A 51,594-nucleotide genomic window follows, 5' to 3' on the forward strand; every position below is an offset into this window, starting at 1 on the left:
TCTGTTTTTTAATATTCTCCTCCAATTTTCCTTTTTGATATTCTCTGTGTTAATAATCAGAGCGAGCAGATCCACCAGCAGTGAACTCAGCAGGATGTCGGATCAAATAAAAGTGATACATCGGTGAGTGAAGTAGCTGTGGCAGCCTGAGAAGAGAGAAAGCGAACCCAGCAGACTGATGCTATGGTGCTATGTGAAGGAAGGTGTTGGCAGCGTGAAGACCGGTGTTGTCTTCAGCTGCTCCCGTCGAGCTGCTCGGTGGCCTCCGACCGGCGCAGGGGGATGATTGTTCTTGGCAGCTTCCACCTGCTGCAACTCCCTCAAACATCTACTCCCTTAATCTATTAAAAAAAAACAAAAAAAAATGCTCTAAATGCTCCATTGGGCGCCATAAAATCTCATAAAGGGATTAACAGGGAAATATAGTTTTCTGGTAAATGCTGTTAAGCAATAAGCATGTACAGTAGGAACAGGGACAGGTTATTATAGTGTTTTTAATCCTCTACATGTCTCCGCTTACAAAGACACGTCTTACAGGATTAGAGGATGTTGTGGTGAAAGTTTTTTGTGAGCGAGAAGTTCCCAAACAGGTGACAACATGTCCAGACTGAGGGACATCCCCACCTGTGACCTCTGTGTGAGTGTTGATCCTCTTCCTCCTTCTTCCCACTGGAGGTATTTTTGAATTTATTTCCTCGGATTCAGAAACCACCTGGAGGAGCAAAGAGCACTAAATCTGTTCTTATTTCCTGTCACTGCAACACTGTGGGATTCATTGGGGCCACACATCTGGACATCTGGACAGGTAATACTGCATGCGGCCGACCGTATAGGCTACTTCATTACCAGACTGTTTTGATACCGATTCAATCCAGAATTTGTGGAGGAAATGATTCAGTTTTTGAGACGTCTGAAGGTTTTCCCCCTTTCAACCAGAGGGTCACATTTAGACACCATCTCAATAGGCTGTCTGTGGAGACACGGGTGGTGACGTGAGGTAACTGCAGGCTTGTCCCTGAACCACTTTAAAAAAAAAGCATTACAAAAAGAAAGCGCTGTTTTCCTGGTAAGATTAACTGCTGAAAATATTCTGCATGCAAACAAACAATTAAACAGATATTGGTTTGATTCGGTGGTCGGTCATTTATAAGAAATAAATGATTGTATATCAATATAAATGAGGAAAAAAACAAATTGCTACATTTAAAACCGATTTATTTTTTCAGAATTTATGAAAACAAAACTTCACTGTCATAATAGTTGAACCATGTACCAGTTATGGACATAAAGCACCGAATGATTCAATAATCTCCTGTGGACTCATATTGTAGGATATGTGAATGTAAATCAATCGTAGCCTACTTTAAAACTTTGAATAGCCTATTTCATGTGGTTTTGAACCCATTTATCACAGATTTATTACCATGTTATTGGCCAGTCATAATTATAGGTAAAATATTGTCTTAATTGTCAAAACCTTCAGGCCTTCAGTTGTGGAAACTACAGATTAAAAGCCAATTTTCCACGTTCAGTTTCCTGATCGGAGCAGGACGTGATTTGGAAGCTGCAGTGGAAACAGGTCAGGTGTGGAGCGGAGAAGATGCAGCTCTGAGCCAGAGATGAACGGGTTTTTATTGTGTCCAGAGTAACACAGCACGAGCTTTATGTGGAACAGACGACAGAAAACTTCTGTTCAGTTCAGGCTATATTTAAACAAACTGCTTTAACATATGTACGGTGGTTCCTTTTTCTTTTTTCTTTTTTTTATACTGTAAACAGTGACTCACAAGCATATCTCCTCCAGACAAGGAGCTTATTGTCAAAGAGTTCAATGTAGAAAACGTTTCCACGCATCGAATAGTTCTTTTCTGTCGTAGTAGGCCTACCAAACCGAAGAGACGACGTGACTGCAGGTAAATACGCGGTATAAAACATTAGGTCTGTGGGATATATAGACATCTTTGTATATTTGTGGAAAAACACAGTCAGTCTTTGGTTCCACTGTAAAGTGCAGTTTCTGTGGTGCAGCAGTGTCGGGAGTCTTTGGTAGCTGGGGAGGAGTTCAGAGGAGCAGGGGCACCAGTCTTCATCCTCCTCCTCCTCCTCCTCATCAAAGAGGGACAGTTAAAGCAGAAGTAAGCAGAATGTTTGTGTTAATATAAGTCTTAAATAGTTATATCTTCCGACAGCAATCACTTATATAGAGTGTTTGGTCTGAAACACGGGTCTGTCAGTCACTCTGCTCTGCTGTAAGCCGAGGAGAAAACTTTCCTTGTATCCTACAACCTTTATCCAATGAGGAGAGAGAACGGCATAAAGGGGCGGTCCTCTCTGTGTGTGCAGCCAAGGGATGCGCGTGAATGTGGTGACGTAGGGACGAGGGCGGGGACTGCTAACTCCATCGGCTGACAAGAAGTTAGCCAAAACGACCGGATCGCTTACTTCTGCTTTAAAAAGTTTACATATGTTGTTGTTTTTTTTTAAAAAGCAGTCTCCCAGTCTGCTCTTGTAATCCACACTCTTGTTTCGTGTCTTTTTTTTTGTGTGTGTGTTGGTAGAACGAGCTCAAACTGCTTCTTCTTAGCTCTGCCAGAAAACCAGCGCAGACGTGACGAGCGCGGCCAAAGCCACAGTGACGTGTTTCTTCTCCTCGCTGCCCCTGTGCCACCCCGTGCAGTCGTTGTGGTGCGGCAGAGGCCTGAAGCCGCCGTCGTCCCCCCTCTGGCCGTAGTCGGGCGTCTGGCTGCTGGCCGAGCACTGGACCAGCGGCATCTGGTAGGACGTGGCCCGCTTCTCCGGCCGGTCGGGGCTGGAGCCGTCGCTGGGCCGCTGGCCGTTGTAGAGCAGGTAGCGTCCGTGGGCGTCCTGCTCCATGCGGAACAGCTCGTACTCGGTGTGCGGCAGGCGGATGCCCAGCGCCACGCAGCCGTTGGTGATGGTGACGTCCTGCTCCACCCCGACCTGCCACGATCCCTGCGCTCCGCACTCGTTGCCGTTGAAGACGTTGAGGAGGGACGTGGTGGCCAAGTCCATGGGCGTCACCCTCATGTGGTTCACTAGAGGAAGGAGGACAGGACACAAGAAGACATGATGAAGACGCAGGAAGAACATCAAACTTTTTAAACATGAGAAGTCAACGAAATGATGAAGAAGACCTGATTATGACAACATGTTACTCATTAAGTCATTTTCAGAGATTTGGAAACAGTCTAATAGACAAGAAAGTGAAGTGGTCAGACAAACAGTTTAAGCCTTAAGACACTTCTCTGTAGCTGTTATGGACATTAGTACCTTTGTTTTCTCTAGAGGTTTGTTTAAAACTCATCTGACCACTTGAGTTCCTTGTATGTTTTTTTAATAGCCTAACAATTAGTGATACAGTGGTGTCATAGAAATATACAAAATGACCAAATTAACTGGAATATTTCAACTAAGTCTTCAGCTTATACATTAAAGGGATAGTTCAACATTCTGGCAAATTGGCCCATAGCCATAATCCCTATAGTCATAGCAGTAGGTTTGTTAGCTTTAATTGTCGGTGCAAGCTGTTTTTAGAACGGCGGAGCAGAGCCGCGAGCTGCTCAGAGCTACGCTACGGAGGCTCATGGGATTTCTTGGTTTCCCTCATCAAACTCATCAAATACACAATCCAACAACTCCAAAACGCTCTGGTAGACAAGTTGTGACCTGCACATTCACCACGCTATGAGATAATAACAGAACGTTACGAGACTGAGTTGTTCTAGAGGTAAATGCAGAGACTTCTTGCTGAAAAACTGCCCCCGACGGGAACGCGCATCAGTGGTTTTGCATGAATTTACCTCGAAAACAACTCCATCTTGTGACGTTCTGTTATTATCTCATAGCGTGGTGAATGTGCAGGTCACAACTTGTCCACCAGAGCGTTTTGGAGTTGTTGGATTGTGTATTTAATGAGTTTGATGAGGGAAACCAAGAAATCCCATGAGCCTCCATAGTGTAGCTCTGAGCAGCTCGTCCAAAAAGACACACCAAAAAACATCCAAATACCTCCATGCTGCTCGTCTGTAATGTCCCTCTTGTATTGAAGCCCCGACATGAGAAATTGTTCCGAAAAAAATTAAATAAGTCTATGTTTTAAGCTTGTTTGTAGCGGAAGCTCCCAGTGTCTCAGTTCACTGCTTTGCCTTTGTCAGTGCAAATCTCGCGGGATTTGCAACACTGGGAGCTTCCGCTACAAACAAGTTTAAAATATAGACTTATTTAATTTTTTTCGGAACAATTTCTCATGTTGGGGCTTCAATACAAGAGGGACATAAGACGAGCACTATGGAGGTATTTGGATGTTTTTTGGTGTGTCTTTTTGGACGAAGAAAAGTGAGCAAATACCGTCATATGGACATGCAGTGCTGCGCCGAGCCCCGCTGTAACTCAGAGAAGCCACGGAGGACTCTGAAACTTCTCCCAACCCTTAGTCGACATGAGGGTGAGTAGATAATGAGTGAAATTTCAATTTTGGGTGAACTATCCCTTTAACTAATAGAAAAACAACCTCAACGTCTCTCAGTTACCTTTGAAGACAAAGTCCGTCCCGCCCATGACCCGTGTGGAGTGAAGCCCCCGGCTGTAGCGTCCGCGGGCGTAGATGGTGAAGGTGGGGTGTTTGCAGACGGGGTCGGAGTAGTGGTAGTAGTGACCCTCCCACGTGTGGTTGTTGTCATGGAAGACGAAGTGGCGGGTGAGGAAGAGGACCTCGGGGCGGACCTCGCAGCGCTGACTCACCCACTGGCCGTACAACCCCACGGTCAGGTCGGCCCGCGGCGGCAGGATGGGAGGGTGCAGCTCGTCGGAGCGGTAGATGATGCGACAGGCGATGCAGCCGTGGTCGTGGTTCTGGAGGTAAAGAGAGAGGGGAAGGTGTTAAAATGCAAAACAGAGGAGTTTGAACAGGTTTTATCATATTTTTAAGACTAAAAACAATGATAGTCTACAATGTGAAAGCAGAGCATTAAAGCTGCTGTGTGGCGAATTTGAACATCTCCAGCTTTGGTGCCCCCTTGTGGTGGCATCAATTAAATGCAGAAAAACATATCAAAAAAAGTTAAAAATGAATGAAAAGTTAATAAGTCAAAAAACTGAGACTGAATTAAAAAGCAAACTGATCAATTCAACTGTTAAAGGGGTACTATGCAAGTCCAGTCGCTTTTTTTTTTTAGATGTTTTGCTAACCCTCCTCCCGGCCATGTGCATTTGTTTTCAATGAAGCTGGCAAGAAGGCAATCCATGGAGTGATGGATAACATTATATATCATATACGTCTTATAAAGTGAATATTTGTGTAGTCTTATTTGTCATAAACAAGAAATTACGGATTACGGGGACACGTTTGTATCATGGTGCTGTCGAGTTGAGATCTACAACACACCAGGTCGGAGGCTCTGATCTTGCAAGATTGGTTTCTGGCAAAGAGACGCTACGTGGAAGTCAGAGAGCCTCTACTGTCTCTCGTAACAAGTCATCAAACCATCACAATTAAGTTGTTTAATTAAGGTACTGTAAAAAATATTGCATAGTTTTAACTAAAACTATCAATGCAATGTGACTAGCAGGAGATTATAAGAGATTAGAGTTGCTATGTGTAGAAAATATGTTGAAAAAAGTTCATATAGCGTCTTTACAACTATTAAATGTTGTGTTGTTGTCAGATTATCAACAATTTTAGGGTGATTTTTCTATATCTAAAGCACTAAAATTAACCAAATCTATTATAACAATATAACCTAATCAATATATTAACATATTATAAAATACAGTAAGAATATGGAATAAACCAGATTATACTGTGAAAAATAAACTTCCAGAATAAGTTACCAAAAGAATTACAATGTAAACAGTCATTTGTTATAAATGTACCTTAGGGAATATTTTTAAGGTGTAATAATGGACAAATATATTGCTTTAAATGTAACTTTACTTGACATCAACCAGAAATATTGCCCCTAAAAACCCTAAAAGGTTGGTTAATCTACCACAACATGTTATTTGCATCATTAACGCGTCATTATCACATGAACCTTGACAGCCTCAACACATACATACTTATCTCCATTCGGCTTGAATGGAGAAGAGAAGTCAGTTCATAAAACCTGAGGGACCTGAGGTTTAGAGATGAACCCACATCCGTGTGTGTGTGTGTGTGTGTGTCAGTCCGTCCAGCGTGTTCAGTGAAACCTGTCGGCGCTGGACGTCCTCTCCATCCATCATCACTATATTGTTGTCATGAAACTCGCATAAAGGTCGGCTGGCGTCGGTTCAGAGGTGAAGGAGGAAAAACTATTTCCCTGAGTCTGAACCTTATGGGGCGTTGGAAGCCAGACAAGGTTCCAGCATTTTCTCAGAGTGATCACATCATCTTACAGTAAAAGACAGATGTCTCCTTCGAACAAAAGCCGTGACACAGGAAACAGCCTGTCCAGCTTTCATGCTCCTTACAAACAACACTGAGAATCCTTTATTCACCCGGTTACTGACAAAACGAGGGCTTTTCAAATCCACCGACGTCTATTAATCATATTCACTTCACATCGTTTCTGGTTTTAAGCGGAGCCTCGGAGCCTCGGAGCAGCAGCAGCAGCAGCAGCAGCATGTGATCACAGGATCCACAGACGGGACAGCTGTGGCGTCTCTGGCTGCAGAAAAGACTCGAGGGTCCTGGTGGATTCGGAGCTGGAAGCCTTCACACTGTAATCCACAAAACGTCTTCCAAAAAGGCCGAACTCCAGGGAGGCGGTGGAGTTTTTGTTATTTGAGGGTGGTCAAAATTTAAGACCTAACCTCCCTGACCCAATCACTCTTTTCCCAGACAACATTATGCCTGCAGGAGATTTATAGAGTTTGAAAAAGAGGAAGGGGGAAAAAAGAAAAGAAAAGAAAAGAAAAAAGACGGGACAGGAGTGGAGTATCACTACATCCTACAGATGAGATAATCCCAGTGCAGTGCTTCAAACCCTCAGAGTGAGAGGTTAATGGGACGACTGGAGGAGAGGCCAGACCCTGAGAGAGTGTGTAGAGCATTTCTACACACTGGTGTGCATCTCAGTGTTTATTTGAATGAGCAGGAAATGTATTATATAGAGGGAGAAAAACACATTTTTGCACATGCAGGTGTTTAAACTGACTTAATGTGCCATTAAAACAACTGGACGTTTTAAGAACAAGGAATCACAGAAGCTTCCTGTTGAATTAAAGTAATCTATTTTTTTCTGACAACTCATTATTCTTCTTTTATGAGAGAAAACAAATATTGATCAGAAAGTTCATCCCAACACTGCTGCTTTAATCTCACTCCTGCACTACCGAGTTGTTCTAATAAAGCATCAGGGTGCGTAGTAAACTCACCGTCTTTGTACAAACAGTTTGTACTTATTGTTTGTATCAACTTTCAAGATCTCTGGGAACCATTTAGCTACTTCATCCATGAAATTTACATGTTTTTTCACTTTTTGGTGACCTGAACTTTTTTTTTTCTCAGAGAGTTTCTGGAAACATTTGCAGGAACTCTGGTCCCATAAAACACAGACAGTTTGTCTGAGCTGAGGACATGATCGTAGTTGGACCATGTCCTTGTTGTATAGATGATGATGATCATCTCAGGCTATGAATAGTATGTGTGAGGTCTTTTTCTAAGGGCTACATCCATATTTACGACATCAATATGTATTTTCATCTCACTACACAAAGTGCTGCAATAACAACTACGAAAGAAAACATGGTCTTCATTATTAAGGAAACACATTGAATAAATATGTTTTTCTTTCTTTGTCTTTTAGTTTTTAACTGCAACGCTAAATGCTAAAACTAACCCTAATGATAAACACATAAAGTCTCTGCTGGACACAAACTTAGCAGGCTGAGGACATCCAGACCAAACCAACACTGTGAACACTTCAGATATGAATTGAGCAGTGAGAATTAAGTTAATTTATCTAAAAGGCAAACTTTGAACTCTCTGTACAAATACTGAGCTTTGTCATAAAAAAAACAGACTCTAGAGTTGTAGAACAGTTTAAGTACACCTTCAGTCAATCTGTATGAAAATAAAACTAAAAGATCTTAAAAGAAAGACAACAAACTTCTCTTAAAATGTAAATTTAACACATTTTTCCAAGTGATTGAGTCTGAACAGAAGTGATTACACACATTTTTTCTGTCTAAATTTTACATATTTTTTCACTTTATGTTTTTGTTTTGTATTTAACAAGCACATGAAGGTGGTTTTCATCGTCTGGTCTCACTCTCAGCAGGGAGGCCTTTGAGTGAATTCCCCCAAAATGTCTAATTATATCTTAAAGGTTTCAGACGGGTGTGTTATAGCCTTGGTTAAAAAGTCTTATGCTTCAACTTTTGGCCACAGTGGTTGCAATTTCCTTGCATCATCTCAGCTCCATCTTGAAGCTCAAATATGGTTTTTTTTGTTTTTTTTTATGATGGACTGAACTCTTGCAATCAGTTTCACATTAACATTTTTCCTTCAGCGGCCACTAGTGATGTAAAATAAGTGTAAAGTGCAAAGCAATTACTACAGTATATTTTTTTTATTAATGATTAGTCTGCAGAGAATTCCTTTGAATAATTAATTGTTTGGTTTACAGGCCAGAATATTGTGAAAATTATCCATTAAAAACTAACAACAGGTGTTGGTCAATTGTTTGATTACCAAAACAAGTCCCTGAAACCTAAAAACTATGCAGTTTACTATTAATTAAGACAAAGAAATTAGCCAAAGCTGCCAAACGTATTCATTCGTGAACTGACATCATCGTTGTTTTATCATTTCATGGCTACAAAAAGGATAAACAAACAAACTTTTGACTGGATTCAAACACGTACACGTTCATAGTTGTATTATAAATGAACAAACTATGGTTCAAATTCAAAACGTAATATTTAATTGGAAAATCATAAGTCACACCGACAGTGTCAAACTTGCACAAGCTGTTGTTGCTGTAACTTGTTGGACTCAGTTTTTTTGCCGGGAGAAAAGCGCTTCATAATCTTACTGGAAGTGAAGAAACATGGAGGATATGAGGGAGGATATTACTGCGTTTGCTTCATATAAATTACATTCATTCATTTCATTTTTTACTACATCGGGCAGAGGCTTTTGTCTGAATGAGGTACTATCCAAACCGCAGCAGATCAAGGAGAATTACAAGTTAATTTCACTTTGTTTGGCAGCCATGTTTCATTTGGACATTTTGGGGATTACTGCCTATAAGTCCCAAAGCCAACTTTTTACGAGGACCAGAAACCACGTCAGGCTTTGCAGTGTTTCTTTAGAGGCCTGTCGCTGATAGCATAAACACTACGCCCATGTTTTTCTAAGTGGGTATCCTTAAAAAGCTGGACGAAGCATCTCTCCTGGAAGATGACCCCACAGGAATCCATAATAAGAGTCTTATCTCAGACTCACTGGCTTTATTGCTTTAGGTTAAAATGTATTTCTGCGGCTTACGGGGTCACAAAGATGCAAAAGAAAAACATAACACACACAGACCAGACTCAGGGGAGCGTGATGCATCTCTACATGTGGGATATGCGTAAAAAAAAAACATGTCAAACACTGACACACTTTAACAACAGCAGTATAAAAACACAGAACAAGGGTCATTATCACGTGGTGATTACTCTGCCTCGGTGACGCAGCAGCAGCTAAAAAAAAAAAAAAAAAAAAAGACCCAGAAAAACTTAAAAAACAAAGTTTTAGTGCTGCCTTGCTCTTGCATCACCGCTGAGGTCTGCCCAATAACCACAAATTGCTGACACCGGCAAACGTTCTGGACCGGGACCAGAGCGGGGTACACATTGTAAGATTAATGGATTGGGATAGTCACCATGGCAATAAAAAAATATTTAAAAAATCCCTGGAAAGAAACCATTACAACCTCAAGCAATGGTCAAGTTTTCAGCGCTGTGTTTCGGAGGCGGTGAGGTATTTTCTCTTGATGTTCACCAGAAAAATATAGATTTTAAAACCTAATTCACAGTATGTGATGAGTTGATGACCGACTGGGCCCAAAACTGACCAAAACTATAAAACTACTCAACATTTAGGATGTTAAAAAATGTCTATAATTCAGGCTTGGATTATCATAGAAGCATATTTTACCACGCATAAAGGGTTAGTGCAACCAAATTACAGTTCAAAACATTTCTTCACTGATCACTGCTGTGATTTAATGTGCTGAGGCTATCTATGTCAGAAATGTCTTTTTACATTTGAATACAATGGAGGCTTATATATTAAATTTAGTTACTCACAGCATTTAACAAAGCATATTTAATGTATATATTATCATTTTTACCAGCTGGGGGCAGCACAACGAGCTGTAAGTGACACGATGCATCACCTTATGTTTAACAGCCAAACACAGCTTAGTTACCATTTATATGTTTAGGTCGTCTAAGGACTTTAACCACAGTTTTCACTTTCTATTTGCTCCATTTTTGGTCTCCACCACCAACTCCTGAGGCAAAAATCAACCTCTTTAGCCAATACGTGCTACTTTTTACTGGGTACATAGCAGCAATCATGCCACAGAATAGTTCCCTGATACTTTCTGCATAATGAGGTTGATGAAACTGAACAGAAACATTAAAGCTGTGGTGTTATAAAACCAAGACAAAGAGCTGAAAGAAGCTAAAAGGCTCCATTGAGCTGAGAGGAACTGTAGAGTTGGCTCAAAATGATGTGAATTTGTCACAGCACAAAAACCTTATTTGAGCCTTTGTTTATATAAAAATATTGATAAAGGCAGCTTTGCAGGGGAAATAAAAAAAAAATCAATAGCAGCATCTCCCTCCAGAAACAACATCCCAGTTACTGTTGATAGAAAAAAAAACACACTGAACAGTTTAGACTGGAAGTACTACGACTGCTCTGGGCCAAAGTAATTGTCCAATGAAAACTGTTAACAACATGCTCGTCTGATTATCGACAACGAGGGGGACGCTGTTCCTGGAAAAGAGACGTTGCTGCTGTTGGTTAAAAAAAAAGAAGTAGTTTTGAAAACATTGTGAGAAACACAAGGGGAATTTCATTCACACATGTATATGGTTCATAAATTAATCCTGAACCACCTACACTTACATTATTAGTGAGTGAGTAAAACGTTTTATTTACTGTTTCACTGGCAGAAAGAGGTACAATAATGAGTGTCATCATGTAATACACTGATCAGCTGTTACATTAAACAGTTGATTGTTTCTAGTCTTGTGACTGGTTTGTGTGTATCAGAGGTCTGTTTTGAAAATTAAATCAAAATCATTAGATTTTTGTAACTTCATTTGTTATTTCATTTATTTTCTGCAGGTTTATGACTTGACCCAGGCAAGACTGGAATATATTGGATTATTACTGACACTTTTGTGATCACATGGTCACATTTTGCTTTGTTGAATTTTTGTTATAGTCGTTTGTATATGAATGAATGAACCCGTTGTTTTTTTTTTAACTTGTGATCTGCAGTGTAATATGTGATACAGCTAGTGCCATTATATATAAATATGTTTAGGTTATAAGTGCAATATTTCTACCTGAAATGCAGTGGAGTAAAAGTGGGAAATGGAAAGACTAAGTCAAGCATTTACTTGAATAAAGAGTAGAAGAGGAGATTATTTCTAATTTGGGTGAACTGACCCTTTCAGTCAAAGCTGTACGAGTGTGTTTTAACTTCAGCTCCACCGACACCTCGTCTTCCTCTTTATTCAGAAAAGATGGAGGAAGAGAAAGAAGGAGAGCACATGCAACACTTTTGACTTGAGCCTCAGGCATGCATGAAATCAGACCTGGTATGCGCTCGCTGGAATAATTCATATGGCCGCATGAATCCAAATTCTAGGAATACCACATGTTGATCGCTCCCAGAGATAGGCCACGGTTTCACATTGCGCCCCTGCGGGCCAGAGGGGCTTAAAGAGAGAAGCTGTGGTCATTACAGCGCCACGGGGGAGCTCGTCTGATCACAGCTCCTCACTCCACACTCTGTTTACATTCTGATCAGCAACACCAAGCCCCGTCATCCCTGTACAAATGGATGTTTATTTAGACAGCAGACCCGAACAGGATTTCATTGTAATCTCTGTGGAGGGTGACAGTGAAAACATCACTCTAGGGTTTCAGCCAGCGAGGAAACTGCTGCTCAGCAGAGTAAATACAGAAATTACACACCGTAAGCACAGAGGAGGGAAGAAAGAGCTCTTTCTACTAAGACGAGATTTGGGAGATGAAATGTGCGCGTGCATAGTTTCTGGTTTCTATAAGTGCAAATGTTTAGTGTATGAGGGTTTAAGGGCGTAATTCTTGTCATCTACACTGATCCTTCAATCAGATTTCCATCGGGGCGTAGTTAAAAGTTTTGTGTGTTTTAATCTTCTCCGTGCAACAAGTTGTTGGAGATTACAGATCTCAAATTTTCAATTATCCAAGAAGATTATAATAAATTGACACTGGAGCCGTCTACGCTTGTTGGGAATTAATGATTTCTGAGACTTCCTTTCAAATATTTTTTCACCCCAGCTGTCCTACTTAAGATAAACTCCCATAAAAAATGTTTTCAGGCTCAGTTTAAGCCCCTTTCTGGTGTGTGTGGTCTCTCTGCAGCGTGGAGGGCTCAGCACAGTGGGAGTGAAGTTCAACAGGTTACTCACTGAGCCGCACACATATAGGACAGAATACAGAGGTCTGTCTCCGGCCCCGGTCATGTGCTCCAACAAACACAGAAGACAGTTTGAGGGCGCAGAGGACCCTCATCCTGCTCGTAGACTTGTTGCACTATATATACACTCTTCTACAGCCAAAACAAACTTGACTCTCAGGTCAAGAATTTACTCTGATTGCATTGATTGTCATGTGCAGCTGTTTTAATTTGCAAAAAAAAAAACAATTTACCTTGATTTAGTGAAAGTTCTCTGCCTCAAAAATAATCACAAACTCTGCAGTCTCTGAAACTTAAAGGTGCCCTGTGGAGTTTTTGACCACTAGGAGCGCTATAGCCTAGAGCAATGGTTTCAGGAGTGCATCCCTGATGGTTTGTAATTTGGACATGACTATTGGGATATCAAAACTGTACCAAATAACAAAGACAGAGAGGAAAAAACTTGACTGCAAGTCAAAAAAATGGATTGAGAAATGAGAAAAATAGATTTACAAGTCTTCTATAAATTAGGAAATTCATTGATCACATGTGTAAGACTTTGAGGATACACACTGGATGTTATTATAACGCTGTTTGTGTCACAGGGCAACTTGAAGTGTCAGTAAATCCTGTATTTGCAGCACTGTTTCCAGTCTACATTCCCGCCCTCGTACCATTTTGTTTGGATGGTTTATTATTTGTTTGAATGAGTGAAATTAATCAGCCTTCAATAATAAAGTAAAGAGTGAAGAAAAGTCTAGAAAAAATTGCCAGATTTGTGCTGCAGAATTTCATTTTCTCCAGTAATCATGATCATCTCACAAGCTTTACACCTCTTTGTCTTGCAGGATGGAAACCAAGGATTTACACAAGGTCAGTAGCTCTAAATACCACAATCTACCACATGATCTCAGAAATGCTCCGACGTTGTGCTCCTTCCAAGCCAAACTTAAAGGAATAGTCCTTCCTGAAGAGGAGGTTCCGCTACAAACAAGCTTGAAATATAGACTTATTTCATTTTTTTCGGGCGTCAATACAAGACGGACATTACATACGAGCAGCATGGAGGTATTTGGATGTTTTTTGGTGTGTCTTTTTGTTACGAAGAAAAGTTTGCAACCGTTATATGGACATGCACTGCTATGCCGAGACCCCCTGTAACTCAGAGAAGGCACGGAGGACTCTGAAACTTCTCCCAGCCCTCAGTCCACATGAGGGTGAGTGAATTTGAAGGGTGAATTTTGGGTGAACTATCCCTTTAAGACTTCTCTGTTTAGCTGTGCATTTCCTTAAATGTCTTTGTGTCCATGAACTTCTGTGTGTCTTAGTATCTATTGCTGTTTACTTCTTTAATATGTTGTCCTAACTCTATGTAAAGCACTCTGAACTGCTTCTGCATGGTATGGTGCGTATATAAATAAATTTGAATTGAATTGAATTAAATAAACATTAGTTTTTGTCCTACAAAAGAGGAAAACACAGAGATGACATGGAGGAAGGGGCTGACCTTGGCGTTCTGCAGGGCGGTCTGGTAGCTGGACGGTTTGTAGTAGAGCCTCTGCGACGGCTCGGTGTGGATGTCTCCCAGGAACAGCTCCTCCACCAGGTGGTCCAGGTTGTGATGCAGGTACTGCTTCTCCACCCTGAGCAGCTGCAGCTCGTGCATGGCGAAGTTAAGCTCCCTGGAGCAGTCGTAGCCCCCTCCCTCGCTCCACAGCTCGTAGATCACGCTGGGCTCCCAGGGGCCCTTCGCCGCCCCCCGGCAGCTGTGGTTGAGCCTCTGGCCGAGCTCTTTGGCCACGGTGGCCGTGTGACAAACCAGCTGCACCCGGTGGTAGTGGTACTCTGCCTCCGTGCCCCCGCGGATGATCCAGGAGGCCTGGCGTAGGCGCAGACGACCGCGGATGACCAGCGTGTAGGTGGGTTTGGTGCAGTGGTTGTCCTCGTAGTAGAACTGGTGAGCCTGGAAGGTGTTGTTGGGGTAGAAGCTGTAGGAGCGCGTCAGAAACTCTGGGCCCGGTCTCACCTCACAGCTGCAACCACAAACAGAAACAGTTTTAGTTTAGTCTTTATTGAAGAGATAGTTCAACATTTTGGCAAATTGGCCCATTGCCATAATCCCTATAGTCATAGCAGTAGGTTCGTTACCTTTAATTGTCAGTGCAAGCTGTTTTTATAACAGTGGAGCAGAGCCGGGAGCTGCTAAGAGCTACACTAGGGAGTTGGGATGGGATTTCTTAGTTTCCCTCATCAAACTCATCAAATACACAATCCAACAACTCCACAACGCTCTGGTGGACAAGTTGTGACTTGCACATTCACCACGCTATGAGATAATAACACAACGTTACGAGACAGAGTTGTTTTAGAGGTAAATTCATGCAAAACCGCTGATGCGTGTTGCCTTCAGGGACAGTTTTTCAGCAAGCAGTCTCTGTATTTACCTCGAAAACAACTCTGTCTGGTAACGTTCTGTTATTATCTCATAGCGTGGTGAATGTGCAGGTCACAACTTGTCCACCAGTGCGTTTTGGAGTTGTTGGATTGTGTATTTGATGAGTTTGATGAGAGAAACCAAGAAATCCCATTAGCCTCCGTAGCGTAGCTCTGAGCAGCTCGCGGCTGCGCTCCACCGTTCTAAAAATAGCCGACAAATAAAGGTAACGAACCTGCTGCTATGGCAATCATCATGGCAATGGGCCAATTTGCCAAAATGTTGAACTATCCCTTTAAGTATCTTGCCACGCTTTGTGGCAGTTTGTTTTCGCCTGTTGACTTCACATCGCACTTCCCATTAATTAGAGCAAATCATTAGATTTATGAGTGTGGTTTTGTGTTTACCTTCCAGACAGCCTCTTTTATTTTATTTTTTTTATCTCCTTCCTCTTACACAGGAGGAAAATCACTTTGCAGAGAATTAAAACCTTCTCAGAGATCACTGTAATCTACTGCATGTCTGTGTGTTAGTATCACAGTCTTTCCTGTTGCCAGCAGGGGCCAGTCTGAAATATGCTGCTCTGTGGTGCATTCAAAGAACCTCTGATATTCAAGATTTAATGCTTAGCTTAAGCAAAGCACTGGGTTTACAAGTTATGGCTTTTATGGGGGGGGGGAGAACTAAAATTACCTCCATCACTCATTACAATCCCTGTTCATCATTTAAAATACTAATGATTTGTGCAAATATTACAGCTTTAAGGTTTTCTGTAGTTACAGCAACCTTGGCTTTTGAAATGAATTGTATTTGAAAAGAAAGAAAGTTTGTTATGATGACCCTGAACATGCACAACTACCAGGATGACCTGCAGATATTTATGAGATACAGAGGGCCCAAACTATCTCAGGATACAAACCATATTTTATAATGCTCTAGTGACTAGTCTAAACATATCGGAACAGTTGCATTAGATTGTGTATAATGTAAATTAATGTGAAAACTCCTTTGGGGCAGGGAAAATTAATTAATCCATAGTGGTTTACCTGGTGGACACCCAGTGCCCCTCTACGTTTGGAGGCATCTGCACCGTGATTCTGGCTCCGTTGTGAAGGTGCTTCAGCATGTGATGGCACTGGGAGTCTTTGACCAAGCGGCCGAAGGTTTTCTCCAGGGAGAGACGACTGGAGCGGCCGTCTGAGTAGTGCCCAGTCATTTGTGCCCAGCCTGTGGGAACAACAGCGATGAGAAAAGGATGGTGTCACTCAGTGGACTGGAGATCTTTCATTTTCATGTTCTTTTTTTAGAAAAAAGGGATGATTGCTGAAAACATCAGCAGATTTCAGCCATGAGACTTTTTGGTTTCATGGGAAAATTTCAGGCTTCAAAAGACAGTGAGAAACTCTCAGTGAGAAAGCTTGAGAGATGGCGAAACCACAAACATGGCGTCGTGCCATTCGGGTTCAATGTTTCAACCTCAGCTGTTTTTTTTTCCAGGTTAAAATCTTAAACAACTCAAGAATTGGTTTTAGTTGTTCTGCCAGATCTCAACATCCCATTAAATGAAGCTCAACTTGTTTCAAAGCAGCTAATAAAGAAAGTTAATTACACTTAGATCAAGGAGAAAAAGCAGCAGCTATTCAGTTTGAAGTCAGCTCTCTCTGAAGTGTTTAGAGGGTTTAATTAAATCATTTTCACATATCACCCTGGGATTACACAGCTTTATCAGTGACCTCCAGCAGCTGGCATGAGTGGACTCTTCATGAGTTAATACGAGCTGATCATGTGATGAAAAGACAAATCTTTGATGCCACAAGTTGAGGAACTAACAGGTGACTTTCTGCTCTTGCATCAGACACCACAACAAACTCTGACATCTGTTCTGTAAACAAAGTTAAAAGGGACGTGAGCAGCCTGGAGATTCAAAGGCTCTCAGCTCAGCTCATTCCTATCTGCACATATACCCCTCGATGCACCACATGAAACAACAATACCTTCAACAATGAGCCGAGCTTACGGGGGGATAAAATATCGGAAATGAAAGCATTTTCAAAGCCCGGAGCCAAAGAAAAGCCTTGAAGCTCACATTCCTGGGAGGATTTATTCCATGTAATACTCTAATATCATCAAAATCTACCTTGAAATATGAAGACTTTGCATTAAATTCCTCCCTATCAGACCTGACTGGCCTGGCAATATCATTTAACGCCAGAGGAATGCTGCTGCGGTCGCCTGCGCGGCCTTTAATTTGAGACTAATAAACGTCCGACGGAGGAACACAAACATCTGATTAAGAGAAGCCAAAAGCTCCGAGGAGAGCAGAGATTTATCCAGCTGTTTTACACCCAGCGAAGCAGCTCCTACGAGTGTTAGCCCAGGCTTGTGTGCAAATCACCACATCACAGCGCTGCTCAGTGGAAACACTGGACAGTTGATCCCCCGACTCAGCTGGTGGCATTAGTAACGCTGCTCTGTTAGAAATCAAAGAAAAGGCCTCAGAGTTTGCTGCATGTTAAATGTGTGTGTGTGTGTGTGTGTGTGTGTGTGCATGTGTGTTTTGCACCTGCAGTCGGCTCGGACCACGGGGGGAAAAGATCCTGAGCGGCTGCCAACAGCTTGTTTTCACAATGAGGAGAGCAGAAACTACCAGCGTGTGTGTGTGAGTTTAAAAAGGGAAACCTGGTGAGATGTGCAATACAAACACACTTTAAAACATCACTGACGTTTCCGCCGCTCAAATACCACCACAGGTTTAATGGCAGGTGAAGCTCAGGGCAACACAAACACACACAATACACAAAACAATGTAGCTGTATGAATGGAATAGATGCACTTTCCTCAAATGTGATGGACAAAAATGAAAAAACTAGGGCTGGATACTATGTAAAAATGATCAAATTACCAATATTATGAATCGATTAACATCCTATATGTTCATACTGCACTACAAAACAATGTTTTTGACAGCAATTTCAATAATTTAGTCATTTTTTTAATCAGGAACACCAGAAAATCAACTTGTTTCTGCTTCTCAAATATGAATATCTGCTGCTCAAAGTTTATTATTAATGTCTGTTTAGTATTTTCAGAGTCTCAGTCAGACCTTAGAAGAGGTCGCTGTGAGTTTTCTGGTCAATTCTCACTATTAACAGATGTTTTACTACCTTATAGTCATCAATTGATTGGAGAAATCAATAATTAAAATAACTGTAAGCAACATCTGGTCTTTTTTCAGCAGCTGTCTAATAACTGATGGAGTCACCTTCATGTGATCTGAGTTTGGAGCTTCAGGCACATGACGACAGGAGGACGTATCTACGGGGGAGGTGGAGGTTGCTGACGTCAGTTTAAAACATTTTAATGTCATTACAGAGCTAAATCAGATTTTTGATACAATTTTGATATATATTTGCGGTCACAGCAGCTGTGCGGACAGCTAAACTCTGAATAAAGTCAATTAAACACAGATTCTTTTGATATTTGATTTTTCAGTTTTGGAAATATTTGACATTTTGTTTCAATGAACTGTGAGGAATCGGATTTTGGTCTAAATGTGAATAAGAGGAGCTAGAAAGCCAAAGATGAAGCAGGTAACTCTGCAAACAATCCAGAAAAGTGAGGTTTTCTTCACAACAGAAGTTTTAGGATGTTGAATTATCACCTGATGTTTCACTGCAGCTTCCTCTAGATCCTGAGTAATGCAGATAACAGTGAAGCACTTTGAATAAAGCTGAAGGATTTTGGAGAGGCCCTCGCTCATGCTGCTCAGTAAAGTCTGACTCTGAAAAGATCCAGAAAAGCTGAAATCCAATATTTCATTAAATCCTTTCCCAGCATCCAAGCTGCAGACTCCTTCTTTCTTCACTTCACTTAAAAAGACATTGAAAAAGCTGAAAAAAACATCATCATTATCATGATTTATCTGTTTTTGATAGAAAACCAATGATACTGTGTAGCCTATAGCAGCGAATGAACTGATCCAGAGTCAGCAGCAGCAGCGGCGGCGGCATCGTCGGACCGAGCACTTGTTTAAGAATCACTTGTGGCTTGGTAAAAAATATCTGAATCATAATGAAACATGAGCTTTATTTAGAACGGTTTTAAACACAGTTACAAATCTTTTTTTTTCACTAAAGGAGTTACACGAGATCAAAGCCAAGAGGGCGAACCAGCTCGAAATGGGAAACAGGCTTACAGGGAAATAAATGGGAAAATGATTAAAAGGAGGTTGTGTGTAGCCTTGTTTGTAAAATTACTTTTTAAGAGGAAGCGTCATACATCTCTTTGTGTCGACACTTTAACGAGAGTTGAATGTGTGAGCGGTGGGAGTTTCTTCCATGAGCCTTAATTCTCTCTCTCTGTACAAAAAAAACAAAAACTCCTCCCTCATTAGGGCGATCATCAGAAAGGCTGGACTCGAACCTCCTGGTCCCTCCATGCTGCTGCTCCTACTCCTACTGACTGCTGCTTTCCCAAACTGCTGCTCTCTATCTGAATCAAAGCGCCCACAAAACTCCCAGAGCCCAAAACCACCGAGAACATTTCCAGTTGGCCTGATCCCACGGGTGAGGTAACAGCACTGGGACCCCTGACAAGCAGAGAGACTCCACATCGTTTATGGGAAGAAGAGGAGGAAGAAGAAGAAGAAGAAGAAGAAGAAGAGGAGGAGGAGGAGGAGGAAAGAAAAAAAAACCAGAAGTGCCAGAGCAGCAGAGACCAGACAAAGGACTGTTCTTTGTGTTATCTCAGAGTTTGGCAGTGACCTTTGCTGCAAGACCAAATGAAAGGGGGTAAAGAAAATAACACAACACGTCCAAATGACTGAATCCAGAGGTGGGAAACGAGTGAAGTGCAGCAGAGCAGCTGTAAAGATGGTGCTGGTTTTTTAGGGGGGTATTTTTTTTCTTTTTTTTTACTCTTTGTCTCTAAAATATTATTGTACTTTTTGTTCCACATGCATCCGACAGCTGCAGCTGTGAGTCAGTTTGTCCAGATTAGGATTTTAAAGGTCATAAAACGCTGCTTTAGCTATGCTAGCTCCTCTGAGCGGCTAAATGTTATAGTCCAAACTAGTGATGTCAAGATTATAAATTTTCTTGGTACGATTATTGTCAGAAATAATCACGGTACTACGATTATTATGAACTAATTAATTTCACAACACTATGAATGTGTAAAATCAAATATAGTCAAAATATAATTACATTACTCATTGTTTACACAGAATATTTCAAGTATCTATTAATATATGACCAATTCTTAATCCTCCAGGGGAAGTGTTTGAAATATTCAGATCATAAATTGTTATCTATACCAAATGTTTGCATTTATTTTAATCGTTTTTTGTTTTGTTTTGCTTTTTTTTAATTGAAAATGACACGCTAACATTTAAATTCCTACCAATTCAATGTTACGTTAGTTAAATGGACCAGTATCTGTGCATTTACCTTCATTTTTGCGCACATCTGCCGATAAGGTTCCGATATCATCTTTTTGGGAAAGTAACGGTATTTAGGAATCTTTACGATTAATTAATTGTGCCGTTTAATACCACGATTAATTGTGAAAACAAGTAATTGTGACATCCCTAGTCCAAACAAGCTAACGTGTCCACGATAACGTTGTTAATCTTTAAAATTTGACACAATCGGGTCTCTACAACCAAGAGAGGTTGAGATATTTCACTAAAACGCCCAAAACAGGCGACCTCAGGCTTTCACACAGCCCATCTGAGCAGACGACGTTGCCACGGTAACGTAGCGTGCGCTCGCTGCTCATGAAGTCTGGAAGTAACTCCTGTTTTGAGCTTCATGACACAGTTTTGATTGATTCAGAGTCAAACACACTCACATGGGCCACATGTTCACGGAGCAACGATTTCACACACGCTCCGAAGCTTTCAAACAAAAAAAGAAAGAAATTAAAGGAATAAGTGGAATATGAACATCTGTATCTCCATGACGACGGGTCAACTCCATCTACTGATGGAGGACAGTTAATACGAGGAGCTTGAGGTGTGATTGAGCGACAAGCTCTCAGCTCAGCTGCATCTGCCTCTGCTCTGTTTGGGTTTATTTCTGACATCACTGTGAATTAGACTCGTTTGACTTGACGTTAAACGACTTTGCCAGTTTCTCACTGATGCCTCTCTAATCACAGCTCTGATTATTTGGCCTGGTCGGCTGGAGCTGGGGCTTTGTTAGTTCGATTTCCAGTCAACTCTAACAGCTGATTGATGGATTGATGATGGTAACTGGAATTCAATGTGGAAAAATAACTTAAAAACATGCAACAATGTTTGTGATCGAGCCTGAACAAGGAGTTAGTTTAATCTCTTTTTGTTGAGATGCAGTTATGAGCAGTCTGTTTCTGTGTCTTGTTTGTTAACTGTACACACACACACATACATGCAACCCAATAATACATACATGTAGGCAACTATACAGTTTAAATAACCTCTAGTGGACGAATGCAGTGCATTTAATGTGTATTTTTACACATATTCCTCTCAATCCGGGTTTAAAATATTCTTTACCAGCATCAAAATTATAATGTAATACTTTGTATATGGTGCAATCATTTCTGGTGAAGATGCCTTGATCTTATATTTGATGTTTCTGTCACATCTTAGAGTAAAGTTTTGCTATTTAACTGTTAAACATCCTGCCTTAGTCTTCACACTTTTTAAAATGGGAGTACACGTTGCTAAAAATGTCTTGTTCTGTTTGTTGTTTGAGTTATTAAAAAAACGGACTTCCCCCCAATTTAGCTCTCAAACATCAGGACCTGTTTTGGCCTCAGAGATGACATATCCGTCGAGTTCCTGCTTGTTATTGTGTTTGAAGTGGTTGAAAACCTTGTCTATGAGGTGTTTTTCCTCTTTTTGCTGCCACAGTCCGGCGGTTTGTATATTTTCTGGGCTGTAATGAGCAAACTTTGACTCTAAAAACGCTTCATTTTTCCAACTCTGCCACCAAAAGGAAGGAAAAGAAGAAAAAAAAACATCAACAAGCTGAACACAGAAAGAAAACAGTTCAATACTTTTCATAAAAATAGCTGAATAAACAATGAAACTAAAAGGTCGTATTGAGAGGCAGCAGAAGATCTCTGAGTCCACTTCTCAGTCTTTTTCAAAGTCTTTTTCTTTTCTTTTTTGCTGTTTCACTCTCCACAATGAGACTCAATGAAGTTTCCCCCCTCCTCATGTGGATTTACAGCACACACTAATCTCAGCTGACAGTGCGTTTCCATTGCCACTATGAAAGGCTGCAACACACACACACACACATACACATACACACACCACTTAATTGAACGTTACATTCACTTAAACACACTTAAGGATAAGTGGAAAGACGAAATACTGCAGCCTATCGTTTTATCTCAACCCCGTCATTTGAAGTTGCAGCCAAATGTTCCCTGCCACTGTCACTGGCAGCAGATGGATCGGGTCAGAAACTGCAGTCCCATAATCCTCTGCTGCTGCTCTGACAGGGTTTTTCATCAAGAATGGGGTGTTTTAAGTGGCTCTTAACTCTCCCAGTTGCTTTCATCTGCCCACTTACCCCCGGGGGGGGGGGGGAGGAAGCTTTTTATTGGGCTCTATCTATAGCCTTCAAACATTTACCTCACAGTGGCATAAGGAAATATTATTATGATGAGTGCTCACAGACACAAACACACAGCCATGATGGTTAACAGGTGTGCAGAGGTGAAGGGGGGGGCTTTACCTGACACATGCAGGCTGCAGGAGGAAGTGAACACATAAAAGCCCACAGGAGTTTCTTCATAACATTTACTGATCTCTCTTTTTTTTCATATCAAAGCAACAAAGGTGCTTTCAGGGGCTGTTTGTACATTCGGGTTTTCCATGCACACGTGGAGTGAAACATGCTCCAGTTGGACGCATCAACTCCAGACAATCCTCCACACTTGTTGCGCCGCCACACACTGAATGAGCATCACATTTAACAACAACAATCAATCCTGCAAAACATGGAGAAAAAATAAAAAGTTTCTTACCCAGAGCAGCGATGAGCAGCAGCAGCAGCAGCAGCAGCGCAGATGACGGCCCCATCCCGGACTCTTTGAGCTGCTGGGGAGGGAGGCAGGGAGTGAAGGGGGGGACTGAAACGAGCTTCACCGGTCACACTGAGGTGGAGGTTGTTTTGTTTTCCCTTTTTACGCAGCGTCCTGGCTTATTCCGACACAAATCCTCACATTATGGATCCAAAGCGTGGAGCAGCACACACTCCCGTGATGTCTGCGCATCCTAAGAAACACACCTCCGCTTGGTTGGTTGGTTGGTTGGATAGAAAGAAACTGAGAGAAAGAGAGAGGCAAGAAGAAAAATCCCGCGGAATCTGAGCTTCAAAACAAAGAATCACCAAAACGCAAAGTCCAAACTTAAAAAAATAAACTCTGATTAAACTTTGTTCGTATCGCTGCAGCGTGGAAATGCTGCAGCTCGGTCGTTTCTTCGTGCGTCCTCCGTGCGTCCTGCGCCTCGGAGGAGTGTTCGTACGTGTGTTCAGACACCAGACTGGATTGAACACCCCCCCTCTCCCTCCTCCTCCTCCTCCTCCTCCTCCCCTCCGTAGCCTACAGACTTTGTGGGCGTGGAGTGTGTGTGTATGTGTGTGTGTTGTGTTGAAGTTTTCTCCCGTTAGGTGCACTGACTGCACACTGCACAAAACGCCCATGTGCACAAGGTGTGTTAGTCAGATGCAGAACCTGGAGATGCTTTTTGAGTCTGGAGATAAATTCAAATAACTTCTCTGTCAGCTACTGCAACGCTGCAAATCTCCCTCTCCATATGTTTTCATTTGTTTTTTTTAATCAATCTTTTACATTAATCATGTTGTTTTTAAGCAAACTGATCCTGGTTTCTTCCAAAAGACACATTTTGGGGGTTATATCGTTCAAAAAACAACAGAATTTGTTTAATTATTAACAAAATTGAGGCACAAACAAGGTAAAATGAAGGATTTTTGTTCTTTCTTGTTGCAAAATTAAGCAGCAACACTGAGTTAAAGTGGTTTACAGGTTGCAGAAGACATCAGATTAACCTAAACATGTGGGTTTTGGGGGGAGGGGGATTAACAGGTGGTTAATTTGTGGTGAGACCAAACAGAGCGACCATTTCTTGTTTCCAACATCCACCTTGTTATCACTGATGATGGATGCTGGACATTTTTCCTCGACCGTGGCCTCTCAAATTATCCACCCTCTCATCATCGTAGTCTGTGTGCCTGGAGGGAAGAACAACAGAGGCTCAGCGACACCTGTTGTGTGTGTGTGTGTGTGTGTGTGTGTGTGTAAGTGTGTGTGAGAGAGAGAAAGAGACCTTGGCCTTGAGTTTCTGCTTCCATTCAACTTATGTGTCTTTGCTCTTTTCTCTCTGATCTTTTGACCCTCAGGCGACTCTGACTGCAGCTCCTCCTCTTTCATCCAGACGAAGCCTTTGAACACTGATTCTCCTCTAAAGCCTCATAATATTCATATTTTTTTGTCAATTTTCGACTCACATTCACTCGACTTTCACAGATTTAAATAGTGGAGAAAAAAAGCACGACAAAAAAAACCCCAACATAATGTTTGCGTTGTGAGTTACTCCTCTTGTTTTAATGAATTCAGAATAAGATCCTGTTCACGCTTCGGTGCAACTTGACCACTGACACTTTGGTTTTGGAGAGTTGGGCGTGTAATGTAAATCGAGGCCATTGTGTAGTGTCAGAGTGCTGGATCGCAGCAGAGATGAGGAGCAGGCCACAGAGGTCTGGCAAACCTCTGCTTCTTCTTCCTTCTTCTACTTCTTTTTAACGCCACACCCTCAGACTTGTTTCATTTTTAAACTTGCAGCTTTTCCGCCCCTCAAGTGACTCAAGTGACATCATTTATACAACTGTTTTTTTTTTTGTTTGTACATACGCAGTAGCAGCAGCTCTTGTTAACAGATAAATAAACTATAGAGGTCAACATCTCGATATGAAACATTACAGGGAGAGTCTGCTGATGCATAAGATTGATGAAGCAGTACTGCCAACTTACACACAGGCTGTATATTGAGTATTGACTCATCTGTGAATCACCTGATTGATTAATTAGTCTATAAAATGGTGGAAAATTCCCACCACAAGCTCCCAGAGTGCGAAGCGGTGCCGTGACCCTGTGATATTCGATATAACACATGGAAACGCAGTGAAATTTTACAATGAAAAAGTTGGAGCCGATTCATATTTGGAGGTTTTTTACTTGATAATCGACGTGGTTTTCTGTCGGTCGACTACTTGTCCGTTGAATATTATCATATAGTCAGTGTGGAACAAAAATGATTTTTTTTCTCAACCTTTAAAGAGAGAGAGAGAGAGAGAGAGAGAGAGAGAAAAAGGAGGGAAACTTAGTTGGAAACAGGATTACAGACTTAAACTTTAAGTGTTCAGCTCTGATTTACGGCCAGCTTCAAACTGGCCGGGCGTCAAGTGAGCATATGTTTTAAAATCCTCCTGTGCTTCCTTGCAGCGTAAAAAAGTTTGCATCCATGCTTTCACACACATGGAAAGAGGTGATAGTGAGGGAGGCCCCACCACACACACACACACACACACACACACAAAAAAAACACTATTTCATGTGCTTATCCAATAATCCTCCAATCCTTAATCAGCAGAGCAATGCTCCACGGAGGGAGCTCTAATTAATTTCTATTGTTTGTGGTCTTAACCCTCGCTGCTGCCTCCCTCTGTACTCCTCCGTGGAATTTGCTCTTTTCCACCTAATCCTGGATCCACGATGTGCGAGAGTGACTCTGTCTCTCTCCCTCGACTCAATTCCTTCTTTCTTTCTTTCTTTCTTTCTCTCAGGATCCGGAAAAAGCCGCAGAGCGAAATCCGGACAAACAGACTGATGGGATTTGGAAGAAGAAGCCCCCGGAAGGCTTATTATTATTATTAAGGGTGGCTGTATAGAGAGAGGGAGAGAGAGGGAAAAGGGTATAGAGGGGGTAGAGAGGCTGGAGGCAAGGAGGTGAAACTGGGAGGGCTTGTTCTGGGGTGTTGACCCCTGTGTTGTGTCCTGTGTGGCTAATCAAAGCACCAGTGCACTTTCTTTGTGTCTCGGCAGGAATGTGAAATAAGGCTGCTGCTTCGATTGTCAAAAGGCTCAGTGAGACAGTAAAAACCAGTAAAAACCAGGGAAAACGTGCGTCTGAGTTATTTTTTGCTCTTGTGTTTCCTGTTGGACGTGGTTTTATATTATTCTATAAAAATCCATCACTGTGCGACACAATGATGATGATTTTTTTTTTTTTTTTTGCCTGTAAACACTGAAAAACTCCTGGTCCTCTCTTTTTCTCCTCGCTTTCTTTCCTCTCTTTCTTTTCTTTCTGACATGTTTTTTGCGTTAAGCCTTTATCATCTGTGTCCCTAAACATGTCAGAGCAGATGAATGTGAGTGGGGACATTTCAAAGTGGCTGTCTGCCTGGTCCTGATTAAAGCCGTGTACTGAAGATCTGGATGACTGCTCTGTTTTTCTGTTTGCCTCCCTCCTTCTCTCCCTCCCTCCCTCCCTCCCTCCCTCCCTCCCTCCTCCGAGTCTCCCCGTAGACGTTTGTGTCATTTCTACAGGGTGCTGTAAAAAAGTCAAGACTGACTGAGCGAGGAGGGAGTGGTGCACAATGAAACACAAACCTCACACTGAGTTATGGGATGTTAATTGTTCAACTGTTGATTGTTTGTTACTGTACATCAGGCCAGAGAGGAGTCACTGACTTATAGATTACTGACAGCAACTTACAGCGATGTGTTGAACTTCCAGATAGATCGATGCTGTGCAGCCAAACTTTACTCAACAGCAACAGAGTTTTATTTTAAATAACTGCTAAATATACCAAATAAATCAATCAGGCTGCGCGACTTCTGGGGAAATTCATATCTTTAAATATTTCATTCAGTGTAACCGTCTCATACTGTGGGTTTGATGAGGAGCTGAGACTTTGGACTTTTTTCTTCAGAGTTGCTGAAGAGGTTTTCAACATCACAGGAAGGTTTGATGCAGTTTTATTGTCCTGGGACTGAGAGCATCCTCACAGAAACACCTCAGCACAAACTTACAGGCCTGACTGAAATCCAGTAAGATTAAAGAGACTCTGAGGAGTTTGCTTTTGGTTATAAAAGAGTCTCATATTAATGTGGATGAATCTACGTTACCCACACTTGTTAATGGGTCCATTTTCAATAAATATATCGTTTTGTCTTTGATATTATTATTTAGTGGTCGACTCGCCCAGCATTTCCTAGTTTCAGTTTCCCAGACGCTGCCCGGCGGGTCATGGGAATAACGCAGCCGGATCACTATGTTGGCATCGTTTAGGTTGGAACTACGACGGTATCTGATCGTCTTCGAACCTCCGACTTTTCGTTCTTGATGAATGAAAACATTCTTGGCAAATGCTTTCGCTTTCGTCCGTCGCAACAACACTTCGCTTTCCGAAACTCCTCGTAGTCCCTTAAAAACAGCTTGGATTTATACAGAGCTTTTCATGATACCCAAAGTGCTTGGGCTGCTAATATGGTCGCCAAACAAACGGTCCCTCCAACCACCACGAAACATTCATACGTGGCAAAATAGGGTAGGAAGTCTTGACAAAGGACATGACAAACACCATCCCTCTGGTTACTGGCCGACCCGCTCTACCTCCTACGCCACTGACAAGCTGCTACGTGGCTCCTCTCTGACTCTGTCCATATTATCATTAGTAAACAGTGTAAACGAGAAGCAGATAGGAAGCAGATTCTTTACTCTGCTGTTGATTAGTTTCTCAGCAAACAGCCGCAGTGTTAAAAAATGCAGAATTGAAGTCTGCTGAGCTGCTAGAGAAAGAAACAAGGTCAGTAATACTTGTAATTTGTTATACAAGTTGCTTTCCCCACTGGTTCTGCAAGACTGATAAAACCAAATCATCATTGTTTTTAAGGGTCTCTTGACTTCAATGCAACGCCCAGAGTTTGCAAACTAAAACAGGGTCAGCGATGTTTCCAAATGTAGTTGTGCCATCAAAAGAGATGAGTTTTAAAATGAAAACATGGCAGTGTGGTTGTTGTTGTTGCCTCAGTCTGCTTACTATCGCTCCCATCTTCCTTCTTCTTTCCTTTGAGAAGACTGAACAGCAGCAGCACTTACCCCGAGTTTTGAGCCCTTAATTCCTAAGTCACTGACGCTCTGTTGTCATTTCTGTTTATAAGACTTTATAAGACAGTGTAAGAGCAATTGCACAATGGTATACATGACATGTTGGCTGGTTGTGGTATTAAAAACATCCCAACGGAAACGTCTTAACTTTTTACTACTTGTTTTCTGTCCATTGTGTGATGTTTTATTTTCAATTTTTTGTCCTGTCTATTAAACTTCAGTTCTGTTCAGAGACTAAATCTGTGCAGCAGAAGCTGAGACATCCTGACATTTGGCCCCTGGTCTGAGTTAAACTCCTAAAAACAGCGGCCTCCTACAGCAAAGCGTTCGACCTCACCTGCACTGCTCAGTGTTAGCTCGCTGTGAGTTCACAAATATTTACAGTAAAACTTTGAAACCCTCCACACTGACACGACCCCGACGACATGTTATTTTGTCGGACTGCAGAAAACTCGTTAAACTGTTTTCATCGGCCGTCATCACAAGTAAAACGATCTTGTGCGATATAACGTGTAAAAAAAATACAGTATTTGCAAACACTGCTGCGCTAACACTGACTCCAAATGCAGAACGGTGATCCTGCACCACCTCCGCTCCGTTTCCCTCCCTCCGGCCAAACAATGAGTCAAACATGTGAGGCAGCAGCCCTGAGCCCGGGCGAGAAGGCGCCGCTCCAAGTTGGGTTTTCAGTATGGCCGACATCTGCTGCTGCCGCTGCTGCTGCTGCTGCTGCACAGACAGTTGAAACGACGGTACAGTTAAATCAATCCAGACTGGGAGCGGGAAACAGAGACACAGAGAGAGGAAGAAAAAAAAGAGAGGAGAGGAGAAGAGGAAGGAGGGGAGGTCTTTTCATCTACATTGCGTTGGTAAATACTCCCATGTGCAATGAGATGAGAGGTCCCATTGTGGAGGAGGAGGGCCGGAGGGTCAAGGTGAAATTGTCCCTTCGCTAACTAACAAAAAAGAAAAAGTCCAAGGAGCAACAGGACAAATAATGAGGATGAAAATGGTGTCTTCACTTTCAAACATAAACATTCATATCACCAGATTTTCATGTTTGACCTGCAGCTTGAAATAAATCATCACTGTTACAGTAACATTAGAGAAACAAGAAGCTTCAGGAGACCTGCAGGTCTTCTTCCTGTGGGTGTGAGGTGATTGACAGCGAGCAGAGCGTAATCTAATGCAGCGCTGATAGGGAAACCCCCTCCGCCCCGGCTCTGAGGAATAACGATAAAGCGGAAACACTGACAGAACCCATAAGCTGTCGTGTTTTCGGTGATGGATTGTTTACCTTGGGCGATTTTCAGGACTCGCTGAGGTTGATTTTTTTTTTTTTCACAGCGGATGAGAACGAGCTGCAGCAAATGACTCCAGCTCAGGAGAAACAACAAAAGTGAGGACAATAGGGAGCAAGAGAGAGAGGGAGAGGGTGGTAATCACAGGCAGACACCAAATCAAAGATGAAAACCTTTGAAAAGGAACAGAAAAAGCATGATGCAGCGTGTTCCTGTCTCCGTCTAGCTTTGCCCCTAAAAGAGAGAGGCCTGAGCTGCTGCTCCGTCGTGCCAGACTCAGGATTCTTGTGGTTTTTGTGGACTCTGGCCTCCTCTGACAGGCCCCTGTTTGTCCTCAGCGGTGCCAGCTGCTCGGTGAACACACAGGCTGACTCGGCACCGTCCTGTCCTGTCTGAAGCGGCCAGAGGAAGCAGATCGAGGTCCTCGGCCTCAGCTGGAGCTGCGCTGATTTATATGCAAACAGCGCGACCACGACCGCAGAATATACATGACGGACCGAGAGTCTGAAAATGTAACATACGTACAAGATTTTAAAAAAGAAGCTGTGAGTGAACAGCTTCGGGAACTCCCCCTCCTCCCACCAGATTTCCAACACTGGTTAAAGGTCCGACAGTTTCTGCAACTCTCTGAAACCAGCGACTCGACATTCACATCCATATCACGCTGTGCAGAAGTTCAAGTGAGACTCTCCAGCTCTTTTCTCATTTGCAAAACAAATTTCCACACAATCGGTTAAATGCTAATCAATGTGCATTTCCATCCACTATTGCATCAAGGAACTAGCCTGGCTAACACCACTCAATGTAGATTGAGATTCGGTCTGGGAACCACCCGTTGATTTTTTCTTATTTGAGGCATGGTTTATAAAAGCCCAGGGCTGTTTATTGGGTGCTACGAATGTCTATCAGTACGTAGCTCAGGGTTGCCAACTTTTGGTCCTGGGCTGGAGTGAGATTCTGTTGGGGGGGGGGTTATCTATAATAATAATAGTTATGTTTATTTTAGTTTTTCTCTCTGTCTCTCTCTCTCTCTCTCTCTCTCTCTCTCTCTCTCACACACACACACACTCACACACACACACACACACACACACACACACACATTATACCTGCAAACTGAGTAGGCTAGAGGTGTAATAGGTGACACAATACGTATATCCCTCTAGGGGGGTCTGGGGGCACCCCCCCAGAAAAAATTGTGATTTTAACATGTATTTGAAGCATTCTGGTGTACTCTGAGAAGAAAATAAAGGGAAAACACAACATTTGCTTCAGATAACAGGGGAAAAAAGCAGATCTGTGGTTCCTATCATTGTATGGCTGGAGTGTATGAAACTGGTCTAGTGGGGAGGTCTGGCTTTTGGCCTGGACCAGCCTATTGAGCCTATTAATATATGAAAGGACAGAACAGACATGTCCTGTGATTTTCAGTCTTCTACTAGGCTACAGCCTGATGATACAAGTCAGGTCCTGAAATGTGTGTTTCTCTTCTGTAATAAACATTCTACATACCCATTCGGAGTTTGCAGGTATGGCACACGTGCATGCATGCGCAGTTGCGCACACACGTACACACACACACACACACACACACACACACACACACACACACCTGTTGCTGCGCTGTCTCTCTCTCCTCTGCTCTCTGGACTGAGCTGCCTGGCTGTACTTTTGTGCTACCCAGTCTGCATCTTGATTTTATAGTTTTCAAGGGACTGGCCCAACCAGCCCGACCGCAGGCGTCAGTTCGAGCCGCGTTCAGTCTGAAAACATAACTCGGTCAGGTCAGGTTGTGTCTCGGGCTTCGCTCTCTCCCTCTTTTTTTTGGCCATCGGATTCGGACCAAGTCGGGTCCAGGCTTCAGCACCGTGCCGCTGTTGGTGGACAACTCCCCGTCCTACTGTGCTGTGATCACAGGCTTGAGCAGCCGTCCAATCGACACGCGGATAAGCATCGCGCACACCAATCAGAGAGCCTATTGATGAGTGCCAAGCTTGCTTTAATTTTTTTTTTTTTTTTTGCCAAATCGCTTGATTTTGGCGTGAGAATTGTTTGAGTGGCGTGAGGGCGTGAGACAGGACCTAAAAGCGTGTGACACACGCCAGATGCGTGAGAGTTGGCAACCCTGACGTAGCTTAGCCAATCGTATCAATCATACCCGATGACATATGTAGAGTGACAGAAATCCGCTCGCTAAACGTTGCTCTTTTTTCAAAATAAACTTGCGGCCTAAACTACTTAAAACATTTTCTAACGCTGCATTGAAAGGTAAAGCGTCTGCCGTCATGTTGGATCGACAAGCTATCAACAAAGACGCTTCGGTGTGTCGTCATCGTCTTGCTGCCCCCTCCCCTGTTCTGTGATTGGCTCCCTAAAATCGTGTGCAAGGCAGCATGGGTATAACCAGGCTATCAAGGAACAGCAGCGTTGCTAACTCTTCACTCATGTGCTGTTAAATCTCGACAGAAGATCGACGACCATGTCATTCAAACAAAACGTCACATACTCCATCTTTAATTAATCCACCAATGATTGCGTCATATTTTGACTTTTTCCCACCATTTCCGGTGTTTCCGCTTTATGTGCAACATGAAAACGTTGAACGTCTTCAAGGTGTCACTGACGAGGATAGTTTGCATCAACAGGTCAAACATCTACGGTGGCCCTGAGAGCTCACCACACTGAGTGAACTAAGAAAACACATGCAGGCAATGACACAAACAAGCTGCAAATTCAGAGAAAAAAAACCATCCTCATAAATATGACAACACATGTGGTGCAAAAAGAAAAGAACAACACAACACATGGAAACTGCCAGTTCAGTCCCATAATAACACAACAGAAGTGTTTCCAGGGGACAAAATAAAATGGTGTTGAACATGAATGTGACTTGTTGGGACTTTTGAAGTTAAAAGCACTAAATAGGTAGTGCCTAGGACTCCTTTCTTTTCTTTTTAAGTTATAATTTCTTAAAATATGTAGGGACAGGGCAAAAGAGGAAGAGGATGATATATAACAAAGTGTCCCAGGTTGAATTCAGGACGTATTTGCATGCGATTACTCAAACTAGTAGAAAAACAATGCGAGTGGTGGTAAAACGTGTATAAGTTGTGTGAAATGAAAAACGTGATAAAGGTAAATAAGTAAAAAACAGCAGATGTCTTGCTGCTGAAAGACGCAACGTAAACCTTTCACTCTTTGATGCATATTTGGAATCAATCACAAAGACCTCTCCAGATGATTGATGAGGATTTTAAAGTACCAAACGCTGCATATGCTCAGGTCGACCAGGACGGAGACAGGGTTAAAATCTGAGGTCAAAACAGTTTAAATACGGAGTTCATTTGCGCTGAAACGATTTCTTCATGTGTCTGACTAATGGAGGCAAAGTTGATTATTGTCTTATTTGATTTCGCTTCAATATTTTTGGTAACATTTGATGTAGCGGACATGTTCTATTGATTCCCGACAGAATTTTCCCATTTTCCACGAAGACTGTGTTGGATTACTTCAAGTCGTAGCACGCTGATTTAGAGTCGACTTTGTGTCCAAGGGCTTTTTTTGTTTTTTTTTAAGACTGGGACAAAATGTTCACATTGTTACAAACATCTGTTTTGATAGTAGTTCCTGTCCCCAGCTTCATCTCGCTCCTACTTAATCACACATTGATGGCATTTCCCCCAAAGTACCAATGTTTTGCAGGGCAGAGCGGCACCAGTTGGCGACTTGTGAACAAAACAAAAGTGAAAAGAAAAGGAGAAAAGAAAAAGCAACAATAATGAACAGTTCTATTGAAGGGTTGCCACGGACTCAGATATAGAGATTGAATTTTATTTCTGTCCAAGTGGTTTTCCCCTGGGTGTGACAGGCAGCTGCACGCACCAAACGCTCTGGCGTGAGACCGAGGAGGAGGAGGAACCGTAAGCTGTGAAACACTTCCTGGCCGTCTGCTCACAGGTGGCAGCAGGAAGATGACTGCAGAGCAGCAAGAGGACGACAACAGTGACGCTCGGAGCTGAGGCCAAGAACGAATCCGTCATCGCCTTTTCAAGTCGAGCCAATGAGCCGTCACTTTAAAGTTCATAGAAGTTTTATTTAAAGCTCTTCTTTTTTAAACCAGACAAGTTGATGACATTACTGCTGATGATGGAAGTTTTTAAATTCATGAAAAGAGCTTTTCATATGAGTTAAAGCTTGTTTATGAAGGCTTTAGCATTTGCACAACAGATGCAGTATTAAAAAAAATACAAGAAACACACACAGTTACAGTGTGTTATCGAAACAATAATAATAATAATAATAATAATACGTTTATTTGAAAACAGGGACAGTGCACATTAATAACATCACTGTAAATGCGCCAGAATTAGCCAAGAGGCTATTTTTCATCTGTAGTCCCCAGACGGATGTTAAAAGGTCACCCTAAAAACAGAATATGAATATGATTAAAATTACAAAGTTATTAGCCAAGGCAATCTACAAACATGCACAGCAATTAACAACTTGACAAAAGAACATACAACTTGACAAAAGAATATACAACATGACAAAATATATATAACATCAATCAGAAAACATAATTCAATACAAGAAACAGCTTATCGCCAGTGTTTAGCTGCTTTTTTGGTCAAATCACACAAACCTTCTCATCATCATGTTCAGATAAACACTTAAGGAGATTCTTGGTTCACACAGTTGAGACTGGACCTTAAAAGGGAACTATGCAATGCCGGTCAATTTTCTGCTGTTTTTCTAACCCTCCTCCTGGCCATGTGCATTTTTTTTTTACAACGATGCCAAAGAGAAATCAATCAATAGAGCGGTGGATGACGTTATATATCATATACGATGTTGCAATGTGTATATTTGTGTAGTCTTATCTGTCATAAACAAGAGGTGACGGGTTACGGGGCGCGTTTGTGTTGTGGTGTTGAAGAGACGAAAGCTGGGACACGGGGTCGGAGGCTCTGATTTTACAAGGTTGGTGTTCAGCCAAGAGACGCAAGGTGGAAGGCAGAGAGCCTCCATTATCCCTGGAACAAGTTACAAGTCATTTATTTAACCATCACAATTACTCTGAAGCTGTTTAATTAAGGTAAATAATCCTGCATAGTTCCTCTTTAACTCCTTTTTGTTGAAAGTTAAGAGTCTCAAAACTGAATCTGACCGATTATCACTTTAAAGGTCATAGATAGAGTTTAATACTTCCACAGAGTGACCTAACCGATAATAAGAAAATAATATGGTTAAACTAAAGAGCTGGACTTAAAAGGAGCCGATAAATCATCAGTTATTAGTGATGTTGCTGAATATATATATATAATCTGTTTGATGTCTATATGGGGCTATTTGTTGCCTCAGACTGACTGGAGGTTTAATGACGGACGGTGCAACCACAGAAATGTTGTATGTTGTGCTCCGGGGAACCTAAAGAGCAGCTGCTGCATGATATGTGATGCTCATGTGATTCTCAGCGCAGCTTTAAACAAGTGTCTACTCAGCCTAAAGATGTCAAATTAACATGTAGATGGTGAGTATGTTACCTTTTATGAAGTGATGTGAGCTTTTATTTTGGTATTAATCAGGCGTGTCCTGTGTCTTCTGAGCTTCATCCCCTCGGTCTGAGACCTGACAGGTGGATTTGACCTCTGCACTCAGAGCCGCTCTCTCTCTCACTTCCCCTCCGGGGTTCAGGAGGGATCGTGACCTTTCATTGGCTTTTTCAGAGCGATGAGGTCACTCTGTGCTGCTGATGCTGGGTGGCCGGTGTATTTATTTCACACCACAGCTCTGCAGCTGCAAGAGAAGAAACAATCTGTGTTTTCATCACGTTCTGCTGCAACACACTGTTTAAAAGTCACAGAGTTCAGACCTCGTGTTGTTGGAGGTTGTGTAAAAGGGAACAGGAAGAAGCCCAAAAACACCTCATCTCACCAACCAGAAAAACACTTAATATCAATGACATATTACAATGTAACTGGGCCAGAAACAGCCAAAATAACAATTGTTCAAATGATAATGAAACACTTTTTAAAAACTCTCTGAATGATCAATAACAGATCATTTCACATTATCCTTCACTTTCATTGCAACTGTGTCTACTTGCTCATTCTCATACACTATGTTTATATATGGTGTACATATTTTCTACAGTATAACTTCACTTATCTTGTCTCTTATTTATATTTAGTTGTTTTTGTACTTGTCTTGTTTGTTGCACAAATTCACCGTGTCAAATTCCTTTAAAGTTTAACAACTACTTGGCAATAAAAGCGGATTCTGAATCGATTCTGACGAACTATAAATTATTCAACAGCATATTTCAAAAGCCTCTAAATATGAGAATCCAGCATCACTGCAACCACGATTTAAAAAAAACAAAACAAAAAAAACAGATTAAAAAGGAAAGTGACATTGATTTGACCACATTTTCTTGAGACTAAACTCCAAGTTACTAATCAGAAGAGACGAGGCGACTTCAGGGATTGAAGGTTTGTTATTTCTGGACTTGCGCACAAAATGGTGAGAGATTATTAAATGACTGAAATACATGAGATCTGTGTCGCTCTGATAACCGGTCTCTAGCCTGCCTGCCCTGCACTGAGCGACTCCTCCGCCCCGCTGGCCCACACCACCTTCATCTGGTGCTAATATAACTGCCTCCGAGCAGCGACCAAATGCAATTTAACGGTAATTCATTACCGCTCACATCACTTGTCAAAACAAGTCTGTGCAGAGTGAAAATTGCTCTTTGAGGTCTCGGCTGTCAGTCAGACACACACACACACACACACACACACACAGACACACACACAGAGAGAGCGACAGGAAGCGGCAGGTACACTCATGTTTGTGTTTTGGTGCCTTTGAGTGAGGCGCAAATCACTGGAAGGTCACATTTCAAAACCTCACTGTCACACCCCCTTCAACATTTGATCTTCTTTGGTGCATGTGTGTGTGTGTGTGTGTGTGTGTGTGTCTGAGTGTGTGTGTGTGTGTGTGTGTGTGTACATGTCCCAGCCTGAAGAAAGGAAAAAAGCATCAAGAGGATTTTTGATCAATCACCGCTGTCATTTCTCACAAACGCCGCTTTGTTTGTTCTGGGGTTGATCTCCAAGTCTCCAGCCATCACCACCTCATTGATGTAAATGATGCAACACTAATACAACAACACAACTTAAAAAAAGAAATAAACTTTTTAAAAAAAAAACAACTTTAACTTTAAGCCTCTCAAGCAGGGTGAGGATGAGCGTGGGAGCCACAGTCAGACTGATCTGTGCAAGTGAAGTGGCCGGGACGTGGAGATTGATGGATCCTGAACACAACACAACTGATGCGCTGCAATTTTTCCATGAGCAGAGACAGATTTGTGGTGTGTGTGTGTGTGTGTGTGTGTGTGTGTGTGTGTGTGTGTGTGTGTGTGTGTGTGTGTGTGTGTGTGTGTGTGTGTGAAACAGAATTTGTCCCAGATTTCCTCTCTTCTCTTCTTCTTCTTCTTCTTTTTCTCCTTCTCCTTTTTCTTCTTCCTCCCTCTTTGCTCTCCTCTCTTTTCTGCGGGCTGGATGGAGCGAGCTTTGATGTGGCGCTCTCTCAGTGTTGTGACCGCAGGCCCAAGAGGAACCAGATGCTCTTTGGACTGGCTTGTGGTGGAGAGGCACATATATGTATATAAATAAAAGAGAGAGAGAGAGACGGGGAAGATGGGCACAGGGCTGGAGGAAGAAGAGGAGGAAGAGAGGAGGAGGGAGGGTTGCGTCTGTGCCAGATGAGTTTACTGTAAAGTTTGTCTCTGCACCAACACAGACAGACAGAGAGGAGTGTGTGTACAGACACAGTGACACTCTCTGTGGAGACGAACTGAAGCAACAACAATGGTGACTGATCACGTCAGGGGGTGTGAAGCAGGAAAACATCAAGTCATCCTCAGAGTATTTTGGGCTCAAGCCCCAAAGAGGAGCAGCAGCAGCAGCAGCAGCAGCGGCAGCAGCAGCAGCAGCAGCAGCAGCAGCAGCAGCAGCAGCAGCAGCAGCAGCAGCAGCAGCAGCAGCAGCAGCATCAGACTGTGAACATAGTGGCCACATTCATATTGACACAGTCACATGATGCGTTCAAGGCCAGACAGACATTTCTGTTCTCCAGGCGCGTCACTAGAAAAGAAAACCACCCATCCATCTATCTATCTATCTATCTATCTATCTATCTATCTATCTATCTATCTATCCATCCATCCATCCATCTATCGTCCATCCATCCATCCATCCATCCATGTATCCATCATCCATCCATCAATCCATCAATCTATCCATCCATTCATCTATCATCCATCCATCCATCTATCCATCCATCCATCCACCCATCAATCTATCAATCAATCTATCGTCCATCCATCCATCTATCCACCCATCAATCTATCATCCATCCATCCATCTATCCATCCATCCATCTATCCATCCATCCATCTATCTATCCACCCATCAATCTATCAATCAATCTCGTCCATCCATCCATCCATCCATCCATCCATCCATCCATCTATCCATCCATCTCCAACTTTTCTCTGTGGAAATAGAAATCGTGCTGTATTTAAGAGGAAATCAATTGATTGACATATTAGATAATGATCAACTGCATTAGTTTATCATTATTTTAACGTTTATCACCATTTATTACATTTTTCAAGTGTTTAATCATTCAAATATAACTTTATTATACATTTACAAGCTGTTTTTTTGAATGGAAAGATGTTCTTCATGGGTGATGGTCATGCAAAGTTGCACTAAATGAAGATGTGATGTGAAAATGTGTTTCCAGCCGTTAATTTCTTTGTTCGCAAAAAACTCTGAGCCAGAAACTCTTTAGCCGCTCGTTGGCTTCGCTGCATTATAGGACACACGAGCACTGCTAATAAAATTTAATGTGATTGTAGTATTTATTTGGTGCTTAACGCAGCTGCGGTCAAAACAAATTTGACTAATATTGACAGTGCAGGACACGACTTGCTGATGTAACTTTTTTTTTTCTTTGTCAAATGAAATTTCTGGATATGACTTAAGAGCTGACAATAAAAAGCAGATAGTGTCTCTCACCACAAAAACAAATGAATCAGATTCATGGAGTCGTGAGTCATATTCATCAGTCGGACTCAGAGACAAAGAGGTTTTTATTGAGGAAAACTGTTGTGTTTAATATCCAGCACTGTGATTTAATGAGGAAGGTAACGTCCAGCTCCAAATCACCAGACTGTGACCGAGACATTTACATCGTTGACTGTTGCGTTTTACGTACTTCTCCCCCTATTACCATTAATCCTTTTAACTTTTTATTTTTTTTTCATTTTTACTTCAGTTAGCGGTTTCCTACATTTCCCAGAATGACTTGTTGTGACGACGCTCTCTGGTGAACATGCCTGAACTTGCTTCTTTCAGCTGTGTAGGTGGAGGGAGTGGTGGCTGCAGTAAAAGCCGAGACGGCGAGTGAGTTATTCTGGTCAAAAAACTAAACTGCTGCACTTTTAAAGCATGTTTAGTTGTTTTGTTGTGGCTTCGCTGCACAAACGGACTGTCTAAGTACATGGAGATCAGAGGAGCAGGAAGCACTCTGATCTTTTACTTAAACAAAAGTGGAAATACCACATGTAAAATTAAAATGTTTGAAATAAAGGAAAAGAAATTAAAGTTAAAGTCTGTCGTTAAAACTTTACTTTCACTTCATTTCACCATATAAACTAATTATATTGGATATACTACTTTTTGAAGGCTTTTTGGTGTACATTTAATTGTAAATACATTGCAATTTATTCCCCCCATCAATCTGCTCTCAAAACAAAGTGAATTTTTTTTTTCAAAGATCAAAAATTTAAATATCTCATATACAAAAGTATTAAAACTCTTTGCTGCATCTGTCCAAACTGTGCTCAGTCACCCTCTGTGCTTTAATGGTTTTGATGCATTTACACAATTTGAGTTCACTTGTGGGAAACTGAATTGACTGGATAATTTACAGAGATGTAAATTTACACCTTTGTATGTAAAGTCCCAAATCAAAACACAGTGGCCTCAGCAATTAACAAATGGGGGAGATGTGGAACCACTGCTCCTACTACAGTTGGTTATTATTTTGAGGGCCAAGCTAATAAGCCAATAGCATCTCAATCAACAGATGGGAGGAAGGTGGGGGGCTTCTCAGTGACAGCGACATCATAGAGGCCGGTGAGACTGAACACAGCCAAATACAGAGGGGAGGAGGTCCTTGAAGAAAAGCTGCGGCCTGAGACCGGGTCGACCAAAGAGCACAAAGCCGAGACCACGGTGGAGCGGCTTCAGGACAAATCTTTGTCCTCGAGTGTCCGAGCCAAAGCCGAGACTTTAAAAAAGCCTCACACAGAAGAACATCTGTGGAGGGACCTGGAGATTCAGTTCACAGACGCTTCCCATCCAGTGTGACGGAGCCGGAGAGGATTTGGCAGGAAGAGTGGGATGAACTGCTCAAATCCAGGTGTGCAAAGCTTTAAGTGTAGATACAGTAGAGCCTTATGGGAGTGAAGCTGTAGCCCGTTTGGATTATCGAGTGTAGAGTAATGGACAAAAATCACAAAATTCAATCTACTACACTTTTAAAAGTGAAGGTGTAGCAACTGTTTACACTTTTATCATCTGTCAAAGTAAGAATTAATGCAGAATATTAATGCATAATATGTATTTGTTGTTATTCTTGGCACTTTATTTTGCAAACAGCATTTCAAAGTCAGTGTAGTTTTAAATATTTTCTATATTTCTGGTAAATTTGTCTTAGTATAAATAGATTTAGTGGCATAGAAAGTCGAATCTTTCTCTCACAAGGGGCGTGTAAAGCTGCGTACAGTGGATTCGCTGCAGTCTGTGGAGGCAGTTGCGTCTCATTACGTCATTCAGTGAATCACTGGAAGGAAACCGAAGCCTGGAGTTTACAAATTTAGAACGAAAGATAATTGGGAATAATTCTAGTATCAAACTTCATCATTAGCTGGAAAATATGGAAACAACATGATCTTATATGTACATTTGCCCAACAAGTAGCCCGCACTAGTACAAAACAATTAAAGTTTGGGTTAGTCAATCAGCAGAGTGCATTTTCCCATGCTGACTTTTTTTCCTTTGAGCGCACTACAGCAGTCTGAGTGTTTTGCTGATGCAGCAGGATTTCAACACAGCTTTGACGGACAGTCTGTCTGACCACCGGGCCACCGACAACCACACCAGCATCAGCAGCAGCAGCAGAAGCAGCAGCACAAGCAGCACAAGCTCAATCAAAAACCTGCCTCTTCCATGACTGCCCGTACCGTACCATTACGCAAAAAACCTCACAATAGTTTTGATTTATGACCCCCATGTGACACCGTATAGAGTCTGGCAGGAGGGAGGCCGACGGACGAAGCTGCACCGCAAGAAACATAAAGACGTGCATTAAGAGCTTCCCCTGGGTCGCCGCCGGTCGCCGAGGACGACGATAATGTAGCTGCGAGGACTTGAAAAGAAATGAAAGCTACAGACAGAAAGATTAATCTGACCTCTTTATAATGACGTTTTCCCATTTCAGTCTGCTCGGAGAGGAAGGAAGGATTATACTGTAGCAGAGAAAAACTCACTCTTTCCATCATCCCACTCTCCCTCTGCTTCCTCTTCTTTCTGATCCGGTGTTTCTCCGTGTGTGTGTGTGTGTGAGGCAAACACGACATGAAGTGTTTGTCTTACATGTCAGATAACTGTTTATGCAGAAAACCAAAGCAGGCCGATACAATGGCAGGGTAATGGATGCGACATGTTAGGAAGCACAATGGAGTGAGCCGAGTGTTTTGATTGGGAGGCAATCGGAGCCGGCGAACAAAAACAACACAGAGTTGATTTTGTTTATTAGAGATGAAGACAAATAGTGAGAGCGTTTCCGTGAGTGACAGTGTTTGAGTCTGCTGCTGCTGAGGTTGTTTCACCGAGCTGCAGGATCAGAGTCGCTTTAATCGTCAAGAACAACAAACAGAGCAGAGTTTGTCTTTGTGATGTCGGAGCGGAGGTGAATTTACATCCGATAAATCTACAATAGAAGCTGGAGGACAACAGGACGTCGGCTGTGTTGTAGTTCAGAGGCCCGTCGGAGAACAGTGTGGCCGAGCCCGTCGTTACTGGTTGCAAAGCGAACTTCCTGCTCCCAAGAGACTTTTGGCCCTTACTTAGCTCTACTCGACTTGGTTTAGGTCATTGTCCTCTACAACTGAGTAGTTCATAGTACCTCCTCAACGTCGTCATAGCACGACTGTCTCGGTCTTGCTCTTTTTTTTCGATCCTCCCATTAGCCACCAAACACACTCGTCTGCACCTCAATGATGGACAACAGCCATTAGAATAACAGAATAATACCAGTCGCAGAACAGATCAGCGGTCGCTGTTGCTGGTGTGTTTTAAAAAAAATAGCAGGTTTGTCACGTTTTAGGATTGGCTCAGCTCGCTTGGAACCTCAGCTCAGGCTTTACCAAAAATAAGTACCAGGTACCAGGTAGCTATCCCTGGTGGGGTTACATGCTGTCATTCCGACATCCCACCACTCCGACAAGGCTTTCAATATAAGGAAATGTGTGTTATTGAACAGATGACTCCCTCCTATCGACTCTATCTATTTGGCCTGTCTAGTCTCTACTAGACTTTTTACTAAACTTAACCAATTCCTTTCATCACTGCCTAAGCCCAACAGGTACAAAATCTTTTGGGGAAAATCAGTATTTAAGGAATTGTCGGAAAGGCAACAAAAAAAAAAAAAAACGTCATTCCGACCATAGGAGGCAAGAAGTGTTGGAATGATGGGACGTTTGATAGAAAATTAAGTCGGACTGGTGGAAAAGCAAAAAAGGCAGAGTTGAGCCAAGTAGGCTAGCGCTGGTGGAAAAGTGCCATTTGCCAATACAAAACCTTTTTCCTGCAGTATCTGTGTCTCAGTTCAGGGGCAGTTCCCTCTATTTGAAGACTGAATGCATCACAGCGACCATGGACGTCAAATAAGGCTCCTTCAAATGTGGCTGAGAAACACAGCCTTCACCTCCCGAATGTGAAGGATCTAAACCTCGCCGAAGCTATATCCCACAACGCATTTCGACCGCTTCCATTTGTGTGCGGAGATAGCGGTGGAGAAAATGTAAACTGAAGGATTCGTCTCAATTTGTGTGGTTTGTAAATGTGATGCTCTAGTCTGGAGGAAGCTTCCCAGTGATAATGAGCTGAATGAGCTGCAGCTGTTCAGGTTGCTATAGAGAACGGGAGCTGGAAACACAGCATCGCTCCTCTGTTGACTGGACCATCTCATTTACCAGTCATCTGTTCTGGTCCACGTAGTCTACGATTTGATGTGAACTGTTTTGGTCTAATGAGGACAAAGCCTTCACAGACCACACAGACCACATCCTCCTGAACTGAGACCCAGCTAATAATAACTTGAGGTTTTAAGGCTCGTGGTTTTTAAAGGTTGCAGTGGTGGTAGTAGTTGAACTGAGCTGAAACACATTAAAAGCGTCTCTCTGCTGGTGTTTGCTTTTCTGTCACCAATGAATCTTGGGTAAGTTAAAAAGATCCTGTAGTGGTCAGGAGGAAAAGGAGGACACATTTAAAGGAAATGGGACCGTCTAGTCTCACTGTTGTGATGCAGCGCGGCTTTGATGTGCAGGCCTCAAAGGATGCATGCAGCCTCTGAATGGGGACGGACACAGCGAACTATGGTCTATATCTGAAGTGTGTAAGATGAACTGTGACACTGTATAATACAACACAGGAAGCAGCAGTGCTCTGCAGGTACAGGTCGTCTGAATGGGTGAGACGAAACCACAGCAGGAGTTACAGAGAAAGAGATGAATAACTTTGTTCCCTTGCATGCCTCTTTACCTGATCCCTTTATACAATCTGGTCTCCCTGGTCAGTGGCAGCAGGACATAACTGCTTTGTCGACAGTAGAGGAGCAGATGGCGGCACCACAAAATCAAGGTGTATCCAAAAATCTGTCTCTGCAGCCCTTATTGCAAACGAAATGGTTTTTTCCTCAGCGTTTTTAAAAGGCTCTATTTATTCCAAAATTAATGGCACATATATGTGAATGGTGTCAATCCTTACATAGCTTAAATTGTGTTAGACCAGTGGTTCCCAACCTTTTTTGGCTCGTGACCCCACAAATTTCTGGCGACCCTCGATCACGTGCACTGCAGTCATGTGATCGTGGCGGTCAATCATGCGTCAGCTCAGATATTTTTATATGCTGCATTTTATGTGACCTCGATTTATATTCGAGAAAGTGAAATTATAGAATACAGTTGTTTAAGATTGTGTGTGGTGTTTTTAATCATAATTTTAAAAAGAATAATAATTAGTTAAAACAATATTTTTATCAGTAATTTTTTTTAATCAATTACGAGACATTTCTGGTGACCCCATTTGAATTCCAGGCGACCCCATGTAGGGTCCTGACCCCAAGGTTGAGAAACACTGTGTTAGACAATGAGAATAATGCAGCCTGTAGCTACTACATTAATCTACACCTGTGCAGAGAAGGATGTAGTTAATCAATATCTAGTTCCTTATGGCTCTTCTTCAACCTAGTCAGGTAAGTAACGTGTCCAAATAGAAAGCGTCTCTTCGACATTCAGGCCTTGTCCTCTTGGTCATGAAGCATCTGTGCATTTTGACCGGTTTGTCCACATGTAAACTGCAGCTGAGGTCAATGAAACCAAAAACTCATCCAGGAAGAAGATGTTGAGAAACTCTATTCTCAGTGTTGACATGTAGATCAGAGGTTTTACATATTTACATGTAAATGTACAGTTTGTGTTGAGGTACAAAGGCGTCAGAATCAGAATGAGCTGCTGAGTTCGCTGCTATACACCCGACTCTGAAAAGGGCAAGAGGAATTTTGTTTGTGAAGGGTGTTGCTGCCAGTTGTTTGTCATCCTCTTGACAGCTATTGTTTAAGCGTTTTCATGTGGACGGATATTTTTTAGAAACAGAGTTTATGTGGACGGGAAGAAATCCCCCCCTTCCCTCCCACTTTTTTAATTAATACCCATATACATGTGGACAAGGCCTCAAACAAATCATTGTGTTTCTAAATCTACAAAGTAAAGTGCTGGTTAAAGAAGTTTAAAAATGCAGATTTCTCCTGCGAACATCGAGTCGGAGACGAAAGTCGTTGAGTGAAAAGCTCCTAAACTATGCCAGTGGCTTGTTTTATGTGGAAAAGTGGTGCCAATTTAAGGATCCTCTTTGGTTTCCCTCTTAAAGATCAAAGCATCTCGGGGTAATCTGTTTGACTGGGGCCTGCTGTCTCCACGACAACAAGATCACAGACAGGAAGCCCGTCCTTCCTTCACGGGCCCTTGTCATCAACAATGCGACCACTCAGCAGTGTCCGACTCTCACACAAGCCAGTGCAGTGTGTGTATACGTGTACGCGCAAAAGCTTGTTTGGATTTGTGTGTAATTCAACTCCGCAAAACAAGAAACCTTTTCTCATTTTTCTCTCGTGTGTTTGCGCATGACGGCACATCGGTAGAAATCTACTTGTTGCAGAGCGACACACGATCTCTGCAGCCCCTTCTTTTTATCCTCAGGTGTGTGTGTGTGTGTGTGAAGTGAGAGTGTTGAGTTCGGCTTCAGTGACCCAGAAAACATTTTATAATGCTGCGTTCTTAGGTCACTGCAGAGCCCCCCATGTTTGCCCAACACAGGATTAGAAACTAAGACTGAGCCTTTTTTTTCTTTGGCTCAGAGATGGGACGAGGATTTATCACGTCATCAATATCTTCTTGTGGAAAAGTCCGACTCTGTCTGTGATGCTGCTCTAACAAAACCTTACCGATGATTTTTTTATGCATATGACGAGAAGGTTTATGACTTTCGAATGATGAAAATTACACCAAACAAAATGGTTCAGCATGTTTCTAACTAACAGGTTTGTTATTAAAACTTCTTTCGTTTTGAGTGGCCATTTTTTAAAAAGAAAAAATGGCCACTCAAAACTGAAAAAAAGTTTGCACACTAAAGAAAACAATGCAAAAGTCATGGTGGGAGACAAAACATTCAAAGGAACAAAGGAAAGGAATACACGCAACACATTTTCTACAACGTTTTCATTCATTAAAGATTTGAATTGCCCTTATAATTATGTCATCTCACTATTATCTCAACACACCCAGCTCCTAATATGCACTTGAAGAGGAACTATGCAAGATTTTTTAGCTCAACTATGCTACATTGTTACCGTAATTAAAAAGCTTCGATGTAATTGTGATGATTTAAAAAAAGACTTGTACCTTGTTACGGAGAGAATGAAGTCTCTCTGACGTGGCGTAGCATCTCTTGGCCGAAAGGAAAAGGTTCAGAGAAGGACCTGATGGTGTATCGTCTTGAAATTTTGGACAAAATCGTGGACTTGACTTTCACTTTCATCAACGTACCAACTGTAGCTTTAATTCTCGGCCCGAACTCGATTGGACTCTGCCAAAAAAAAAAAAAAAATTATGTAATTTTGTACATGCCTGTAAAACGTTCATTCTGAATAAATGCAGTCATGTAAACACCTGATCGGATTAGATAATATCACATGTACAGTTAACCCGAAAGACTCATTCGCAATTAATTCAATCAGAAAGAGGAAAAAGTGTCCATGTAAACCCACCACCCATCCTCTCCATGGATCGCATTCTTGCCAGCCTCATTGAAAAACATATGCACATGGCCTGGAGGAAAGTGATTGGACTTGCACAGTTCCCCTTTTAACAATTTTTTTTTTTTTTTTGCAGATTATACAGAAGTCGGATTCAAATTTGCATCATAGTATTCATATGGAGATGTGACTATAGTGGTTGTTCTGATGAGAATAAGGCTGCAAGTTTTCAAAGAGTTCAAGGTGTGGCACATGGTTGCCTTTAAAAGTGATGGAAGTGATTATGTAAAGGATGAAAAATGAAAGTTCAAAGTTCAAACCTGTGTACCGGTATATACGTATATATATATAAAATAAAATCTCAGGCACAATCCTCCCAGGGGTGGGGTACTGTGTTCAGAAGCTGTTTGATAATCCAACAAGCTCTTCGTTTGAAATATAGTGACAGTTTAAAGGATAGCTTCAATTTTTTTTTCCCGAGTCCATCTAAAATGTAATACTCACATACCACATGGTCTGAGTCACTGCTATCATTCATCTTCTCCACACCAGCCATAAAGAGAGCCCATCTGCCTCGACTACACTGTAAAAAGTGTCGGGGAACAAACTCCATTCACCCCAAGGAAACCAAAACCAGAGCAACTGATCAATTCAGTATTTCAGCCCTGCACTGCAAAAACTCAAAATCTTTCCAAGAATATTTGTCTTATTTCTTGTCAAAAATGTCTAATTTCTAGTCAAAACTAAACTCTTTTCACTTAAAATAAGAATTATCACCTAAAAATGAACTTGTTTTTAGATAATTTTCACTTGTTTCAAACAAATTTTCGCTTGAAATAAGTAGAAAAATCTTGCCAGTGAAAGCATGTTTTTTGTGCTTGTAATAAGAAAGAAAAACCTGATCCACTATCAGATTTTTCCACTTATATCAAGCGAAAATAAGCTGGAAAGAAGTAAAAAAAAGTGTCTAAAAACAAGCTACTTTTGAATGTGACGAGTCTTATTTTAAGTATAATGAGACTTGTTTTGACTAGAAATTACATTTTTGACTAGAAATAAGACAAATATTCTTGGTAAGATTTTGAGTTTTTGCAGTGTAGTCGTTGTGGTTGTACAACTACCAGTTTATTTTCCTTTTGCTGTGGGTCAAAGGAAACAAGAAGACTCTGGGGGAGGCAGATTTAGGGAATTTGTAAAATACTCTCTAAATTTGGACAGGCAGGCGATCACTCACTCTCTCTCTCTCAGGTAACCAACAGACTAGATTGGATGGAAAGCCTCGTGAGCAATCTCATCTAAAGTTTCCAGTAGATCTAACTTAATTTCCTCGGGGTACATTTCCGACAAGAGATCACAACCTACAACGTCCCTGTCCATCTCCTTTTGTGCTCCTTAAAGGTTTCACAGTCGCCAGTGGAGCTTGTGAGCTGCAATCTGCAGATCATCGCCTCGCGCTCCTCCCGGCCATGGCCTGATGAGAACAGTGTGTGGATGTGAATATTTGTGTGTACTGTATGTGTGTGTGTGTGTGTGTGTGTGTCACAGGCTTCTTGTCATCTTCATTTCAGTTTCAAGCCAAATGTGAACAATATGATTTGGATGCCCGTAAGGCCTTCGCGGACTCGGGGAATGCGGAGTCTGTATCCCATTAAGAATCTGTTATAATCTTATGATTGAAAGATGGAATGAGGCCGTGAAAGCTGCGGGGATCAGCTGCAGCACATTAGGACTTAAAACCTGACAGATCTCGCTCTTCTCGCTTGAAGAAACAGATTTCATCGTGTCCAAACTAACCGGATTTTTTCCCTCTCCACTCCATCTTGTTTGTGTAACATCAAGAGTCTGGGTAAATTGAAAAGATAATAATACCCATTCTTTTAATACTTTGCTGTGGGGTATGTGGTACTCTGGGCCCCTGAACACTGAATGTGAAGCAGAAACAGTCGGTGTCTATAGGCGACATCAAATATGAACCTCATTTGTGAGCTTGATCAAATTGACTCCACAAATTCTTTTGTTTTTTATGCTTCTTTTAAGTTTCTTTTGTAGGTGCAAGGTTTTGATTTCACCATGAGTACATATTTAGTGCCACTTTTAGTCATTTTTATTTAGTGTAATGGCTTTAATATGATGATTAGATGACCAAATGACAACATTTGGGTGGACACGTATATAGGCTATATAAAATCTAAATAGTTTAAATCCATTGTCTTTTTTCCCTTTTAGCATTAATGCTAGCAAGTGCTTTTTGTTTTGCCCCTGAGAATACTTCACTTAGTGCCACTTTTTGACATATTTTTTAGGTTTGTAAATCAGATTTAACATGGTTAGCAACACTGTACTGATAATGACAACATCAAAATCTAAAACATCCCTTTGCTTTTCCATCCTAGTGCTTTCATTCATCCTGGTGAAACCACAGTTATTATTGAATGACCTATATTGATATCTATAATAACCACACACTTAATTGCTTATCATAACACGAGAGACTCATGGCCTTTCATTAATGAATTGACTACTTTATAAATATTAAGCCACCGTGACAAATTGGCCAAAGACCTTGCTAAAACCACTGAAGAGTTAGCTAAAGCAGCTAAAGCAGATGCTAGGGGAGCAGTCAGAGCAGAAAAAGCAGAAACAGCAAGTTGAAACATAGCTTATAAGCCTTGATTTTCTGACAGCACTCTCAAATAAGTTAAATACTTTTAATGCAAATGAAGCACATCCCTGTGACTGCTGCTGTGCTTTTTGCATTAAAAAATTATGTATTTAACTTATTTGAGAGTGCTGTCAGTTTTCTACTACACGACTATTTTCAGTTCAGTTCAGTTCAGTTCAGTAAACTTTATTGTCAATCACACAATGTAACTGACGGTTACACAGGGGATCGAAATTACGTTTCCCCAAACTTCAAATGTGCAACTTAAAAACATTAAAACATTTAAAAATTTCAACATCCATTTACCATACATACATAACATTTTTTGGACTGGCACCCGGAGATTTCCTGAGTTTGGAGTGAGCACACCAAGCCTGTTGAGCCTTGATTTTCTAACATTGACTCCTGTATTGACTGATGAAGATAAGGTAGGTTACTATTACTACTATTCTGCTAAAGTTTATTTGGAAAAACAGAATAAAAACCAGCTCAGTGGGTTGAGCAGGCGCCCCCTATGCAGAAAATATAGTCCTCACCGCCACGGCCCCGGTTCGACTTGATACATGTCATTCTCCCTCTCTCCTTCTCCCCATTTCCTGTATTTCTACAGCTGTCCTATCAATTAAAGGCCTAAAACCCCCAAAATACTTATACCAACAACAACAAAAATAATCATGGATTATCATGAAAAATGTATCATGATAGTCATTCAATGAAATTAAACTATTTTAGACAATGTTGCAAGGTATCACAGATCTTTGACAGAATAATCACTGTTATCTGTCATTATTTGTTAAACTTGTTTACAGAAATATAATGACTCTTGTCAACCCTGAGACAAGAGGAAAACTTAAAAACTGGTGTAAACTGGAACAAAAAGTACAGTCCAACAACATTTAACTGCAGAAAATCATCCAATCTGGCGTCCACCAACTGTCCATGTCGGTGTCTTTTCACCATGACCACAATCTTTCTTTAACTTTAACTTTAACTTGACTCAACTGTCAGAACATTTCACCAGAGTTTTCAAGTCCCATAGAGACAGTTTTCACCACAGGCCGTTTACTATGTTGAAAAATCTGCTGGTGCAAACCAAAAGCACAAACACACCAGAGAAGCAAACTGGAACATGGTAGTAACGTGGACAAAAGACTGAATAACCGGGAACTGGAGCGTCATCACTGATCAGCTCAGAGTCGATCACTGAACAGATCTTTGTCCATGTGGTATTAAATGGACCAGTTTCATTCCCTAATAAAAAACATGAGATTCTGCTGAAAAACAGTAAGTGGACCACTGAGCTCAGATATCTTTGTTACCCAACCAAACATCATATGTTTTAAATATTAAAGCAGAAGTAAGCAGAATATTTGTGTTAATATAAGTCTTAAATAGTTATATCTTCCGACAGCAATCACTTCTATAGAGTGTTTGGTCTGAAACACGGGTCTGTCAGTCACTCTGCTCTGCTCTGAGCCGAGGAGAAAACTTTCCTTGTATCCTACAACCTTTATCCAATGAGGAGAGAGAACGGCATAAAGGGGCGGTCCTCTCTGTGTGTGCAGCCAAGGGATGCGCCTGAATGTGGTGACGTAGGGACGAGGGCGGAGACTGCTAACTCCATCTGCTGACAGGAAGTTAGCCAAAACCACCGGATCGCTTACTTCTGCTTTAAAGGTATAGTATGTAGGAATTCCCCCCATCTAGCGGTGCGGTTGCATATCGGAACGTATTCTTGATGTTGTATTCACGTGAAATCGGGCAGACGTCAGACAGACAACAGACGCTGCATGTAACAGGATAAACAAGCGTCTAATACAGCGGTACTCAATAGGCGGCCCGCGGGCCGCATCCGGCCCGCCGAACCTTCCAATCAGACCCGCGACTGAGTTCTACTAGTTTACATATTACTGTATACTGTATTTCTCGGGCTCCGTGCGCCTGTAAGTCAAAGCGCTGGGACATGGAAACGTGCGTTTGTGTGTGCCTGTGAGGCGCTGCACTGGGATACAGAAACGCTGACGAACCCAAATCACCATGCGCGAGTGTTTGGGGAGCGGGCTGGACTGCAGGGTTTTCCCTGCCTGTCTGCAGAGACCGTGGGTGATTTTCACCGCCGTCTTGGTTCAACTGTGTGTGCATCATGCATGGGTTCAGAATGAAGAGTCTTTTGCGCGCGCTCAAACCCATTCAATGTAGCCGCACGTCATGCACGCTCACAACTCAAAAGCCGTAGCCGCGCGCATTTGATGAAACGCAATTGTTTTTTCGTGCACGTCTGCGGTGCACAGCTGCACGACCTGCTTCTCCCCCGCTGTTGTGTCCCGGTTCCATCGGCCTGTGTCTCTCCTACTGTTTCCCACTGAGCTCTGCCTTGTTTGAAAGGTGAACCCTGCTGAAAAAAATCTGAGAAACCATTAGGAATATTCTATGGGTTTCTAATGGTTCCTGATGGTTTCTAATGGTTTGTAATGGTTACTTATGTTTTCCTAATGGTTCGGTTTGTTTTTCTAATGGGATTCTATTATCTCCTACTGGTCCCTACTAGTGGTTCCTACGGAGTCTAATGGTTTCCTACAGGAGTCTAATGGTTTCCTACAGGAGTCTAATGGTTTCCTACAGGAGTCTAATGGTTCCTACAGGAGTCTAATGGTTTCCAACAGGAG

General features: G+C 41.9%; 1 protein-coding gene across 1 annotated transcript; it reads right to left on the reverse strand.

Moving 5' to 3' along the window:
* Window positions 1-2,554: 2,554 nt before the first annotated feature.
* LOC146970265 (protein APCDD1) lies at window positions 2,555-23,634 on the reverse strand. Its single transcript, XM_085803889.1, has 5 exons — window positions 23,131-23,634; window positions 16,155-16,335; window positions 14,182-14,707; window positions 4,551-4,872; window positions 2,555-3,056 (listed from the first exon to the last, which is right to left on the reverse strand). The coding sequence occupies exons 1-5, from the start codon at window positions 23,183-23,185 to the stop codon at window positions 2,581-2,583; spliced, it is 1,560 nt and encodes a 519-aa protein (XP_085660015.1). The 5' UTR covers window positions 23,186-23,634; the 3' UTR covers window positions 2,555-2,580.
* Between the last annotated feature and the right edge of the window lie 27,960 nt (window positions 23,635-51,594).

This window comes from Trachurus japonicus, chromosome 17 (genome assembly GCF_045865225.1).
Source record: "Trachurus japonicus isolate A0001 chromosome 17, Traja_1.0".
In the NCBI taxonomy this organism is placed as follows: domain Eukaryota; kingdom Metazoa; phylum Chordata; class Actinopteri; order Carangiformes; family Carangidae; genus Trachurus; species Trachurus japonicus.

Excerpts from the sequence above, each read along its gene's own strand:
- LOC146970265 (XM_085803889.1), bottom strand. The coding sequence starts at position 23,185 with ATGGGGCCGTCATCTGCGCTGCTGCTGCTGCTGCTGCTGCTCATCGCT. Across the intron at positions 14,708-16,154 it reads GGGCACTGGGTGTCCACCAG|CTGTGAGGTGAGACCGGGCC; the intron begins GTAAACCACTAT and ends TTGTGGTTGCAG. Across the intron at positions 3,057-4,550 it reads GACGGACTTTGTCTTCAAAG|TGAACCACATGAGGGTGACG; the intron begins GTAACTGAGAGA and ends TCCTTCCTCTAG.